General features: G+C 41.3%; 4 protein-coding genes across 16 annotated transcripts; 2 read left to right on the plus strand and 2 right to left on the minus strand.

Moving 5' to 3' along the window:
• The first annotated feature begins 3,206 nt into the window (after positions 1 to 3,206).
• LOC308093920 (nuclear autoantigenic sperm protein-like) lies at positions 3,207 to 11,812 on the plus strand. 8 transcript variants are annotated; one of them, XM_080440318.1, is made up of 16 exons: positions 3,207 to 3,319; positions 3,511 to 3,617; positions 4,109 to 4,189; positions 4,531 to 4,640; positions 4,903 to 5,336; positions 5,427 to 5,775; positions 6,458 to 6,555; positions 6,637 to 6,713; positions 7,008 to 7,081; positions 7,709 to 7,897; positions 8,595 to 8,743; positions 9,722 to 9,784; positions 10,304 to 10,396; positions 10,588 to 10,635; positions 10,681 to 10,781; positions 11,541 to 11,812. In XM_080440318.1, the coding sequence occupies exons 2-16, from the start codon at positions 3,517 to 3,519 to the stop codon at positions 11,545 to 11,547; spliced, it is 1,974 nt and encodes a 657-aa protein (XP_080296444.1). In that variant the 5' UTR covers positions 3,207 to 3,319; positions 3,511 to 3,516; the 3' UTR covers positions 11,548 to 11,812. The 8 variants fall into 8 exon arrangements, with proteins under 8 accessions (XP_080296444.1, XP_080296447.1, XP_080296443.1 ...); XM_080440321.1 differs by having other exon boundaries at positions 4,903 to 5,136; positions 5,197 to 5,336; positions 10,588 to 10,781; XM_080440317.1 differs by having other exon boundaries at positions 4,903 to 5,397; positions 5,515 to 5,775; positions 10,588 to 10,781.
• Positions 11,813 to 13,171: 1,359 nt separating this feature from the next.
• On the minus strand, positions 13,172 to 29,284 carry gpbp1l1 (GC-rich promoter binding protein 1-like 1). 2 transcript variants are annotated; one of them, XM_080439039.1, is made up of 12 exons: positions 29,201 to 29,284; positions 24,836 to 26,198; positions 23,524 to 23,638; positions 20,246 to 20,375; positions 19,252 to 19,583; positions 18,355 to 18,430; positions 18,051 to 18,244; positions 17,132 to 17,275; positions 16,670 to 16,828; positions 15,213 to 15,337; positions 14,477 to 14,579; positions 13,172 to 13,888 (listed from the first exon to the last, which is right to left on the minus strand). In XM_080439039.1, exons 3-12 carry the CDS (start codon positions 23,581 to 23,583, stop codon positions 13,715 to 13,717), a joined length of 1,497 nt encoding a protein of 498 aa, XP_080295165.1. In that variant the 5' UTR covers positions 23,584 to 23,638; positions 24,836 to 26,198; positions 29,201 to 29,284; the 3' UTR covers positions 13,172 to 13,714. The 2 variants fall into 2 exon arrangements, with proteins under 2 accessions (XP_080295165.1, XP_080295166.1); XM_080439040.1 differs by lacking the exon at positions 29,201 to 29,284 and adding an exon at positions 28,491 to 28,533.
• A 534-nt stretch (positions 29,285 to 29,818) lies between these two features.
• On the plus strand, positions 29,819 to 31,891 carry LOC308094369 (transmembrane protein 69-like). Of its 2 annotated transcripts, XM_080440981.1 has the most exons (3): positions 29,819 to 29,907; positions 30,172 to 30,217; positions 30,378 to 31,891. In XM_080440981.1, the coding sequence occupies exons 2-3, from the start codon at positions 30,179 to 30,181 to the stop codon at positions 31,107 to 31,109; spliced, it is 771 nt and encodes a 256-aa protein (XP_080297107.1). In that variant the 5' UTR covers positions 29,819 to 29,907; positions 30,172 to 30,178; the 3' UTR covers positions 31,110 to 31,891. The 2 variants fall into 2 exon arrangements, with proteins under 2 accessions (XP_080297107.1, XP_080297106.1); XM_080440980.1 differs by lacking the exon at positions 29,819 to 29,907 and having other exon boundaries at positions 29,951 to 30,217.
• Positions 31,525 to 42,163, minus strand: ipp (intracisternal A particle-promoted polypeptide). Of its 4 annotated transcripts, none has more exons than XM_080440976.1 (10): positions 42,088 to 42,163; positions 39,790 to 40,236; positions 38,935 to 39,146; positions 37,521 to 37,740; positions 37,143 to 37,298; positions 36,230 to 36,397; positions 35,834 to 35,971; positions 35,587 to 35,709; positions 34,947 to 35,167; positions 31,525 to 34,188 (listed from the first exon to the last, which is right to left on the minus strand). In XM_080440976.1, the coding sequence occupies exons 2-10, from the start codon at positions 40,154 to 40,156 to the stop codon at positions 33,964 to 33,966; spliced, it is 1,830 nt and encodes a 609-aa protein (XP_080297102.1). In that variant the 5' UTR covers positions 40,157 to 40,236; positions 42,088 to 42,163; the 3' UTR covers positions 31,525 to 33,963. The 4 variants fall into 4 exon arrangements, with proteins under 4 accessions (XP_080297102.1, XP_080297104.1, XP_080297105.1 ...); XM_080440978.1 differs by having other exon boundaries at positions 41,858 to 42,148; XM_080440979.1 differs by lacking the exon at positions 35,834 to 35,971.
• Between the last annotated feature and the right edge of the window lie 9,825 nt (positions 42,164 to 51,988).

Raw genomic sequence — 51,988 nt, forward strand, 5'->3', positions numbered from 1 at the left:
GTGGAAATTAATATTTTAATTGATTTGTTTTTATTTTATAACTGGTCAAGTTCTTGGTGTCAACATGGACTGCTGGTGGGCACAGGATGTCCACAGGAATCACACAAGACAGATATCCTAAGTAAGACAAAGAAAAAGTGTAGCATTTAAAGTTTCAATCAATTTACAATTTAGGCATTTAGCAGATGCTCTTAATCCAGAGCGATTTACAGTAGGCCTAAGCAAGTAAAACACGAAGTAATACATCAAATGCATAGAAATAGTAATCTAGGATTATAGGTAAACCAAGAACTCAGTCTAAACAGTATTAATATCCCAAAAATCAATAATCTGTACATTGAAACTATGCACACTATAGGATGCCAGGTCTACAAATGACCTGGCATCTGTCTACATAACATGCTATCTAAATTAAATGCTGTTTACATTTTAAACAAATACATTGACACATACTGGTCATGGAAATTGGGCAATAACCCTTGTGATTTGATAGACAAAATTGCACAATAAAACTGTAGTAATGTTGCCAGGGGTGTATTTGCAGACATCTCATAAGGTGCTGTCCAAACAGATCCTCCAGAAGTGTAGGAAAAAGTACAACATTTTTTACTTAAGTAAAAGTATCAATACTGCAATGTAGAAATACTCTAAAGTCTGGAATTAAAAATGTACTTGAGTAAAAGTACAACAGTATTGGTATGAAAATGTAATTAAAGTACCAAAAGTAGAAAGTACTCATTATGCATAATGTCCCATTTCACAAGTTTTCAAATGTATAACAAATGTATAAAGATCTTTTGAAAATAGCAGATCTACAAGCTCACAATGCGTCACATCACAACGCATTGTGAGCTTGTAGATCAAAATCTACAAAGGAACTAGTCACTAAAGTTTTCAAATAATTGTAGTGGTGTAAAAGTACAAGTGTCTCTGAGATGTAATGGAGTAGAAGTAAAGGTACAGAAATTTGGAAATACTCCAGTAAAGTAAAAGTAGGAACCTCAAAAAGGTACAGTACTTGAGTACATGTACTTAATTACTTTCCGCCACTGCAAACAGACCCTCCAGATGGCCCCTTCTCTCCTCCGTCACGGAGCCATGTCTTCGATGTTTGTTTCCATGGACACGGGATGAAGGGCCCCTGATAACAGCAGACGGACAAAAACCTCCTTATTAGAAAACACAGTTGCGAGCTAGCGATCAAACGTTGGCCCAAGCTCACCTCTCAGCCCACAATAGGTCGATAATTAGGCACATCTGCTCCAGCATTAATTCAAAAGCTGCTTTTGAAGGGCACTCTTGTTCATCACCAGTACTCTTGCTTGCAAAAGCCTGTGGGATATTATTTTTCCTTTAAAAGCTGCAAATGCACTCCTTCCCCTTTTGCCACTGTGTAAAAAGATAAGGGCTTGTGAAGGGGATGCACACTGTGATAGATAGCACGCAAAAGAGAATACACTGTATCTGTTGTTATTATGAATAGTCCTGTAGGTGTTAGCAGTAAAATAACAGGCCATATAATCAGTGGATGGAGGTGTCTTGTATTCACATATTTTCAGATGTATTATTATTATTATCATTATTTCTACAATTATTATTATTATTATTATTATTGTTGTTGTTATTATTAAAATATCGCTTTTTTTCAAATGTCCTTTTATAATGTGCATTAATGCTCTGTGTCTTGTCTCAGTGTTTAATGTTTTGTGTAAAGCATATTGAATTGCCTTGTTGTTGAAACGTGCAATACACATAAACTTAGCTCCTTCATTTATAAATCCACAGCAGTTAAAAAAAAGTCTAGGATAGGTCATAGGCAGTGGTGCAAAGTAGTACATTTACTCAAGTACTGTTCTTAAGTACAATTTGGAGGTATTTCTACTTTACTGGAGTATTTCTAATTTTCTTTTACTTCTACTCCACTAAATATCAGAGGCAAATATTGTGCTTTTACTCCATTACAATTATTTGAAAACTTGAGTTACTAGTTACTTTGTAGATTTGGATTATTATTACAAAACATACATAGCCGATCGGCTATTTTCAAAAGGTTTTTTATATATTTTATACATTTGAAAACTTGTGAAATGGGACATTCTGCATAATGAGTACTTTCGACTTTTGGTACTTTCAGTACATTTTGATACCAATACTTTTACTCAAGTAAATTAATTCCAGACTTTTACTTGTAACAGAGTATTTTACATTGCGGTATCGATACTTTTACTCAAGTAACAAATGTGAGTACTATTTCCACCACTGCTAGTAATGATGAAATATCACAGATGACACTTTCTCGGGGGAAGAGATTGACTCAGTGTGAGCCTGATTGGATGTCAAGTGCAGGCTTGACTTGACAGGTCAACAACAGTAGACTCAGCAGGAGGGCCTCAGAAACTACTGTCCCCTCACAGCAGGACATGACATGAGCACTATTTTGTCAATTATTCTCTCTCTCTCTCTCTCTCTCTCTCTCTCTCTCTCTCTCTCTCTCTCTCTCTCTCGCACACGCACGCACGCACGCACGCACCACAGACAGACAGACAGACAGACAGACAGACAGACAGACAGACAGACAGACAGACAGACACACACACACACACACACACACACACACACACACACACACACACACACACACACACACACACACACACACACACACACACACACACACACACACACGTCATTGTCAATACATGCATCTATCTAGTGTTGGAAAAAGTACTCACATGTTTTACTTAGGTAAAAGTATCAATACTGCAATGTAGAAATACTCTGTTACAAGTAAAAGCCCAGAATTCAAAATTTACATGTGCACTAATGCACTATGGCTTTCCATTGGGGTCCTTTGTACTCAATTCATCAAAGATGAACAGTAAGTAAAAATACCCCCAAAAAAATCCTTAAGTACAGTAAGTACTTGAGTAAATGTACTTAGTTACTTTACACCACTGTATCTATCTCCTTTCTTTATTTCTGTTTTTGTTATAATCCACACAGTACTTTTATCCTGTTTCATTGGACTTTAGAATAGTGGCCCTGTTATGTTATGTTATGTTATGTTATGTTATGTTATGTTATGTTATGTTATGTTATGTTATGTTATGTTATGTTATGTTATGTACTGTACCTTTAAGGTCATCTCCCGCGCTGGTTCATTCACCCGGAAACAGATCGGAGGAGATGACATATTTCGCGCCAAGTTGAAACAAACGAACAGTAGTCTCTCTGGTCTGTCTGAACTTGAAGCGGTGGAGCAGAGACATCAGAGGAACAGCACTTCAACTCTTTATCATTGTTTATCTGCACACTGAAGGTAAGAAAACTCTAGTTCGATCAGTAGCTTGTTCTCTTAGTAACAAAATAACACATAGTCCAACCTCGAATGTGTTACGACGACTTTTACATTCTGAAAACGCCAGGTCGGCGTGTGCCGTGGGAAAGAGAAAATCGGTCACAACAAGCACGTTCTGGCGTGTTCATATGATGACTTGTGTTCCCATTCAGCTCGACATGGAAGAGGCAAACAAGCTGATCGGTGCTGGCAAGAAGCACCTGGTCATGGGCAAAGTGGTGGAGGCTGTTAATGTCCTGCAAGAAGCCTGCAGCCTGCTGTGAGTTTTAACGCGTCCTCATATGACCTACATTCAGCACGTCCTCATATGACCCACCGTGGGAAAGGGCTTAAATATGACCCACATTTAAAATGGGAGATGCAGCTCTCCTCAGTTATGCTACAATACTCTCCCAAATGATGAAACTCCTTGCCTAAATATATTAGAGACATTTTTAACCTATCCATTTTGAGTGAATTGTATTTAATTTCCTGGTTTTGACTGTGTACTTTTAGTTTCTTCTTTTAATGCAGAGGACTTTTCTCTTAATTATTTATTTTTTCCTTGACACCTTGTTAAACCCTTTCAGTATCATGTTGAAAGGTGCCATACAAAAAAAAGGTTATTGCATATTTCCTATTCCACACTGCTGCTCACTTAGTTGCCATCTACAAAATCTGAAACGGATGGCAAGTAAAGATTTTATTGCATGATTTAAAGTACTTTTAAAATGAACCTTTTGTAAATTGTTCTGTTTATTCCTCTTCAAGCGCTAAAACATATGGAGATACTGCGGATGAGTGTGGAGAGGCTTTCTTCTTGTGTGGAAAAAGTCTGCTGGACCTTGCAAGGTGGGCATATTTATAAAGAAATTAATATGTTTTTATAATTATCAAGTTTACAAAATTAGTGCTTTCAACAACAAACCAAAATGGACAGTTGATGTACACTTCTCCAGCGCGGTTGTGTAGAAGAGTGACTGGCACATATTAAAATGGAGTGAGTTTTCAAAATGGCTGCTTTGTGGCTGGTAGATCAATATAAGCGCCACCAGTCAACATCTATCTGCACATCTCGTGTGGGTGTTTTGTTTTTATTGCTTTGTATGGGGGGGGGGAAACTATTCTCAGTTTAAGAAAATAAGTGTTTGCAGTGGGTTTTGTTGATTGCTGTGGTCATGGTCTTCTCATAGAATGGAGAACACGGTCCTGGGCAACGCTCTGCAGGGAGTTCCTGAGGAGGAAGAGGATGGGGAAGATAAACCCAAAGACTCAAACGTTGAGAGTACAGAAAACATTGATGGTGAGGAGTGTTTTACAGGTCTTGACATGGTCATTTACTCACGTTTGAATACAGTATCTGTGTTAGGACTTGAGGGCTCTTGTGTCCCTAAAGCCAAAGGCCAATCTACAAGCTCGCGTGTTGAGACAAATGGTGTACAGCAAAGTATAAATCGGGCTGTATTTGTGTGTGCTATTGCATAGTCCCAGTGTCTTTATGTGAAAGTGTGTAAAAACGAATTGTATTGTTACTACAGTGTCTAAAATAACACAAATCTCCGCAGAGAAAACCAGGGATGAGATGAGGGTTCAGGTCTACGACGCCATGGCAGAGAAGGAGAATAAAACCGCAGATGCAGAAAAGGACGGAGAGAACGAGGACCCGGAGAACGGTGGCGATTCAGCTAAAAGGGCTGGCGATGCGGCTAAGAGCTCAGCTAAGAAAGACGGAGATGAGAAAGACCAGACAGGCGGTGCTGCTGATGACACCAAGAAAGGAAGGGAAGGTGGAGAAAAAATGGAGGAAGCTGTGGAGGAAGCTGTAGAAAAGAAAGTGGAGGAAGCTGTCGAAAAGAAAGTGGAGGAAGCTGTAGAAAAGAAAGTGGAGGAAGCTGTAGAAAAGAAAGTGGAGGGAGCTGTAGAAAAGAAAGTGGAGGAAGCTGTAGAAAAGAAAGTAGAGGAAGCTGTAGAAAAGAAGGTTGAGGAAGCTGCAGAAAAGGTTGATGAAGCTGCAAAAAAGGAGGAAGGTGGAGAAAAAAGAGGGGAGGAAGTAAAGGAAGGTGGAGAAAAGAAAGGGGAGGAACTAAAGAAGGTTGAAGCTGCAGAAAAGAAAGTTGATGAAGCTGCAGAAAAGAAAAAGGAAGGTGGAGAAAAGAGAGGGGAGGAAGTAAAGGAAGGTGGAGAGAAGAAAGGGGAGGAAGAAAAGAAAGCGAAGGAAGGTGGAGAAAAGAAAGTGAAGCTAGGCGAAGAGGAGAAAGGGGAGGAGGAAGGTGAAGAAAAAATGGAGGAAGGTGAAGAAAATGGTGCTGTAGGGGAGAAAGGTGGCCTAGAAAAGGAGAAGGTAGCTGAAGAGAAGAAAGGGGCTGAAAAAAAAGAATGCAAAGAGGATACCGCCAAAGTTCAGAAGGAGTCAACAGACAATCAAGGGGAAATGAAAGGTTATAATTTTTTCCTCAATTCTAATCTAGCTAAACATTGAAATGTATTGGGAATTATCTTATGGCTTAGTTCTGAGAGATGTACAAATAAGTCCTGTGAAATCATGCAGTAATCTGCCAGAATAATTGTCTGGAATTCTTTTTTTTAACCAGTTCCTGTTAATACCCTCCAAATTGAAATTTTATAGCAACTGCTGATATTATGTACTTTTCACCAAGGTGATGTCCTCAAGCATCGTAAAGGACGACTTCACACATTTTGAACCATCTTCGTATAATTGGTCCTCACTAATGCTCATGATGTGGTACCATTTTGTCTACTCGGTCTGTGTCTCAGAGGAGGAGGGCTGTGGACAGTTCAGAAACCCGCCTACCAGTGACATCATCAAAGCTAATATGCTTTCTTGTCCTGGAAAGTTGGCATGCTTTTAATGGAAGCCATTCTCATGTTAATAAAAAACGATGATCACTGATAGGTGGGCTTCTCAACTGTCCACAGCCCTCGAGACGCAGAAGTAGAAATTAATGGCACCATATTGTAATGAGTATTAGAGGGGTCAAATATATGAAGATGGGTTAAAAATTGCTGAAGTCGTACTTTAACTTTAGAAAACGCTTGAACATCAGGTTGCTTATCATTTTTTTTACTTTTGCATTTACTCCCTCTGGGAAATTTGGGCAGATGAGGAAGAGGAGGAAGAGGAGGGAGAAGATGATGATGTAGAGATGGAAGGTGATGCAGAAGGACAAGGGGATGAAGGAGATGCTACAGCTGACAAGGTACTCATCCAATAAACTCCATATCCTGCAAAATGACATGGCTTTGAGTTTCACTCCATTCATCTTTCACCTCTTCTTCAGGACAGTGACGATGAGGAAGTTGGCAACCTGCAGCTGGCGTGGGAGATGCTGGAGGTGGCTAAAGTCATCTATAAAAGGTGTGGCGATTTGTGGTACTGGTCTTGCGCTGGTAGTGATGAGCCGCAACTCGGGAATGCGTTTTTACAATTGATACATCTAACAGACCAGACGTGTGTAACATGTGTGAGATCAGAGCAAGCATGAACCCTAGTCGACAAACGACAGAGTAAATGATTGCAGATGATGTAGAATGCAAAGGGTACACTGTATTATGTTTGATTACCTGGTATCCTAATTTCTTTGAAGCAGCTGTCTAAACGACATGCTATTTCAATGACATTTATACTGTGGGTTTGTTCCTGTATTTCTAGGAAGGAAAGCAAGGAGGATCAACTCATGGCAGCACAATCTTACCTGAAGTTGGGTGAAGTCTCCTCAGAATCGGGTATGATGTCAGTCACACAGTACCAAACTTTACATGCCTGTACTAATGGATATCATTTTTATCAAGTCTAATATAATTGTCATAAATGAGTTGACCACTTTCAACCTGGTACCCCCCTAGTGTGGCCATTTCATTATACTTGGTTCATATTTTCAAAAAATAGCAGATCTACAACTTCACGATGTGTCGTGAAGCTTGTAGATTATTGTATAACTAAATAGATGGGGCTTAATGTCAACCATATCTTCATATAATTGGTCTACTCACTCTGTGCCTCATTGATGGGCTGTGGACAGTTTAGAAACCTGCCCACCGATGACATCATCAATGGGGATTCCAAGATGATGGAAACGATAGCCTTTCTCTTCCTGGAAAGTTCGCCTGCTGAAATGGATTTGTTCTCGCATTAATATAATTATGTCACTGGTAGGCAGGTTTCTGAACTGTCCATAGGCCTCCTCTGTATCCTTAATTCAATTGAACAGATCTTGTAGCAACATAATCAAACTCTAATACAACATTTTACTTGCATCTTAACTGTTTTTATTTTTATGAACGGGTATACTATTGTACAACACAGGATGTCTTGTTTGATGTGAAAATTAAATGCATTTCTAACTTACTTAGGGAACTACACTCAGGCCTTGGAGGACTTTCAGGAGTGCCTGAAAATCCAGTTGAAGCACCTGGACGCTGACAGCCGTCTTCTGGCCGAGACGCACTACCAAGTGGGATTGACACATGACTGCCTCTTCCAGTACAGCCAGGCCATCGAGCAGTTCAACAGCTCCATCGCTGTCATTAACAGCAGGCTGGGTAAGCAATAATGATAATGCAATATCTTTGTGTAGGATAACGTGTTCCTACATTTGCTGTCCATGGAATTTGATGTCGGTACACTTATTGTTTTTAAACAAAAAAAATACTTTGGAGATGGGTCAGTTATGCTGTGAATAATTTGTAATGTGGTTATAATTGTAAATGGCTCTTGGACAAAGGTTAATTAGTAGGTTAGTATGATTAAAGTAATTGATATTCATAATGTGGGAGAGAGCCAGCATGGAGTTGGATATAAGTGACAGGTTTGACAGCTTGTAACCTAGTAGCAGGAAGAAGACTTGACATTTAGATTCTAGCACCAGGAAGGAAACTGACATTTCTTGATCTAGTAGCAGGAAGGTGGCTGATATTTTTGATCTAATTAAGTAGCAGGAAGGAGTTTGCATTTGTACTAATTTAAAGTATGGTAGTTACTGGTGACTGTCTGAAAACCAGAACATTAATTGCTACATGTCACCAGTGATGAGTTGTAACTGTATGTAGATGCCATCCCTTTTTCCTCTATAACCTTTAAAGTCACAGCAGCAAGTGACTAATTCTTGATTTATAGTTTCAGCATGGGACACCAGTGTACAACTAAGTAGAAGGCTTTAACTTTCCCAGTCTGTTGAGCCACGTTACAGTTGTCTCTAGTGTGGACAGCTTAAACACCCACCTCTTTTTCTGTCCCAAGCCAAACTGAAGGAGATACTGGACAAAGCAGAGGGGCCTGATGCCTTGCCAGAGGAGAGGAAGGAGATGGAGGAGTTGCAGGCGCTGCTGCCAGAGATCCAGGAGAAGGTGGAGGACGCCACACAGACCGCTGCACAGGCTGAGAAAGAGGTGCAACGATTTATACAAAATACGATAATTGATTAAAAATCTATACCTACTATGGGCATGTCATTATAGGAATCTATACCTTCTATGGGCATGTCATTATAGGAAAAGCGTCAAAGAAATACAGTAGTTCAAATGGCCAATCTACAAGCTAAAGAGCTTGTAAATTGGCCATTTTCTATATCTAGAAATATATCGATGGATATATTCTATATCATGGCTGATGGATATATTCTATATCTATCGATAGAATAATCAATAGTTGCAGCCCTACTGGTGAGGTTCATCCATGTTACTCAAATTCACTAGAATATGGCCCAAGACAGAAATGGCGTGAAGTGGGCAGATACCTTTTTAGGAGACGGACGGAAGTAGGTTAGAGTCTATTCATTCCAATGGAAGAGTAAACGTGAACACAGCTTCTGAACCATTCTTTAGCCCCATGGTCACTGAACTAAATATTGGACCCAATAGTCACAAGCTTCCCAACATTTCCATACTTTTTTGAGCGGTGTAGCCGCTCCTATAAGTGGGGTTGGGGTCGCTGTACTGTGATTGGCTGATAAGTATTCATACCCTTTGCTCAGTACTGTGATTGGCTAGCGAGACGCATGATGAAATTCATAACCTATAAATAGCACCACGCACTTTTTTTTTTTAAGAGACAAAGCCTCTAGTGGCTCCAATCGGGATGGTGTATCTTCATAAATGAACCATCTTTGGTATGGCACAGTAGCAATGAAATGCTTTGTTTATGAGCACTGCCCTCACATTAATGGAGGGCAGGGTTGTTGACTTGAAAGTCAGTGTGGCCAGCGATATTGTGGGGTAGACTGGTGCTTAAAATACTGTATAAATAGTTATGGAAATTGTTTTAAAATAATAGTAATGAAAGGTGATGGAAGAGTTCTGTGAAAATGAATGGAGGTCGGAGGTAAAAATCTTGTTTTACTGATAAAAAAAATCCTGCTCGTTTTTCAGAACGACGGCTCCTCTGTTTCTGCTACCATCGCACGAAATGGCATGGACCCTCCACTTTCCACAGTAAGCCGCACTGTTTTAAGAATACTCAAGAGAAAAGGAGAGTAGTTATTCTGCAGGGATAAAAAGATTGAAGATGTTTGTAGACTGGTCTTTGTTTATGTACAATATTCCCAGACTGTAAATTGAGCTTATTGCTTTCTGTCTTGGGCTCCACTGTGGTTCACTAATTTACAGCAACCGGTGCTGCTGTTTGATACCTTTTTTTTAATTTAAATATTACGGAGCCAATAAAGACTTGGAACTTGCTAAACTCCCCAACTAATTGTATTGCTGTGCAGTTGTCATGTTTTTAAAGCGCAGATTGATTGAAAAGTCTACCTGAAAATGTAGAAAATATTTCTATTATGAACATGACTGAAAGTTTTGACACGTTTTAATTTGAGAATGTCCAGCCCATTATGTGGACTAGGATTTATAGCTGAAACTGAATAGACTTTGACATGTATTGATGCCAGTCTGGTCCTTTTTTGTTAATCCATGTTTCTCAACTAACAATTTCAACAATGTATATCCCTCCAGATTTCTCCCAAGTCACCCGCTAAAGCCACTGTTGCTAAAGAAGAGGCTTCAAAGACTCCTGTGTCTGACATCTCCCACCTTGTCAGAAAGAAGGTGAGGGAAATGAGAATTAAGTCCAATCAAACATCATGAAAAACTACTTGAAACTATACTCAACAATCTATTGACTGTCCAAGCCTTAGTATTCAAAACTTTTGTGATCTCTTTCTGGGATGAAAATGAGTACATGGCTTCTAAAAGATTTTGCCACGCAAATCTCAGTTTGAATGAACACATTATTTCAGAGGAAGCCGGAGGAGGAGAGTCCAGTGAAGGAGGGAGTGGCCAAAAAGGTGAAGCAGGAGGAGAGTCCAGTGAAGGAGGGAGTGGCCAAAAAGGTGAAGCAGGATGAGAAGGTCGACGCCAATGGAGAACAGGAGAAGCCTCACACTAACGGAGATGCTGCAGCCTCTAGTGCCAACAAGATGGAGGTGGAGAGGTATATATCCTTTTATTTCTATTTTATTCTGCTTTTAAAGTTTACTAAAAGTAGATCCCTAAACATGGCTGACAGTGTTCCCAGATTTCACTGCTGTAGAAATTAGATCGATCTTCTTCTCAGTTCTCAGTTCACACTGTATAAATCATGTGAAACTGTTTAAACCTTTTTACGGCGTGGCTATGCAGGAGGCTGGCAATCTATATAGAAGTCTGTCCAGAGCTAAACTTGCAAACCGCCGGCCACAGAAGTACCTCCGACAATTGTCTCGCACGTTTTCTATAACTAAATGTTATGGAAGTCACTTGGGCTGAACTGGAGTCATACATCATAGATGTGTCATAGATCAGTGGTTCTCAACCTTTTCAGACCGTGACCCCCCCACCCATAATCATATTTGAACTGGGAACCCCTCACCCTGACGAGCATTTGGGATGTGGAGTCGAGGCATTACATTTAGTTTGACTCTGTTCCACAGTTAAATATTGTGAAAATAGCCTTTCTTATATAATTTGGCCAATATTATTAAGGTATTAAAAAGGTCTTAAGTCCTTAAATTGTCACTTAACTGTCATCTGGGGACTCCCCCCTAATAATGTGACACAGGTTGAGAACTGATGTCACATGCTGGCCACATGAAGTTCGAGATCCACACTGGAGCCAAGCCGTTCCAATGTGGCATCGTTGATTGGATGGTCATTAATTAAGTTCTTGCTATTCTACTCCTTGCCGCATTACTGACAGTGTTTTCTCTTGCAGCCAGTGAAGCTGGGTTCCCTTCTGGTTCTTTGTCTCCACCCGAGGACGGACTCAATGCAACAAACTCAATGCAACATGTCAAGCTCTGAATGTCTCGAGCAGTTGTAAGCTCTTAAAATGTTGAGCGGTTGTAAGCTCTTAAATGTGCAGTCGTAAGCTCTTAAATATGCAGTTGTAAGCTCTGGAATGTTCTTGTGCAGTTGGTTGTAAATAAGCGTTAATTGTATGTGTCATTTTGTAAAAGGTCAATAAAGATTACTGTTTAGGATAAAGTTTGATTCGTTTTTGTTTGCGGTTCTGATGACCAGGTCAGCTCAAAGTGATAAGAAAATTTGTTTCGCATTACATTTCTAAAGCGGTTAATCCTAGATTTAATTGGCATACTCTTTAGACATATCATTTGACACTTGTGAATGAGATTGACAAACCTTTTTTGTACTTAAACCTAAATGCTGAGTCTGTGTACCAAATCAATTTATTGGACAAAGCTGCAAACCTGGGTCTCCTGCATCAGACCACATTACTACTGCTCACTCGAGGCAATCCCTGCATGGTGCTCATTCTCAACCAGCAAGTGTCCTAATGGAAGAGTAGGGAGACCACCATAAGCAACATACTCAACCATACAGACTGATTAAAATGTTTTACTCATAGCTCCTGATTGCAGCTTTAAATTTGAGTGGCCCTGAGGGAGGTGAGCTCAGTTTCTATTCCACAAAGAAAATCCAAGATTGAGTAGGTTGTGAACTTGTAGCTTTTGCATGACTGTCAAAATATGAAAGACTGAACTATAAAATGTTTTAATAAAAAATATACTGGCAAGCAACCCTAGACAGAAGTGAACTTCAGTTCCAATCTGGGACTAAGTGAATAACTTGAATCTGTCTGGTGGCGTACAGAATGTTAATAACTGTACTTCTTCCATTGGAAATGTCAACTGTCCCGGTTGACAATAGAAATTATTTGAAGCATACAGGATTGGACATTAGATGTGTGCGTGCCGCCATATTGTAGTTTTGACATCTCTCTCCTCAACGGATTGTACTGTAGCTTTTAAGCTGCAACCACAGCATAAAGGTAAATTGTCAAGCAGCTGGTCGCAGCTCAGATTACATGCTTGTTAACCTGAAATCACAAAATTGTGATCCACTGCACCGAGTTTCTCGTGGTAAGATTATAACAGCTAGATGAACCATTCCACTGCCTCTGTCTAGAAAGTAGTATGTTAACCAAAGGGACAACTTCACCCATTTTCAACCCATCTTCATTTAGTCCTCAACTCATTAATAAGAATTTGTTTTTGTCTACTCGCTCCGTCTCAGAGGGCTGTGGACAGTTCAGAAACCCGCCTACCAGTGACATCAATGGGGAATCCAAGCTAATAGAAACTGTAGGCTCTATTCCTGGGAAGTTACCATGCTATAATGGAAGCCATTGTTCTCACGTTAATAAAAATTGTTTGAAAAAAGAAATCTGCTTAACGATGACGTCACTGGTAGAAGAGTCCACAGCCCTCCTCTGAGACAGAGACCCGAGTTGAAAAAAAAATATATACCATTTTATCAGGACTAATCATAAAATGAAAATGGGTGAAGTCGTTTACATGATCACAAAACATGACAGGAGCCACATTTAATATTGAAACATCTCAGCTTGTCAGGAACCAATTTTTATTAATATCATTAATGTGTCATCAGCATCATCAATGAAATGAGTTAGTCTGTTTAAAGCAGAAATCGTGTGTGCATTCATTGCCCTTCTTTTCTCGATGAACACTTCAGTTCCACAAAGCGAGGAAGAAAAAGGAAGGGAGGAGGGTGTGTAGGTAGGGTGGGGGGGTCGACTGAGAGGTGACGAGGTTGTGGTAGGTTTGGAGGATTGGGGTACTGCAGTGAAGGAGGAAACGCAGGGAAAAAGACGTCTGGCGGAGCAGGAATCTCCCCCTTCACTGGGATATGATTGGTTTTTCCCTTGTGCAAGTACAACAAAACAGAACAAAACAAAAAAAGTCAAAATGGTGCTCTAAAAACAAAGATGAGAAGGAGAGAAAATTCGCTTGCTGGGCGGTGGGTTGTCTGTTGTGTCGGTGGGTTCGTTTTTGTTGTCGTTTTTTGTTCCGTAAAAGCCACGTTTTTTTCATGTGTTTTTTTTTTTATTCGATTTCTTTTTTGTTTTTAGGATTTGATGCAGTCGTCGTCCGAGGTCTGGCTGCTGCTGCTACTGGTCTCTGACTCAGAGCCCTCCTCGGCGTGCGCCTCCGTCGCCACGCTCCTCCAGGGGGTGAAGTGGAGGGTGACGCCCCGCGCCCTTGGCAAAACGCCGTTCCTCTGCATGCCGTTCCTCTTCAGCTGAGCAGAACGGGGGGGAGGGTTTAAAAAAAAAAAAGTATTTGATGTATTAGCAGCAGCACAAATTCACCCGAGTGACAGTGTGTCACTCATAAATGTTTAAATAAACAATTATGTATTATTCTGCATTTTCTTTCAAAAGTGTAAACGGAAAGCATGGAGGTACTATATAGATGACATTGAATCTACTGTATAAGTGTATAATACTTGGTCAGCACCTTTTTTCCTCTACACCAAAAGGCAGAAAATAGCCGATCTACAAGCTCACTTGTAGATCTGCGGTCACCCCAGAATAGGGATGATAGGGTTATAGTGGTTAAGGATGTTTAAAGTAAAACATATGGAGATGTATTGAATAATGTTAGGGGCCAGATGTAGCAACACCTGCCCAGGGGTGGTGGATTGCACTCGTATAGGCTTTCAATTTGGAAGAATATTTGGAATCTCTACACATTTTCAAACTCGAGCACACAAACTGGCAGGTAAGAAAATTACTATCATATTTCAAGCATTATTTGTATATTGTCAGACACACGTGCATGCTTCTGCCAACATGACATCTTGTAAAGTCTACCTGACCTGACTCACCTGCTCAGTTTTTGTCTGGAACTCTCTCAGTTCGTCCTCTGTCAGTGGCAGGAAGTTGTCGTCATTTTCTGGATGTTCCTGCCAGCCCATGGCCTTCAGCAACCTGAAAGGGCATGACGGGTTAATGGGGGCCATGTAGTGTGTCTATGTGTGTTTGTGTACAAATAAGCATGCGTGAACGTGACAGCCTTTTGCTGTGTCTTTTATCCGATAGAACAGTGGTTCTAAAACCTTTTCATGTCAAGGACCCCCAAATGACGTATGATGTATTTGGCCGCAGAACTCCAGTTTAAAATAACCGATCATAGGGGTTAAAGTGGTTAAACAGATCTTGATGCATACTATATTAACTAATTTAGCTAGGGACCCCCTGGAACTCTCTCAAGGACCCACTTTTGAGAACCACTGCGATAGAACATGTGAAAATAGCATTATGATGTGTGTTATGACTGCCTACCAAAGGGAGGTTAACCAATTAACTCTTCTACTGCCAGAGTATATTCATAATATACTCACCCAGTGCCAGCGATTTTCGTGTTTTATAACCTCTTCAAACGGCCACAGAAATGTTATGGCAGTCAAAGAGTCAAAGACAACATGACCCATGCCCAGAATAGGGATGTGAGGGATCATGTGGTTAAAGAGTGTGTGTGTGTGTGTGTGTGTGTGTGTGTGTGTGTGTGTGTGTGTGTGTGTGTGTGTGTGTGTGTGTGTGTGTGTGTTGGCTGTATCTCACCTGTGCTCTGCCTCCAGTGAGCTGGACAGGTGTTCAGTATCTGAGTCACTGAGGGAATGGGACAGGCCATTCTCGTGACACACCTCCTCGCTGTAGGCTTTGGGCTCCGGGGTGCTGCTCTCACCCTGGGAAAAACAAGACACGTTACTTAATTTGTTTATTTAGACAGGACAGTGCATATTAATGAACAATACATGCATGATGTAATGTAAATACACAGGATTTAGCAAGAATGCACATTTCCGTCCGTAGTCCCCAGACATAAAAACAGCTACAAAAAAGGTCAATTAACCTATTTTTAACCCATTTAAAGCTATACAATACCCTACTTTTAACCCATTTAAAGCTATACAATACAAAGGAAGAAAACAGAACACAAAACGAGAGTTATGCATATAACTAAGGTTCTACGAATTCCGGATGACCGCCAGAGGCAGTGTTTTCAACACCAGGATTCCCTACAGGTGTTGAAAACACTGCCTCTGGCGGTCAGAAGGAATGAAGTAGAACGAGAGTTATGCATATAACTAAGGTTCTACGAATTCCGGATGACCGCCAGAGGCAGTGTTTTCAACACCTGTAGGGAATCCTGGTGTTGAAAACACTGCCTCTGGCGGTCAGAAGGAATGAAGTAGAACACAACATTTTCATGACCATGGGAACCCTGTGATGTGATACTCAGTGGTGTCTAATTGTTTTGCACAGCCCTTCCCCGAACTGACAACCTAGCAGCTTGTGAGCATGTTAACTAGTGTGGTGACGGTATATCTCCTTTGGACAGAAATAGCCATACAGTATACAGTACATACATTCACCAATAACAACAAAAGTGCATCAGAAGCAATGTTGGTGTAACTAAAGAGATTTGCTCTCACAAACTTAAGTAAAACAGAACAACCATCTCCTCTGGGAACTACAGCAACATTGTGTTCTTACATGTGGCATTCAGTGGTGCTTTTCCCCCTACAAACAAGCGCTTTATCTCAATTTCTCCTCCTGACATATTTATTTTCTCCTAGGGCTGGGCTTCAATTCAATATCACGATTATTTCAAACATTTGGCTTGATTACGATTAATGAATGTTTTTTTCTTATAATGAAAATATCAGATCTACAAGCTCACAACATGTCACGATGTTACGCGTTGTGAACTTGTAGATCGGCTATTTAATATTTTTTGTACGCCACCATTGTAGAATGAAGTATAACACAGGGTTACGTGGTTAATCAGACTATCAGATTTAGTCGGATTGATACATAAGAAAACAACATTTTATATATAAAAAAAACGTTCTCGATTATAAAAGTCTTGGTTTAGATTTATATTAATGGTTCTAAATATCGGTTTCGATATAATTTATTATCGGTTAATTGCCCTGCCCTATTTTCTCCTGTACTGTATGCAGGGTTATGGATTCAAGGCCTGCGTTCTCTATGTGTCTCAGAAGGGTAGCTACCTCTCCTGACGTTCCCGGGCTGCTGCTTGTGGTCAGTTCTCCGGTGCCCTCGTCCTTCAGGGTTCGCAAGAACTCGCTCTTGCGGTCCGGACCACGGCGCATCAGCTTCAGCCTCGACGGGGCTATGTCTATGGGCGGGGTCGTGCTGGAGGGGTGCTGCTGTGATGTAGACATGACAACAGGGAGGAGAAGACGGGTGTCAGGAAGACATTGGTAGGTTGGTAAGAAATCAAGGAAAAGAGGTTGACATGGTATTGAGAAGTAGAAATCAGAGAAAGAGACAGAAGTTGTAGGGCATAAAAAGAGAAAAAGGAACCCAGTGGATCCATTCTTAACTGGCTACATTTCACAACTTTATGTGTTGGAATCCTGTTATAATAGTCAGGGAAGACTGCAACCAGTTTTACTGCTGGAGACAAAAAGCAAAGCGGGGCCTTCCTGACTGCATGTGGCTGTCCATACCTCTTTCGAGGTGCTGTGCAGTTGTGCGCTGGCCGGGGTACTGGGTTTGGCTGCAGAGATGGGGCTGGTGAAGACTGAGTCTCGGCCTGGCATGTGGAGGCCAGGCTTATTGACCTCCCTAACACCAGGCTTCCATTGGGTGCTCTGAAACACAAGGACACATCATGTCATTCTGACACAAAAAAACATCAACAGACACCGGTGCAACCAAACCAAACAGAGCATTTTGCCAGTGTACCAGTTATTGGAAAATAAATCTCACCACTGACCACTACTTTTTGGAAACCGCAGTGCTTTTTATTTTCCCTCTCAGAAATCCATTTCAGGTAGCCTTCTGATTAAAGCATTACTACAACTGCTTTCCCACATGGAATCCAAAACATTAGATAAACATTACCCAGCAACGGGAGTTGATAGTCATCCACACATTGGCCTCCTTCATGGAGAATGTCTGTATGGTATCAGTTACCACATTAGATAATGTAACGGCTACAGTAATGCTCACTCACGCGAGAGAGAGGTGTAAAACGACCACGACTAGGAATTTGGAAATGATAAAATATGTATTTTGGATGACAGAAATATTTCTGTCATCCGAAATACATATTTTATCGTTTTCCACCTGGAAAATGTCAAGTGACCCATGTATCACTGTCACTAGCAAATGGTGCGCATCTTGTCGGTGTGAAAGTTGCATCATAGTTGATATGCATTGCCAATGACAGTGAGATGGGAAATGGGGTTATGGTGTGCTGATTCAGTGTCCCAAAAAGATCTTTTTAAATCAACATTCTCTACCCCAAAAAATGTACACCATTTATGGTCATTGCCATGCTGCCCTTCATCAAATCAACCTTTTGGTTTCATCTTCGAAGCTGAATAAAGCGAGAGGGTGCAAGAGCTAATTAACATCGACTACCTTTGTGGGGGCCACAGCAGGTTTAGGTACCAGGTTCTTGTAGACACTGGAGCCTGCTATGGAAACTTTGTTGCCGTTAGACAGGGAGCCGGCACTGGCAAACCCTGCAGAGAAAGCGGTGCTTGAGTCCTCCTTGGAGACCTTCTTGATGACCAGCATTTTGGACACCATCTGCTTGCCACTAGGGGGGTTTTCTGGAACATAAACACAGCGACTGCTCAGGGCAGGGCTACAGGGAGGGGTAGGACTGCCAACTGGGACCAGGGATTGTAGGAGGCATCCGTTGATAAGATCAAATCCTTACCCCATACTCCAGCATGGGGAGCCACTGCTCGCATCTGAGTCCCAGGTTTTCCAGTTGTTTCAGGGTTGAGGGAGGGCTAGGGAAACAAACATTGAAGTCACCATCTTTACATTTAAGCTGTGTAAGTTCAAGTGGTGTGCCACGGTCTACTAGGGGACAGCTTTGTATGTATTTACATGAATCTTGGTCAGTTATTTTTTTTGTTTATGTGATTGTTAGTTATGTTTTATGTTGTGTATGTTTGCAACTGCTGCTTGTCCCAAACAGGGCTTCCTTGTAAAAGAGATTTCTGATCTCAATGGTATTTTGCCTGTATAAATAAAAAAGGTTTAAGAAAAATCTTCCAATGTATTCTTAATGTAACACTAAACCGGATTCAACTAAAGAAACTACAGTGTAAATATAAAACCACCTAATACAATCATGAAACAATAGGGTAAATGTCCTTACACACCAGGAGCGTTTATTTTGTGCGATTCCTGCTGTTTTGACACAAGGACATCCACACAGAACGCAAATATAACAAGCGACGCAATTGTGGTTTTTTTTTTACTGTGAATAAAAGCATCAACCTGTATGAATGAGGCATTGCCATTCGTCAGATTAATAGTTTGAAATATTCGTGACACATTTTCACATTGTTTAATTGTCACGCTCCCTGTGTGTAAGGACCTTTACTGTTAACTCGCTGGACAAATGAGTCAACAATTAGCAGTTTTGATGTCAAATATAACTTTGAACTTGAATATTCTGAGAGAAAAAAGCAAAAAAAGATTTAATTTAACTCAATACTCAATAATTTCACCACTAACTCCAGGTATGCCATTTCAAGAATAATGTCAATGTCAGTGGCATGCTTGGGACATCTGTACCAATGGGGAGGTGGGTAGTACTCACAAAGTCCTCTTCAACAAACTTCAGCTTGTCCTCCTTGCCGTCCTTGCGTTCCTCATTGGGGAACTTGTCCTGGTACGGGGTGCCCTTGCGTGGATGGAAGTTACCGTTGCGCTGCCGGTGTCCCACCTGCCTGTCCCGGTCACCCGCTATGCGTTTGGGGTGGCGTCCCTGGTGGTGGTGGTGACCGTCTTGCGCCCCCCGTGGAGCTCCGTGCCAGCTGGGCACTTCCTTCCAACATGAACCCCCTGCCAGCCCGCCATGTCCCCCTTTTGCCACACCAGAGTCCACAGAGTCATGCCTCAAGAGGAGAGAGGGCTGCTGCCATCCATCACCTTGAGAAGAGGACAAACACCTTCATCAGGCATGCAAACAGACCAGGGGTGAAAAAGGTGACAAGAAGATTTTCGCCGAAAAACGACACATTTGCATGCCTTCTTCATGTAAACTGTCAAATTGTTGTGTTTCTATGCATCTTCTAAGAAACAAGCCACTGATGTCAAGCTGAGCGATCTGCCTTTGCATTAATGGTCGGCTGGAAACAAAAAGGTTAGAGGCCACTATGTTTACTTCACATCCTTCAATTTTAAATACACCAACAGTGCCGTTACTAGAGCATGAGCAATGCCAGATTTTTTGGGTCCGATGCCAATTACCAATGTTTTGACCACTCCACATTGGAGCCATGCCATTTCCATGAGGATCCTGAGATTTGATTAACAAAAAAGGTTCTTAATTCTTATTTCTGGTGACTTAGGAAAAGAACTGACAGAGTGTCAGTTTACAGCTTGCCATGACGTTTCGACTTGTTTCCCAATGCGATTCCATGGCTGCTTTCAGGTTTTTCTGGAATGTCCGGGAAACCCTTTAATCCAAAATCTCACTCACGGCTGCGTTGCTTCGAACAATCAATAAAATGATATCTTGAAAAAAAAAAAAGACAGGTGGGAAAGACTTGTGAACTGGGGGAGAGGTGGGGTGTGGGTTGGTTGTTTACCTGCTGAAGCTCGCAGGGGCCCGTTGTTGAAGAAGCCATCTGATGAATTGTGTCTGCGTCGGCTCACAGCAGTCCTGCTGTCTCGGTGGTGTTGGGGTTCACCATGCTTCTCGAGGTTGGCTGCAGGGGACTGCGCGAGGAGGAGAGACAGCCATCATAAATCACTTTTATAAATCTGAGATATTATTATAGTTATTATCTATTGTGAAAGTTAGAAAAGGCGGATTGGGCGACTGTGCACACACAGTTGGCAGTTAACCCATTGAGACCTGAAGCCGATTCTACAAATGTCTTCTAAATCCCAACAGTTTTCTGAAAAACGCATGTTTCTATATCAGTGGTTTTCAAACTTTTTCATGTCAAGGACCCCCAAAATTATATGTATTTGGCCGCGGACCCCCATCTCAAAATATTTTGCTCCAGGGACCACCCAGAAGCAAAGATTTGAGTTAATGTTTGCTTTAAAATAATATATATTCAAAGATTTGCACACATTTTCACGATTTTTTAAAAATAGCAGATATGCAAGCTCATAGCGCAGCACTCGCTGCGCTATGAGCTTGTATATCTGCTATTTTTGAATAGCCAAAGTGTAAAATAATGCTTTTTAGCTCAAATGAAAAAGTGACACAGATGCGTCCCAGGTCTCAATGGGTTAACCAATTTCAACCTGCCATCCCCATTTTGGGTATATCATTATAGGCATTCTTACTCTCTTTTTTATAGCAGATTTACAAGCTCACTGGCATGTCGCTAGCATGTGAATCAGCCATTTGTCATACAAGAAAGTATATTGGGATTGTAGATCCGTCAGTTTTGAAAATGTATGCCTATAATTACATGCCCAAAATAGGGACATCAGGTTTAAAGTGGTTAAGGGCTTAAATACTATGTCACACCTGTGGTTCACCAAGATTGCCACTCAATTGACGAGTCCTGTTTGTGCACGTCATGTACAAGTACAACACAGGACGGGGACTAGAAGGTTACACTACGCAAGCATTCACTTTGACAGGTGATGAAATTATCACATAAATGATGTCACTTTTGACCTCACTTAACCCATTAACTGCCGGAGGTATTTTCATATTTTTTTAGCCAGTGCCAGAGTTTTTCATTGGAAAAAAAAAAGTAAAAAAACGAAATATAGACTTTTTAAGTTTTAAGTTAACAAGGAAGTGGATAGGAGTCTAGATCTTCAACTAATCATATCTCCTTGGTCTTTGGGTGAAATTGTAAAAAAAAAACATAAAAAAAGAGGTTAAGAGGTCCTATTTTATACAAATGTAGCTGGTAGAATAGTGCAAGTGGAAGGAAAATGTAGTTTTTTACGACTATGCCTATGGTTTTGTGAATTGTCAAGAAGCATGCTGTACCTTGTACTAAAAAAAACATTAAAAAAAGAAGGATTTTCAAATTGAATCGTGAGGATCTCGGTAACCACAAGGGAACGACATGGCTCCAATGTGGCTCAGGGACTTCATGTGGCCAGCCTGTGTCATCAGTCATCTTATCTATGACATACTGTATCTCTCTATAGTGTTTTATATTTGTTGATGATATGTATGAGTTTTTTTGTGAATTGAGTACATAGGACCACAATGGAAACAAGTCCCCAGGACTTTTTTGTGTTATCCTTTAAGGCCAAATGTCTGACTGTACTTCGTGCTGTTTACATCTGTCTAATAAAGTATTCAATCAATCAATCAATGACTCCAAATGTGGGCAAGGTTTCAGCCATATCAGAGCACCATTAACTTCCATTATAAAAAGGTACAATATTTACCAAAATATAAATAAAACAAGTGTGGAAAAAGTGGAGGTTTTGTGGCCTACTGGTCGGTGTGCTTACGATGTTTGGCACCGATCGGTCCACCAGTCTGCGAGATTAGCTTCGGACACACACACGGACAGATCCTCATAGCCACGCCGTAAAAAGTTGGTTTCCTACCCTGTCAGTTAACAATTCTTTGTCTTATGAGAAGATGCTTTTGATTTAGCCTAGCCACGTGAAGGAACCTGAATAAATCTTACATCCTCCATATACTCTTATCTCCTATTCTGTAACTGCCTCATCTTAATACCTCAGAGGACTACAAATTTAACATGGAGAGGAAACAGCAATTTGGGCATGCATTCTTTGGGGACCGGCAGTAAGCGAAAAGAGACAACCGAAAAGAAATATACACCATTTTGCTGAATGTTCTACTGTATATGTAGGTCTGCAGTAAATCGCTGGAAAGGGGGTTTCCCCCCTTGATGGCAACTGGGGTCAACAAACCCTGTAATCTTAATTCTCAGAAGACACTATTCGCTCTCTTCTAATAGCCTCTCTCTTTTGACACAGGTGGCCTATGATTTCACAAATGCAAGCACACATTATTAAATGGGTAACAACATAATTAAATCAGTCTGGATTCCAGACTCAAGTGCTCATCTAAATTGAAGTAAAAATATATAAGCCTGCATGCTGTGTCCTCCAGCCTGTCCTTAAACATCACTTTATTTTTCTTTCAATTCCAAAACTACTGGTGTGACACAAAAGACTAGGGGCAACTTAACATGGCCCTAAGCCTGGCCACAGTGGGCAAAACCCTGATGACCTGAAGTGATTTGTCAGTGCTGAGATGACAGTGCAGTTTGAGTCTCGGTTTTGACTCATGATTTAGAGAGACCAACCCCTTACACAGCTTACACAAAGCTCAAGCCAGGATACACAATGACTGATCTCATTTAGCTGGACAGCCAAGCTGACAAATGCATTCTTAAGTCAAGTCAACATCAAAGCCAATTATTGGTTTTGATGTTGACTTGACCTTTATTTACCATTATTGTTCTTCGCTCATATTGCTTCTTTTATCTCCATATACGACCTCATTTTAATTGTTACCGTAGTCGTAGACATGTTTTTGCCATAGAGAAAATAGGACTTTGAATAACAGGAATAAAACAGCATTAAATTACATTTTTCCCAGAAAAAAACTAAACGGTTGAGACATAGCTCTCACCCCAAATACGTAAATGCCCTGTCACTATTATCTTGGGTAATTACATGATGCCACTTAGAAGTGAACTCCTCTCCACTATCAGTCTTTCTCAACAGGACACACAATGTCTGTGACCTTCCCCTGAACCCTGCTCTGACCACAGTCTTGATGATGACATGGCCATGATGTGATGATAGCATGTGCACAGTGCACACTCACACACATACTTTAAGACATCAACACACACAGAAACACACAAGAATAGGTAACTAGTGTTTTGCACACACATACCTTGGCAGGCTGGGGCGTGGAGAAGTTAAGCCAGGCAGGGACAAAGTCATGCTGCGCCATTTAGGTCCAGTGTTTCCGGTCAGTGAATCGAGGCTTCAAACCTCATGGCCAGGATCTGACAACAGAATTCAGGAAAACGAATGACATATTACACATTATGGCTTTCTTGCACAAACACAGGTGCGACAACAAACAACTTGAGTGTTTTCCCCTTCATGTTGTTCAATACACCTTGTTAAGAAAACAAGGGGGGGAAATATAAATGTATTTATTTATTTATGTCACCGATTTATAAAAGAGTGTGTCAGTCTCCCACAAGATTAATTAAAAAGGTATCCTATTCTTAGCAGAAACAACAAAGATCAACTTGCTGCAGCTGCGCCTCTGAGTCTATGGATGCATGACAGCTTTGGGAGGGAACAATATCAGTATTTTCTATGCACTGCTCACATTAAGCGTTGCATATACTGTTTATTCTCATAGTCAATCCAAAGTACAGGACCAGCTGTGCAAGGCTCGAGTAGAGCTCAGCATAATGACGGATCCCGTTTACGGCAATATTGCAGGATCCCTCTATAAAAGGGCTTAAAAAGCATCACTAACAGAGATACTTACGGTCCTAGGCTAATTCATCCCCTACAAATACATCACTTGTTTGCTGAGTAGCAGCTAGGGTCTAAGAAAGCAATAGCATGATGCTGAAACATTACATTGCATGGTGTATAACGTGCGTGCGTGCAATCAACACTATCAAAAGGTTAGCTTACTGTGTCTAGTAGTCGATCTAACAAATATAACACATCAAGTAGACACTCCATTGCCAGCTGATGTCATTGCCAGGTGGAAACCTTGTAAGTCCAAAACCGTAAATTTTCAGGAAATGAAAAAAAATAAAAGTGTTCCAATGGATCTACGGTAGTTATTATTTAGTCACAAGCTTTTGTTAATACTTTTCATTGGTTAAATATTTATAGAACGCACAGACAGACTGAACCACTTTCAACCTAGCATTCCTATTTTTGGCATATCATTGCAGGCTAAGATCTTCAAAAATGATCAAAAATAGCCTATATACAAGCTCACAGCGTGCCATATCTGTGACGCACCTGAACTTATACATCTGTTATTTTCCGCTACTTTTGTAGTAGAAGACTAAGAGTATGTGAGTATTAAATAGGGCATTCATTTATGAAGAAAAAAATATATATATATCAAATACGAGATACAAGGTTTCTGCCCGACAGCAACGATATGAGAATGTTGTGTGCTTGTCTGTCTGAACTGAGGATGAGCGGTGAGGTACTGTCATTACCCCAGAGTCTGTGGCTCTGAAGTCCTCTGCCTCCTCTCCTCGCCGTGCGTCTGGGCTCGCTTTCTCAGGCCCGCCGACGCTGTTCACCAAACGTGTGCAATGACAGATGGGTAGCAGCACGCTGCCGAGCCCGCGTCCGTCTCCTCCAGGACAGCACAGCCCCTTTCCCCAGAGGCGGACCCCGTTGTCCAGGGTGAAACGTTTGGGGAGACAAGGTGTCAAAAGGGTTTGCAGGAATGATCTGGAATGGTGATCCAGAGAACTGGCTGACCAGGTCGGGGTACTGGCTTAGAAGCCGAGAACAAGAGGTTCTGGGGGAGGGAGGGGGAGGCTGATATTCCTTTGTGAACTAGATTCCAACTCTGCCTCCAGGCAGGTGAGGTTATTTGTGTGTTTTATCAGCCTTGCCGTTCCCTAGTTCCTCCCTCAACTTGTCCCACACTGAATTATTCACAAACTTATTTGATTCATTTTCTAATCATTTGCTGAAGGTTATTAGATTGGCAAAGTAAACGATTGACAGGTGATTTGTTCAAAGGGTGAGGCAGGGGCAGGTTGTCTAGTAGTGATATGAGGAAGCAGTCTGTGGAAGCTGTCGACCAATACGTGCAACAGTTCTGCTGGGACATCAAACGGGGAGAGAAGCAGTTACGAGGTCTTCTCCTGCCACACTGTGTGCCAGCTCGTTTTCACTGCGACGTGCCTTTTACCGTATCATTGTAAGCTCTACCCGAAATACACACCGAAAAATAAATAAGTTCAGAGACAGTCTTTTATTTCCAATAGGAGGGGGAAGTCACTGAAAACCACCGCTCACCTCATTAAACTGGTGAAAAGACTGTCTAAGTTGGAAGAAAAATAAAGCTGTAGATCTCAAAGTCACATGACAATGAAGGAAGTGAAACCCTATGTTACATTGCGGTCATTTTGAGTCTCGGTTAATGGGATACTGTGGGACAATGCATTATAACAAGGGTTTTGTCTTTGCGTCTTTTACATTCACATTGGTTAAATGCCAGTTGATTTGTTTGGAGTTGGAATCTGACTGAAGCAGCGAGGGCAGTAGTTCAGATTTCATAGATCATGGCAGCAATCTCCTGTGAGCCGACCGTCTTCAGTGTCATAAAATACCTGGGACTCCTTTGTCAAAGGGCAAAAATATACTTTTCCATAAACGAGGAAGCCTTGAAAAACAGAACGCAACTGACTTTGTTTTCCTTAGGCAAAGAAGGGGCTGACACATAGCATGGGCACGATATCTATCAATTTGATCTTTCCTTTCCTTCCAGATTGTGTTGTCCAGCCACAGATTTTCTTCTCACTTTGCGAGTGTCTTCATGGGTATCTACGCAGACAGACAGACCTGATAAAAAAAACAAAGAGACAGGACCTGTGTTAAAAAAATAAGACAATGAGGCCATAATCACAAATTCACTCTGCAGCCTGAGACACACACAATTTAGCTCTATATGGCTGCACAATTCATCAAAAGTGAAAGAACATTGTGATTTAGATTTCACAACTTGGCAATTAATTCAAACATGTTATTTGGTCGGTTGTTGCACTTTGCCCTCGTCTCCTCACCATGTTCTTGTTATTAGCTAAGGGTTAATAACCAGAACATTGTACAAGCTATCCATCTCCCCATCCATCAGGCACAATAAAATCAGAAGCCGATACATATTATTTGACCAAAGATGGCACACATAAATCACAAGCAACAAAGGTATTAAGAATATTATAAAATTATCTCTTTCCACTAAAGATCATAATAAACTATTGTGATTAATAAGTCATTACAATATTCAGCGTAATTGTGCAGTCCTACTAGACCATATTACTATTCCCTACACTTCTGTGTGAGCACAGTACACCCGAGTCACTCATGGCGTCATGGGTGTATAACACAGGTTCAAAGTTGCAATTCAGAACTTATTTTGATGAATAAAATGTTATTTCAGCCAATGTGTATGGTAGAGTATGTCTTGTCAATACAATATAACTAGTACAAATTTAGACCCCGGTGTCAGGTAGGACACCTACTGGTTGACAAGCAGCCCTGCCTAAAGCACATGAGTGAAATATCTCCCCTGGCCAAGCAAGGATTCCCTGTTGGATGAGCAGTAGATATTTGGTCTTCCGTGAGGAGAGACCCGGGTTCAAATCGCAGGGTAGGACAAACGTGTGGATTGCGGCTCAACACAGTCTTGAATCATAGACTGCATCTAAAACCAGGAGTAGCTTCTGACTTAAGACAGTCAATACTTCTTAAAAAGCTAAATCAGCTTTTGCTTCAGACATAAGAGGACTGAACATCATGACTCAGGGATTTTACTGTCACAGACAAACATGCGATGGAGACGACTCCTTTTATGAAATTGTGTCTGCTTTTTAAATAATAAATATTCCCACCAGTATAAAAATAACTTAACACGAACAAACACTTTCTTCCTCACTCCTCTCCTCTGCTGCACAGTAAAATCCTAGGACCTAGGTGTTCATTTAACTCAAACAGTGTACAAGTGGAACCTTACAGGGTTCTAAATCTGACCAAAAGAACCCGTAACACTCTCAGAGTTAACTGAACACTCGGGATTTAACAGTGCAGAGCTCTGGGAAGAGTGACAATCACAAAGCAGCCCCTGGCTGCACTTTATCAAAACACAGGCAGCTTTCCCCACTGTATCAGTAATGTTACATGCGAGTCATTCAATCTATCATTCCAAAGAATAAAAGGAGTTAATCTACACACCACCAACATTATTAATTCTTCCTGAATCACACAACCCAACACCTCTAGGTGACAATTTAACTCCTACAGATGTGTATTACATAACAGCTCAAGAAGAACAGAGTTTAGAGAACGGGACGTGGTCTGACAGGTAAAGAGTTAAATGAAAGCATGGCTCAATAAAATGCATTGATTCTGCACATCTTGTGTAACAATTATAGTGGTGTACTATATACAGTATTTAAGCGGTGGTGTTTGGGACAGCTAGACATGGGTGCCACATTATTTAACAATACATGATCCAACTCAAAACACTGCAGAGCAACCACGTCTACAATCCACATTTCATGTATTTCTTCTTATTACCTAACAAAGTGATCGTCACGCTCGATTTTAAACAAACAGTAACTAATCGATCAAGTCTCATTGATATAACCTCCCTCCCAGCAACGTTATCAGATCAACAACCTCCTCAAACTCTTCCAGCAGCCTGCTAGCTAAACCAGTGGTTCTCAAACCTTTACATTTCAAGGTCTCCCCTCAACTCTGACAATGTACGAATGGAACCAAATGGACCCGTTATGCTCCATTTGTACACCGTCAGAGTTACAAACTTGTAAGGGTCAATTTAGAACCCCCTAAAAGGAACCCAGAGAGTCCCTAGAATCCACTTTGAGAACCACGGAGCTAAACCAACCCCCGCTTAGTTAACGTTTAGCATAGCACTTGTTAGCCAATTAGCTAGCGTTGTGGGAAGCAGCGTTGTTTTCAATTAAAACCCCGTGAAAACAGAAAGCTAGCTGAGACCAACCGAGCACAAATGAGAGTTTATCAAGTTACAAGCACGACGCGAGGAGCCTCCGTGGCCACGGCTGCTGCCGTACGCCGCCGCCGTCATATTTGTGCAATAAGAGGTAAACATACCTGGCTTCTTTCGTTGGAACAACACAGTTTCAAAATGGCTACCTTAGCAGCAGCCTGGGATGAAGACGGCAAGGAGTCGTCAGTGACGTCACAGACGCGACGTTATTCTAGGTAACGTTATAAGACAACTAAAAAGGGGGGAATCGTCAACTGAAACTAAAATAGAAACTAATGTTTAAAAAAATAAAGGAACATTAAATGCAAACAAACGAACTACGGTTATTTAAATTGCACAGAATTGCATGTAATGTCTTTGTTGTAGTTTTTCCTCACATCATCTGATGTCATGCATTCTTTTATCCAGGGCTTTCTAAATTAAAGCAAAATTAAAAATAGAAAATTCCTAAAAGTAAAACTACTTTAATATGCACTCGTAAAGCAAATTAAAAAACTGAGCTAAAATCAAACAGCAAAGCTTAACTGGAACCAATTAATATTTCAAAAACTATAATTCTGCACGAGTTGGCGCGACATGTGATTGTGACGTCACCGACTCATCCTTGGAGTTTGTATTCCACCAGGCATCAGCAGCACACATTCATCAGCCCGCTAAGCTAACCAGCTAGCTAGCTAGCTGTTGTATTATTTCATCACGATTCCATCTATCTTTCTCTTCACCGAGAGATAAACCAACATTAATTACGATACCAGACTTATACCTGATCTGTTACTCATTCACAGACGGATAAGACGCTCTCGCAACTATTTACCTGTTGATAAGAGCGGGCTTTGATGTTTGTTTGGGGTTTTAAAGAGCAGTGTGGCGCTGGCACTGACGGATTGGAGTAGCTTTCTAAACGGAGCTGTGTTCAAGACCTGCTCATTACGCAGCCTTGTACCTCTGCTGTTAAATAAACAACAAGTTCCGTCAATAGTTCCATTAATCAGTGGTGGAAAAGGTACTCACATTTTTTACTTACGTAAAAGTATCAATACTGCAATGTAGAAATACTCCGTTACAAGTAAATGTCCGGAATAAAAAATGTACTTCAGTAAAAGTACAAAAGTATTAGCATCAAAATGTACTTAAAGTACCAAAAGTAAAAGTACTCATTATGCAGAATGTCCTATTTCACAAGTGTTCAAAAAATCTTTTGAAAATAGCAGATCTACAAGCTTAACGCCTCGCAAAATATTGATTATGTGTATGTTAGGATATTTTTGTATTTAAGCTATTGTCACATCTTGTCTTCTGTGTATTGACTTGACCTTATAATAAAATTGTAAACAATACGCATGTATTTGTATTATTTACTACCTTTAATATTTGCAGGCCATATTCAATTATTTTTTGTGTTTTGATCCTGAATGCAACTCGCTACCTCCCCCAACTCTGTCAGGAAAACCAATCGATACCGGAACGGATTTGGTGAAAGGGGAACTAAACAAATCAATCGATCACAGAACGGAATGAAAGGTAAGACACGGCAAACGACCTTCGACTACTGCCACCACAACAACTACTTCTACTTAACACGTGTAGCTGAGCCCGTTGACTTACGCGTTAATTCAACGTTAAAAAATTAAAAGCCAATGTTAACCAAGAGATAGAATCCTTAGACTAATATCAGCAGTGGTGGTCAGCAGTCGTTAATGTTAGCTAATTTGCTGGTAGTTAGGCAACATATTTAGGTGGCTTCAGTTTCAGCCGTTATTAACTGAATCGTTTGTTTCTTTCCAGATTGAAAATGATTTCATTTGCATTGAGACGCCACTTTACTCCCCGGGTAAGCAGATAGAGCCTCATTTATTCCCTTCATCAAGCATTATTTTAAATTTAAGTGAACGCATTGTGCTGATATATTGTAATAAAAAGTCTTCAGTTCTCAGCGTGTAACTTCTCCTTGGTCTCTCCTGACATTCCGTTTTGATTTATGTTTTTTCCAGGGTCAGGCATGGAGATGCATTCAGCCTGTAGTCAGACCTCCAAACTGCTTATTAATGAAGGCTCAGGAATATTATGTCACTTCCACCATGGCCATTAAAATTGCTTCTACATCACAGCTCTCCAGACTAGCATGCACCAACAGGTTGAGTGTGAAGCCTCTGAGCTGCCTCACTTCGCGTCTCTGCCATGCAAACCAACAGAGTGCCCCCAAGGGAGGGGACAGGGCACCTGCCAAGGAGAGTTTCAACATGAGGGTCCTTGCTGAAGCTCCCAAACCAGCTTTATACCTGGGGTTTGGTGGCCTCCTCCCCTTCCTCGCAGCCCCGTTACTGATGGCTGCCACACAGGCTTTCTACCCCGAGGTGGCTTTCGCACAGGTGGCCTATGGAGCCTCCATCGTCTCCTTCCTAGGAGGGGCTCGCTGGGGGTTTGCCCTCCCTGAGGGTAGCCCTGCCCAGCCTGACTGGAAGAATCTGGGAAACAGTGTGGTGCCGTCTCTTCTGGCCTGGCTGGCGTTGCTCTGCAGGGAGGATGTGACAGAGGGAGCCCTGGTGGTTCTCATGGGACTGGGACTATCTCTGCATTATGACTTGACCCTGTTACCGGGCTACCCAGCCTGGTTCAAAGCCATGCGGATTGTCCTCACGCTGGTTGCCACATTCTCACTGGTGGCTACTCTGACACTGAAGAAGCTCTGCACCGAGAAGAAGATTAAGGAGCTTCAGAATTAGTCACTTTAACCCTAGCTGTTGTTAAAATGCTAAACTATCAAGATTTTATTTTGATAATTTAGATCTGTCTCCCAATAGCACACTTAACAGTAATAATGTTGTACTCATGAACTGCACAGTGAATGCTGGAAAGTAGATTATTGAGACCATTCAATCATATTTGCATATACAAATATTGCCCAAGCCCTAATTTACAGATGGATGGAAAAGGTATATCAGAGCAGTTGAAAATACTCAGCTGTGTTTGGGTGGCACAGTGGTAAAGTTCCTGCCCACCACCACAGAGGTTGTGGGTTCAAATTAACCGTGGTGCATCTGGTTTTGTCGAGGGTCTGTAAGAACACAATTGGCCCATGTTCGGGGGAGGGAAGCCGGGTGGGGAGGGTGTCACTGCAGCACCTGTCAGCAGGGAGTGTTGGGCAGAGGAGTAGGACGTAGGCCAGGGAGGAATTAATTGGCATACAGTAATGACTAAATCGGGTAGAAAAAGGAGTAAAAAGCTAATGCAAAGAAAAGACTACTGTACACATGTTGGACTAAACTTATCATTTAATTTTGTAAACTTTGCAAAAGTGACTCATGTTACAAATGGTTGATAATGTATCATTTGCTGTCTAGACAAAAGCTCAATGCTAGACTTTGGTGTCTGGAAGAAGTATCAAGGCCACAAGCTTTGTTTATGTTAAATGTTCCGAAACATCTTTTATCAGTCTCTCCATGATGATCTGGTGACTGCAGTGATGGAAATACTATGAATAAATAGTATTTTATCCCAAGGTAAAGGTCTGTATATCTTGTCGTCACCTTTCAATAACAAATGTTTTCTTTTGAGATTGACTGATAAATAGTCTATTGGGGGTTACTGAACTCTAGACACTGACATTCACTTAAGAGAAAAGGATTACAGGCTTGTTTTAATCAGCAAACACAATACAGTGCTTAAAAAAAGATAATTATGAGGGTGCTCCCATGTCACTATATGACAGTGATTAATAATAGACTTGATAAGAGGTACTGCTGTTAATTTGACAAGCTGCATGATCCAACAAGGATACAAGAGATGTTTTAAAAGGCCAACATTATTAAAAACCAAGGAAAAGGATTCCTAAGCATGTCCGCTGTCTTTTCTCCATTAAGCTCAAGGGAGAGGAAGTGGAAAGTTCTGGGTCTAGTGCCTCTAATGAGTTGATAGTTGATAAAACAAGCTTCCCTTGTTTGAAGTGTTGGTTAGCCACTAAAAGGTACGTTTTTTTATAGTATTTTTTATTTTACAATAAATACAGTATAAGTCAGGAGAGTTGAAAACCGGTTGCTCAGTCTGCTGGTATACCACATAAAACAGACCTTGTTGTGAGGTGCTGCACCTTATCCATAGCACACACCCTACTAGCCAAAGGTTGATACAGAGAAACGTCCTAAAAAAAACAAAATAAGAAAACACAGGCAGATGATCTCTGCAGATACAGACATCGCCACACATTTCTTGTGTAATGATTGATAGGGATTAGTTTTATATGGAGTCTATACACTGGTTTTCAGGAAAATCCTAGTTATTATACCTTCAAGCCAGTGCTTCTCATAGTGGGGTCTGGGGACTCCCAGGGGTCTTCGAGGGGTTTCCAGGGCGGCCACAGCAAAATAAGGAACAGTTATTTTTAGGCTATTCGAAAATAACCGATCTACAAGCTCGTGACTCGTGACCTTGTGCGTTGTGAGCTTGTCCACTATTTGTGCAGGTTCAGTGGGCACGCTGGTACTATGCATTGTTGTGAGCTTGTAGATCTGTAAACAAAAATGTTGTACAAATCTTCTCTTATGGGAGTCACTGGCACAAAATCTTTTCAAATGGGGGTTCGTGGCCAAACACATGAGAACCACCGCTTTAACCCATTAAGACCTGAGGCGATTCTACAAATTCTAAATCAGTAGTATGATATGTATTTGCCCGCAGACCCCCCATCAGAATTTTCTTTTGCCAGGGACCCCCAGAAGAGAAGATATGTGTTTCAAAATGTTTCAAAAATGTTCAAAAATAGCATATGTACAAGCTCGCAGTGCGGCACTGTGCCCCAAGCTCGCAGGCCCCAGGCCGCACTGTGAGCTTGTACATCTGCTATTTTTGAGAACCACTGTTCTAAATCCTAAGAGTTTTCTGAAAAACTGTTGTGTTTCTATATTTATATATAGCTAAAATCTAAAATGACATGGATGCTTTCCTGGTTTTAATGGATTAAGCGTCACAACATTTTTTTCAGTAGGGCACTACATAAAATAGGCTGCTGGTGAACAGGGCCCTCATAAAGCAGTGAAAAGTGATAAAAGAGAAGAGTCATTCATGGGGCTCAAGGAACCACAATATCATCATCAGTATTATAGGGCCCAGTATCATCTTTTCACAGGGCCCAGTATTCCTGGTAATGGCCCTGCTGAAGTCAAATCTGTGCACGTAGGGAGAGATTCTGACATCAATATATCTTGGTAGATTATCACTCGTTTGCAGGCTGTCAAATATGTTTGGGCAATATATCAATATTATATCGATATCAAGATATGAGATCGTTTTTTCATCTGAGATTTTGGATATTGTAATATCGTCATATGGCATGAGTGTTGTGTGTTTTCCTGGCTTTAATCACAAAGCCTTATTTTATACTTTCAAAAATATTTTTCAAAAATAGTGAAAATAGCAGATCTCCAATCTCACAACGTGTTACAGAGCATCCATTTTCACTATTTTTGAAGATTTCTGAAAAACGTTAAAAGAAAATTGATGATACCATCACACCATACCATAGAGGTATTTGGTCAGAAATATTGTGATATTTTATTTTGTCCATATCACCCAGCCCCAGTGTCAGAGAACAGCCAAACCGCCGTCACAGCGGCTAGTGATCATGTTGCCGATTTCGGTCCATGTGTCCAGGTGAGGGTCGTAGATCTCCACGGAGTCCACCGTCACCGGTGCCGAGAAGTCCCTGCTGGAGGCTCTGCCCCCGATGGCGTACAGCAGCCCGTTGACCGCCGACACAGAGACCCCTGCTCGCGGCGTAGCCATCGGTGCCACCTCCACCCACTTCTCCTACACGACACAAGAAGGTGAGAAAAACAACAACTCCATAAACCATCTGGTGAGCTGAATCTGAATTGGAAGTCGTTTCTTGGCAGAATGTATTGACACCTACAGTACGGCTACAAGGAATGTAATCTCTCAAGAACAGATTCAAAACTGTGCTTGAATCTTGTCGGGAGCCGTGGTGAGAACCTATGCACATTGGCTACAAGTGGGCGGGCCTTCAGATCAGGAAGCAGGCCGCACTTTACCCAATCAAATGTAGTGGGCGGGATTTACGTCTGAGCGCTCGCTTCCCACTGAAAACAAACCGAAACTCATTTAACAATAGCGTCCTCGAAGCCGACAAAACCACGGAAAGATATTCACATTTTAACTTGCTTTTTCATCAGAGAAACAAGTGGGCTTATAACCAAAACTATCCATGTTCTTTGGGAGAAATGGTGTTAGTGTTCCGTGGAGAAATATTGTTAGTGGGAATGAAAACATAGGCGCACCACCGGAAGTAGAGGGCTGAAGGCATGTCCAAACCCCGGTTTCCAGTGAGCATGTGTCTAGTTAATTCCCCCCCCCCCCCCCAGAGTCAAGTGCAAAAGTGAAAAACAGCAGAGGGCACTGTTTTTCCTTTTTATTTGACGATGGGTTCCCAGATTGCAAGGAATGTGACTTGATAGGTCGTTCTCTGGGTTCAAAGCAGTGGTGGAATTACTTGGGGGGGCCCACTGGTTGGGAATCGCTACAGTAGCATCATGACATGGCCCTCTTACCTCCTCAGGGCAGTACTTCTCCACCGTCTCCAGTGACCCCAGCGCCTCGTTCCAGCCACCCACGGCGTAGATGCAGTTGTTAAGGCAGGCCACGCCCACGTAGGCTCTGCGTGTCACCATGACGGGCAGAGCTCTCCAGCGGCGGGAGATGGGGTCGTACTCCTCAGCCGAGCGGAGCTCCATTCCCTCATCGCTGATTCCACCGATCACGTAAATGAACCCTGGGAGGCGAGAAGTGTTATTTTGAACCCCAAACAACTGCAGTTAATAACTTAAGCCCCATTTTATACCTCTACAAGCTCACAATTGTGAACATTTGTGACAAATCTTCACAAATTGTGAAATTTGTTTAATCAAAATAGGGACACCAAGGTTAATGTGCTAAGTAAGTGGCAATGCATTTTGGCCTCATTGGTTACAAAAATTGATTCTAGATACACTTTGCATTTACATCGCTATCGATTTTTATTTTTGTAGACTAAGTATATACTTAGACTTTTAAATACTTTTCTATCTGTTGTTCTGGGAAGTTGACATCATCTACTACTTGTCAGCACCATACTTGCCAGCAGAACATTTTGCCCTATTAACCTAAGTTGTACAAATATTACAAATTGATATTCACCGGAAAAATATATACCTTGTAGCTCACAGCAGCCAAAGTAATAGCGGGGAACTGCCATGTTACCGATCACCTCCCACTTATTCTCCTCTGGGTCATAACGTTCCATCGTCTTCCCAATTTCTGACCCGATCCAACCACCTACAGAGGTAAAATGAGTTGACACAATGAGAGACCATCTCTACAGTGCATAGATAGTCTTCAAAAGAGAAGGAACATCACTACTACATCATGCACGCTAGACAAACATGGCATCACTGTTTACCCAGGGCATAAAGAGCTCCGTGGCAGGGGCACACACCCACCCCACAACGAGGGAAATTCAAAGACGCCACAGCCGCCCACTGCTTCGTCACCGGGTCATATCTCTCAGTGCAGTCAAAGATCATTGAGTCTTTCTCCCCTGGTGGAAACAAATAAAATTGAATCTATTTGATTTATTTTGGCAATTTTTTACTTTATTCAGATAGGACAGTGAACAACAGAGAGATAGATGGCGAATTGCGTGCAGTAAAGTGCCTCAGGTTGGATTTGAACTGGAGTCAGCTGCAAGGACTCAAGCCTTATTTATGTTGTATGAAGCGCTCATACTCGGTCACGCAACGAGGCACCCCAAATTAGAGCACTTTTAATTTAGGGCTTAAACTGGGTAGAATCTCACCTCCCACCACGTAGATCATCCCCTCCAGTACGGCGACCCCCAGCCCGCTGCGGGCCTGGTGCAGGGAGGACACGGTGGTCCAGTACTGGGTGAAGGAGTCGAAGCGCTCCACGCAGCTCAAAGCCCGGCTGTCGCTCCACCGGCCGCCTTGCAGTCGCGTGTAGCCTCCTGCCGTACGGAAAAAACACACAACCATTTATGAGTTTGTGTAGTGCGTTATGTAGCTGGGTGCAGGGTTATGGTGCTTTTATTTACCACGTAATAAATAAGCAATAAATCATGTGTTGTACAGTAACACCAATTAGTAGGGGTGTAACGATACGTTTTAACAACGATTCGATACGTATCACGATACTTGGTTGTCGATACGATACATGAACGATACAGGTTAATTTAGAACGATACGATACGTTTCGATTCAGCGATTTAGTCGATACGATACATGAACGATACAGGACAGGTTAATTTAGAACGATACGATTCCATTCAATGATTTAAAATCGATATAGTAACTATTTATTTACCCAAAAATTCTGTGTGAAAAATAAATACCTGGATACTGGATATAAACCCCTCTTTCTCTTTTTTTCTTCTTAAAAGTACTTAGTATTGATATAATTGATTATTTGCATTGCAGAACGATTCGATACGATTATTTGCATTGCAAAACGATTCGATACGATTCAAAGTCAAACGATACGATATTTAGCTGTTTGCATATCGATATAGTAGATCGTTGAAAATTCAAAACGATGCATCGATGCAGTTACTGTATCGTTACAGGCCTACCAATTAGCCATCTCATAGTGTGTCTTAAAGAAGTTTTTTCTTAACGACGTAAACTTTTTTATACAGCTTAAGTTGTTAACAGCTCACTTATAGAAGTTAAGGCGAGATGCCTAGGCCACAGTACCAAGGGCGTAAAGGAACTTTCTGGCTTTCCTCCTGGGTCTCATCTTGGCCGGCTGAAACATCCCAAACATCTTATTTTCCTTGGGAGACTTGTTGAATTCGGTGTATTCTTTGAGTAGAGTCTGCAGAGCCACCCTCAGGCTGAAGTCCGTAACGCCTTTGTATTCGGGCAAAAGAGAAAAAAAAGGAAATGGAAAAAACAACCTGTGTTCCAAAGGATCCAATGTAGTTATTATTTAATCACAAGCCCTTGTTAATACTTTTCATTGGTTCAATATTTATGAAACCCCCACACTTAAACACTGTCTACTGTGTGGGGGGGGGGGGGACATAAAATGTCACAGTGGTGATCGATTGCACATGCTCACGTTCGTCTCACCCTCTATGTACTTGACGAGCCTCTGTGGGGACAGCAGGAGGAAGCGAACTGGCTCCAACACCTCCACCACATGTTTCTTCCTCTTAGTCACATCATGGAGAACCCAGTCCATGGCGGCTGTGAAGACCTGGTACTCGTCCTCGATCCTGAGCTCCTCGCTGCGGAGCAGCTTAACCAGCTGGTCCTTTGAGAGGCCCCGGAACTCATCAGTAACACACACCTAGGAGAGGCCAGCCGACAGGCTTTCAGTAAGAACGGGGGCTGCCATTGCACCGTCGGTCGTACAATGGAGTAAGCTTTAGAAAGACATTAAATAAAATCTAAATCACAATATTAACTACTTCCAATTTCCAAATGGTAGAGGATGGGTTCCAAAATGAACAAGAGTATTCTGTTCTGGTGCTTTGGGTAATATTTGGAATGAATTAATGCAATATTGGTGAAAGGTTTAAAAAAAAAAGGGTTAGAGAGAGGAATGGTGACGTAAATGGTCTGCATTTCTATAGCGCCTATTCAAAGCACTTAACTTTACAAAGAGTGCTACATTCACCCATTGACATGCACATTCACGCACCGATGGTGGAGGCAACAATGCAAGGCACCAACCGGGAGCAGTTAGGGGTTCAGTGTTTTGCTCAAGGACACCTCAAAACAAAGCCAGGAGGAGCCGGGTATCGAACCGGGAACCTTCCAGCTCCCAGACGGCTGCTCTATCTCCTAAGCCACTGCCGACGTGCAACACAGACTTCAACTGGTGGTGGAGCCACAAGGACACTCTTGCTTAACAGAGCACTCTCTATTGACTGGCATCGAGCTTTAAAGGTAGGGTAAGTGATATTTTTGGGTTAAAACAAAAAGTATTTTGTTAAAAGGTTAAAGCACTATATTCTGATAGTAATCATTGCTATAGAGTGTTTGTTCAGTAACAGGAGTCTCCCCGTCTCTCCAGCTCTTTAATAAACAGAAAATACATTTTCTGGTAGGTGTCAAAATCTCAGCCAATCAGGAGAAAGTACCCATTTTTAAGCTTCATTTTTATAGTGTTCCAGTTCCAATTTTGCATGCTCATTTCTTAGTGTCATCACTTCCAATTTCACTTGTTTAATCTATATCCTGATTGATTTCTCTATCCTGATTGGATAAAATTGGAAATGAAACTGAAACGAAAATGCATTTTCTGTTTTATAAAGAGCTGGAGAGACATGGAGACTCCTTATATGGACAGGACACTCTATAGTAACGAGCACTATCAGAACATAGATCCATTTAGCAATTATTTGAATAATTGCAAATCACTTACCCTACCTTTAATCTAGAAAACTGTATACACCAAAGTGACAGCACAACACGAAGACACAGCAAAGAGATCTGAAGCAATAAGTTGGAGAACCAACATACATACTAGAATCCGTACCTCCAGGAAGTTAACGGAAATGTAGTTCTCAGAGAACTCCAGCATGTCCATGCAGCCAATCTGCTCCAGGAACTGGTAGATGCCCACACAGTTAGAGGGGTCCATGTGACCTTTGAGGAACTCTCCGCAGATGGACACCACTTCACTCAGCTGCAGCATGTCTGCTGCTACCATCATCTCCTGTACATTCTCCACTGTCACACTGATCATACCTGAATGGAAAAAGCTGATTCAGTAAATGGTGTAACAAAAACTATATACAAAAAAAAAACACCATAAACTTTTGGATCTTTGTTTGGAATTGGCATATACAAGCGGGTGACTTGTTAAAGGAAAGACATGCCCTATAGATGGAGGCATTGTCATCCTGTAATAGACAACTCCCATCAGGACATAAGTGTTTCATCATCATAGCAATGCTAGCATAAAGGTGATTACCTAATGCAAGCGCATCACGGCCATTGAATGTGCGCTTTCGACTGCATTTCCCACCCTATTTATTTACTGATGTCTTTCCCATAGCAATGCAGATGTAACTTTACTCACTGTTCCTGTATTGAAACGTTAGCCAGTTGAGCAATCTGTGCCCCAATAATGAACCCTCCTAGTCACTTAAGATATTATTTTCTTCTTCCTGTTTCTCTGCTCAATTATAAAGGTTTTTCCTTTAATTTGTCTCCTGTCTGTATATACACGGGAACACTGGGGCACAACACTATTTTGATGTACAGAAAATAATGTTCATCAGAGTTAGAGATTTTATGTATCACATGTGAAACACATTAAAACTATGATCAGTGGATGAACATGGTACTTTGCAGGCAGACATTTGCAGTGACATAATGGAGGCTGGACCTGTATATATGAAGTCCAACAGCACCTCAAAGACCTCCGCCTCTACCCCCAGGATCTGCACCTCTTCCTTGTCAACCTCACTCATTCCCCCAGAGAACAGAGCGGAGAAATACGGGCTGCTGGCAGCGAGCACCAGCCTGTGAACCCTGAAGACTCGCTCCCCGATCCTGAGAGCAACGTCGCAGAAGTCTGTCCGAAACCGCATCTTGTTCATCTGGGCCAGGATGAGTCTAGCATACCGGTCCGAGGCCAACGTGGCCTGCTCGGGGCACTGGCTTGTGGCCATGGCAGCTGCATCATCACAACCACTGGCTGCTGGGATGGAGGTGCAAGCAGCGGAACGCCACGGGCCACCAAGAGAGGACATGGGGGGATTGTGCCAGTGGTTCAGTTACGCTATGGGTTGCTTCATAGCACAAGATAGTTCCAGGGAACACATGACTTGACCTTAATAGGCAAACAAACAAAGACAGGGTCAGTGGCACAACACACCAATGGAAGAAGTACACATATTTTTTTACTCAAGTAAAAGTAATAACACAATATATAAATGCTCTGTTACACAGGGGCGCCTATTTTGCCAGTGGTTGCTCCTGAGCACCCACAGGATTGGGTAATATGCTGCTGTCACAAGTAAATGTAACAGTTAAGCACTTAACCCCCAGCATCCCTATTGTGGGGAAAGCTTTCATTGAAAATATCAGATCGACAAGCTCAAGCGTTGTGAGTGAGCTTGTCGATTGGCTATTTTCAGCTTAAGCTTTTGCCACAATAACAGAAAACTGAAAATACACTAGTATAGAGCCCTGCTCAACCACATGGCGTTTAAGTGGTTAAGTAAAGTAAGTGGTTAATTTGTTTCTTAATCATAATCCAAATCTGCAACGTAACTGAAGCTGTCAAATATGTAGAGGAGTGAAAAGTACAATATTGGCCTCTCAGATGCAGTGGAGTAGAGGTAAATCCACATTCGACACAGGTACATTCGGTTGGTGTGGGGTAATTAATGACACCTGCGTCGATGTGTGTGTACCATTGTGTATGAATGTGCTCACTGGAGGAAATGTGGTCCGTGTGGGAAACTCGTGGGAAAGTGGAGAGATTTTACTAATCACACGTTTTCTGCCAGAACTTTCAAATGGATATGAAACTAGTCTAGACAATTGCTGACTCCCAGTCGCAGCAAATTTGGTGAGTACAAACAGAATGGCTGTAGTAGTAAGTGTGTACTGTATGGAATAGATGAAATGTATGTAATTATATCACAGCCATTCTATGGCTAAAGAAGTACCTCAACTGTACTTACAGTACAGTACTTGAGTAAATGTTCCTAGTTACTTTCCATCACTGATTGATTGATTGATTGATTGATTGAATACTTTATTATCAGTTTGCGAAAACAGCACATGAAAGTACAGTTCAATACAAGGTCTGCTAAGAGGATTTTAAACCCAAGAAAGTCTATGCCTTAAACTGAGTAACACTAGCCAGCCCAGGTCTATGAATTATTAACTTAGGCTATAGTGTTGCTATATGAAAACTGTGGGGCTGCCCATCCATGACAGTTTATAGCATCTGCCACTAATATGATCCCCACATTGATCTATGACACTGACATAGGCTTGCAGCCACAGGGGCAGCTTTTTGCATTAATGACTCATCATCGACATCGTGACATCCCGGGTTTTCATTGAGAGACAGACAGGGACAGTAGCTCTATGTAAACACACCCGAACCCCTGTTAGCAGTGTTGCCATGTCGGCTTATTATAAGCGACCTTGGGCTTATTTTTCTGAAAAGATGCTTATAAATGTTGGTGATTGCGTTTTTTTGGGGCTTGTTTCTGAAGTGTACTTGCTTATTTAGGCTTGCTTAAAAAAAAAACATTATTTACACCAGTGGTTTTCAAATATTTTCATACATTTTGTGCCAGGGAGCATTTGTGTTAGAATGTTTCAAATAAATATTCAAAATATTCAATTTTTTGAAGAGTTTTTGAAAATAGCAGATATACAAGTTTGTAGATCGGCTATTTTCAAATAGCCGATAAAGTGCTCATGTGGCCTACCGTAGTTGCTTCTTTTGGGCTTGTTTTCCTAGACCTGGTTGCTTATTTCTCTCACAATATATGGCAACGCTGCCTGTTAGCCATGTACGCCAGCTAACGGCTAGCCAGGATGGATGCTCCTGCGCTCACACTCACACCGATCACCGATTTATTTTCAATTGAACATGATGACAATCAAACACGCTCAAAACATCCCAGCTCAGACTGTCAGAACGATCTGAATGACTAACCTTGGTTAAGTTTATGAGGCTGCAGGCAACTTCCGTATGCACTCTGTCTGTAGACTGTCAATCCACTTCTCTGAAATGACTACAGCTGTCTGGCAAAGGAGTCCCAATGCTAGGCATGATCAAACAGTGGTGGAAAAAGTACTCAAATATTTTACTTAAGTAAAAGTACAAATACTGCATTGTAGAAATACTCAGTTACAAGTAAAAGTCAGGAATTCAAAATGGACTTGAGTAAAACTACAAAAGTATTGGTATCAAAATGTCCCATTTCACATGTTTTCAAATGTATAAAAATATTTAGAAAATAATAGATTTACAACCTTCAATCTTGTAGATCGGCTATTTTCAAATGGCCTCAATGTAGGGCTGAAGTGGTTACTGTATGTTTTGTAATAATAATAACTAAAGTTTTCAAATAATTGTAGTGGAGTAAAAGAACAATATTTACCTTTTAGATGTAGTGGAGTCAGTAGAAGTGAAAGTAGAGAAAATTGGAATTAAGTACAGTACTTGAGTACATGTACTTAGTTACTTTCCACCACTGAAATCAATACATATTTCATTCTGCCTTTAGTCGATACGTTAATCTTTGTCGTTAAGGCCTGGTTGTCTCTTGTGAAAAAGCTAAATTGAAATGATAAAATAACATGTTTACATGTTTGTTTTTATAATGTTTCTTGGTCATTTACTAATGATTGTTTATAGCCATGTACGTCATACAACGCTAGATGGCAGTATCGCATTTGAGTTAACCCCTTGCGATCAAATCTTACCGATTTCTAACTGTAAATATTATTTTTGAACTGGTTGCCACAAGTCTTCATGACATCCTATGCAAGGTGATCTCATAACACAAAATAATAATGTTGACAACTTATAGTGAAGGGTATGTGTTTTATTGTCCATTGTTTCTGGCAGTGGTGTAAGGCTACCTATAAGTACATGTAGGCTACTCACTGTACTATTTTCAAAAGATCTTTTTGAACTTGTGAAATGGGACATTCTGCACAATGTGTACTTTTACTTTTGGTACTTTAAGTATATTGTGATGCCAATACTTTTGTACTCTTTGTACATTTTGAACACCAGACTTTTACTTGTAACAGAGTATTTCTACATTGTGGTATTGATACTTTTACTTAAAAAATGTCAGTACTTCTTCCACCACTGGTTTCTGGTCAAATCTGGGTGGCTGTAGTCTGTAGAAAATGAATAACCTGGGTGAGATTATAACCATAAACAGCAGACAGTAGTGTGTGTGTGTGTGTGTGTGTGTGTGTGTGTGTGTGTGTGTGTGTGTGTGTGTGTGTGTGTGTGTGTGTGCGCGTGCGTGCGAGAATACTGTACCCAATTCTGTGTGTGTGTGTGTGTGTGTGTGCGTGCGTGCGTGCGTGCGTGCGTGCGTGCGTGTGTGTGTGCGTGCGTGCGTGCGTGTGTGTGTGCGTGCGTGCGTGCGTGTGTGTGTGTGTGTGTGTGTGTGTGTGTGTGTGTGTGTGTGCGTGTGCGTGCGTGTGAGAATACTGTACCCAATTCACTGTTCAGGAGTAGGTTTGCGACCATATGTCTACTAAGAGTATGTAGCAGATGGCCACACACACACACACACACACACACACACACACACACACACACACACACACACACACACACACACACACACACACATACATAGGGAGAGAGAGAAGAAAGTGAAAATGTAACCTGAGAGTTTTAGGAGGGAAAAAGTTTTAACTCCAAAATTCTATGTACTCCCAGTCCCGAGTCCCGGTTTGTGGTAATACTAATAAATAAAAACATAGTTTCATCTTCCGTATAATACATTTACTATAGTTATTTTGCCTAAACATAAGTGGTGTCATTTCAGTGAAATGTGGCCTAGAGATGATAAATTATGAAAATAAATGTATATCTTGTGATAATTATCAGCAATTACGCTGGTTAAAAATGTCTAGCAACACAGTATGAGATGGGAATATAATGTTTTATGGTTGGTAATAAAGAATTTTATAGGACTGAACAGTTGAACCTCCATATTAGGACTCTCAGTTCACACAGCACAAAGGTTAAGAAAAAGAGAAAAAAAGCTCAACATAATCCAGTCTTCAAAATAAATCCACATAGATCCTGAATAATGTCAGGTATTAAAATCAACCCTCTGATTGTGGTTGACTGCAGTGTTTTGTAGTTGGTTGCCAGCGTTGTCATGTCCGCTTATTATAAGCGACTTAGGGCTTGTTTTTTTGTTAAGTTGCTTGTAAATATTGGTAGTTGCGGGTTGCTGTTTTTTGGGCTTGTCATCTAATGTTGTTTAAACCTGTGGCTCTCAAACATTTTGATGTCAAGGAACCCCCAAATTAATAGGTATTTGTCCGCAGACCCCCATCTGAAAATATTTTGTGCCAGTGACCCCCATACAAGATTTGTGTTAAAATGTCAAAAATATTCCAAAAATATTGAGCTATTTGAAAAATAAAATGCAGATCTACTTGCTCACAACGTAATGCGACTTGTGAGCTTGTAGATCTGGCCTGCTATTTTCAAATAGCCGATGCATGTCGGTTTATAAAGTGCTCATGTGGCCTATAGGCTTGCTTCATCATGGCCCGTTATCTGGGCCGAGCAATGAGCTTATTGGTCACAATTAAAATGGAATCCAAATAAGTAAGCCAATAGAAAGTTAAGCTCTGGGGCTCTGAGCTGAGAGTTAACTCAATGAGCTCTGACAATCATAAAACATGATTTTATCTGTTTCAGGCTCAGCAAACCATCTTGGGGATCTCCCTAAGATGGTTAAATCATATGTATGTCATCCCTCTGTGCTAGGAAAATCCAGCAAATTGTGATTATAAATAGTGCCCTCTCCCAAACCTAGAAACCAAAGAACAGAGACTTTGATCATGATGTACAGCCTGGAACTCAGTTGACAAATTAATTCATACATTTATTTATTGTTTGTTTGGAACAGAATGTCTTTCTGAGCTTGAACTAACTATCTCTGGCTCTGACATAGACTTCATGTGTGCCAAAGAAATGATTCTAGCTAGCTATTTATTACATGGGCACTCTGGTATCCTTATTTTCATTTTTATGAAGATTGGATTTAATATTTTAAAGTTTCAAGAATTTGAAGCAACATGTTTGGCACCTAAATCTCCCAGGCATGTACTGTAATAATAGACGAAGATTATTTTTCCCAGTGGTGACACATGAATTGACTATCAACAATAGACAGACATTTCAAAATAGGTGCTAAGACACGGGAGATATGTGTGTTTTAACCACATAATGTTTTTGCAGTATGTAATGATCTGTGCTTTGCAATTCAGGGGCCTTGTTATTAGTGCCTCCTTCAAGTGTGACAACAGCCTTCTTTTTCTGTGAGCCCAAAAGGGTTAAAGAGTCTATCAGTCAGAACATCGGTTCAATTAACTGATAAAGAGATTTGAGTCAAGATCTTTCATTGGTTTGGCATCAACCCATGGTTCCATTACTAAGAGAAGAAAACAGGCTTTTATCTCTCTAAAAAGAAGAACAAATTAACCCCATAGAGTACCGAAGTCCTGACGTCAAAACCACACCCCCTGGGTCATAAAGAAATGTTCCCATTCAAACATCCCATGGCCTTCTCTAAAGATCACTTAACAACTGTATAATTTTTTTTTTTAAATAAATGAGTCCAGTCCAGGCATTTTACTTATGTGGTTGCCAAGCATAAACTGACGCCAGTAAAGTAATTTATTCATAAAAGCCTGTCTACAAATCACAGACTATATCAAATATAACTAGTAAATATCATAAAAGATACAGAGAAACCTCCCTGACAGCATGCCCGGACTCTTTTTGCCTGGATTTTTTTTTTTTTTAACACAGTTAAAGTTAAGTGATAAAAAAAGAAACAGTGAATGGAGATCTTTTAATGGAAACATGTCTTTATGACCCAGGGTGTGTGATTTTGACACAGCCTTCTAGTCAATAAGATTTTCTTGCACGTTCTCCTCATGCACAATCTGCTCTGTCTGTCATAGGTTTGTCATCGCATTTGGCGTCACTGAAAGTAGTCCTATCCGTTTTGACTTTGGATGTGTTCCCTGTGCTGCCGTCTGTCTAGACAGGTGCCTCTTGTAAAACAGGTTTTAATAAGTAGGTAGGTGTTTAAATGAATTTAAATGTAGAACTGCAGACATGCAGACTTTAGTTAACTTACTACCAGTGCGTCTACAATGGTGTGGAGCTTCTTTTTGTTTGTTTTCAAGAGGGCCAAGTTCGTTATGATTCTCCTTAATCAGCTGTCCATATTTATGAGGACAGTGGAATAAGAATCCCCCATTAAAATGAACACTACATTCAAGTCCATTTTCTTCTTGCATCATCCTTTGGGGGTGGGACGCCTACCATGTTCAATAAGAAAAGCATCATGAGATTTGAGTGAATACTGAGAGCAGTTGTTTGAGTATAGAATTCCCCCAACCCTTTTCAATACCATGTCAGAAAAAAACATTGTACTTGTACAGTACATGAGATGAGAGCAACAGAGACCTTTACCATGGAGGGACTTTTTGTTGGTATTTCCCTTCTTTTTTTCTTTTTCCTTTTTACATTCTATGCTATTTCCACTTTGACCATACACTGGTCTAGTATTTCCCTTACCAGTAAATGGACTTGATGGATCACCCACAGTGGTTTGTAAATGATATGCCATACCATGTAAAAGAATTTCACTTTCAATTTCACTATTGTTTTCAGTGGAGAGTTTTTTGCAAATTCTGTATTCGAGGTATTCATCCTGTTATAAAAACAGAAGGTCCTGTAAAGGTCAAAATGGTATGGAGAGCTAAATGAGCTGAAATGATGAAAGTAATTTGTGCAAACTGTGATGTCAGGCTATTTTCAAACATCGATTTGTTTACATAGATGAATAATATGTAGAAGTTGCCAGTGTTTTTGCCTCTATGGTACTACTTTTGTAGTGGTCATCCTCCTCAGTCCTGGGAAAACCCATGAACTACATACCGGTAACTCTGTTCTTAGCTGACCTCCAAATCTACGCATTACACTTCCTGACTGTTTTGTGATTAGCCTTCTGATGCCTTCGTGACATCTGCACTGGATGCTGATGATCCTAAATCCTACACTACGTTGCTGTGTTGGCCTTTTGCCTGGGTGCTTTTTAATCTTTTTAGATTGCCTTCAAACCTTGAGGGCAAATGAGTTCTGTGTTTCGTGGGAGGGCCATATGTCAGAGGTACAATCAGAAATAATTCATAGGCTAGCACAGTGATTCGTAACCTTTTTAATTTCAAGGACTCTCCCAATAGGATATGCATTTGGCCATGGACCCCCATTAGATACAATTTTAGACTCTGGCAACCCAATTTAAGAACACTTTCTTTTTTTTTTTTTTTACATGATTTGGTATGATTTGATATCGTTAGTCATTTGGTCCAGAATTATTCCACTGTCTAAGTACTATACTGTTGGTATAACAGTGAAACTCTGGTCAAATTAGACATTCTTACACGTTCTCTAGTTGTATTTACTTGTACGTGTAATAATGGTGAAGATTATAACATCAATCATTTAGCTGGGGACCCCCGGAACCCCCTGAAGGACCCCTGGTGGCCCCCAGACCGTAGGTCAAGAACCACTGGACTTGCACATGAATTAGAGAGGGTGTTGTGCTCCAGATGTAGTTCAGAGAAGTGTTAAGGTCTCCTTCTCTAAAACACACTTTGTTAGCGCTGTCCTAGAGCTACACTATAATTCCACAAATCTGCCAAAACGACCATCCACAAAGCTAGCTTGGTTTTGGGCCTGGACTGGCCTGGCATGACTTCCTGGATGTTTTGTCAGCAAACAGTGTGGGGTTATCGACTCAATGTCACCTCTCACACCAGACTGATCTCATTACCCCATTAACTCAATCACTGCGAACAGAAACCAACAAACAAAAACAAAAAACAGTCAATAGATGAATCGCACCCCCATACATCTGCATGAATTAGTATCATGATAAATTGCGAACACTGTGAGGTTGTGCAAGTGGAGACAAAACAACATCTTCTCTTCACATCTTATTCAGCTAGTCGCCTTATATTTAAATAGTCAATATAAATGAAGGTATGAATAATGGGACGCTACTGTGTCTTCAAAACACACTGTGCGTACACACACACACACACACACACACACACACACACACACACACATCACACACACACACATTGTCACACACACACACACACACACACACACATTGTCACACACACACACACACACACACACACACACACACGCACACACACACACACACACACACACACACACACACACACACACACACACACACACACACACACACACACACACACACACACACACACACACACACACACACACACACACACACACACACACACACACACACACACACACTCTCTCTCTTTCTGCACCACTGACCCAGAGGTGAGAACTATTGATTATTCTTGTAATAGGGAATTCGGGGACTGTCAGGTTAGGGCCTCAAAGGACTGAAAACTTGCAGTGAGAGGTAGATTAAGGACACAAAGATATGTTTCCCTGGAGGGTATCAACTTTTATAAAATAAATAAATAATCTAGGGTCGTCAGTCAGTTTTGCCATTCAGGTTGAAATTATTAGATTTAAAACATGTATGTATGGCAGAGTGAGTATACTCTATCAAGTAGCTTTAAAATCAATACATTCAGAAATTAGATTCAAAGTGCAGTTAGTAATTATAGCCTATCTTATTCTAAATGACATATCTATAAACTCTGTTCCGAGACATCTATGCAAAGAAAACATGTTGAGGAATCAACTGCACACCAACACGCTGAGTTCCCTCAGATTTCTTCAGTAAAACTCTATTTGTCTTTCATGGGTATTCCATGACATTTAGCACAATTGGCCTTGACCAATATTAGTCATTAATTGTCAAATGCAGGGGGTTTTCTGGATTGAATGTTCCATGACTAATTACAAGTATGACTCAAGTAATCAGGCAGTTTGTCGTTTTGGTGATTCTTTATCTAAAACACCAGCAGCCAAGATTTACCTTTTACTTGTAAATAAATTGTGTAAATTCTCATCTGACATGTTTAAAACATTTAGATGTAGGTATTTCCTATAACCATTCCAGGTATAGAAAACGTATTTCTTAAACGTCCATGCATGGTTTTTCCAGGGTTTTCATGACCTTTGAAACAGGTCCATTAAATGTTACTGGTATAATTCGTGTTTCTGTGCGTGAGATCTGCTGACAATTCCAACAAAAACTACACTATTCGACAATGGGACTGTTGCCTAAATATAGGTAATATATAACCTATAATAAAAATGCTCACTTTGGTGCTATACTAAGGGAGGTATCCAAAAAGTGGCTTTAGATATGGACACCATGAAGCTGTAGCTGCAAGCATAATGTTCATGTCTTAACTGTTGGCCTCCAAGAAAATTATGTTGCTTGGCAGGCAACAGAATCATGAGGAACAGTTTCTCTCGTGCCTACAACACACACACACACACACACACACACACACACACACACACACACACACACACACACACACACACACACACACACACACACACACACACACACACACACACACACACACACACACACACACACACACACACACACACACACACACACACAGCTTTACTATGACATGTGAGCTAGTAAAAGGGGTAGAGAGAGAGAATCCCTCGAACATAATTCTGCCTCCAACATAGCAACTGCTTGGTGATTGGATGACGGAGGACGAGTCCACGCCGTCCTATTGGCTGAGTGGCTAGTGTGAAGAGAGTGGAGGCAGACGGAGACAGAGGGAAGGAGAGATGTGATTGGCTGCGTCAAAACTGAAAGCGAAAACCTCATTTTCTAAAGCCTAGGAGACATGGATGTGTGGTGGGAGACAGTTGATGGGGTATTTTAGGCGTGACTATAAAGGTAATTTATCCCTCACCGCCCCTAGCTCGGAGTTATTTGAATTGGAGAGACAGAATAACGGCAAGGAAATGTCTATGAATATAAATGAGTGACTTATCGAGAGACTGAGGGACAGTGTGTGTGTGTGTGTGTGTGTGTGTGTGTGTGTGTGTGTGTGTGTGTGTGTGTGTGTGTGTGTGTGTGTGTGTGTGTGTGTGTGTGTGTGTGTGTGTGTGTGTGTGTGTGTGTGTGTGTGTGTGTGTGTGTGTGTGTGTGTGTGTGTGTGTGTGTGTGCGCCGTGTGTGCCGTGTGTGCGCTACATGTTACAACTTTACTTGAGGGCACAGAGAGAGCTGTAGAAGCCAGGTTGCAGGTTCCAAGCTTTTGGATTCAGCAAGGTTGGTTAAGATGTGCAAGGGTCACAATTAGGGTCACACAAACAGTGAAAATAGCTTGTAGAGCTGGTATTTGTGGAAAATAAAGAAATATATAAATCTTTTAATTACTTTTTTATTTGTTATATTTTTTTGCCCAAAAGTGTTAAGGTGGTTTTAGTGTGTGACCTTTCCAGACAGTTCTCTTCAGCCAATAAGGCTGTCTCCCTTTTGTTGACAGCCCCTCGTGCAAGAGTTTGGAGCATGAACATCCAAGAGCCCCCTCTCTCTCTTCTTTTTGTCTACATGTTGGTCTCCGTCTCCATCCCCCATTATCTCACTCTTTCACACACACACACACACACACACACACACACACACACACACACACACACACACACACACACACACACACACACACACACACACACACACACACACACACACACACACACACACACTCATACACACAGCCCGAGGGTGACTCAGTGCCAGTACAGTCTGTCCTATCTCCAATACATCTGGTCCATCCAAGCATGCATGCATGATGCATGCTGTGGGCGGACACTCTCTCTGCTGACACAGTTTTAGAGGGGTAATCCTGAGACTGCTCTGTAGAACATCCCTTTCAGCACCTCATTAATCCCTGCCCTAGCACTGACCTTATGTGATGGTTGGGTTAAGCCTAATTTATAACATACTTTTTTTGTATAACGGCGTTGCTTGCCGAAAAGTGTTAGTTAGAACAGTGGTTCTCAAAGTGGGGTCCGGGGATCCCCAGGGGTCCTCGAGGGGGTTCCAGGGGGTCCCCAGATAAATGATAGATTTGGAACCAAATGGACACTTACCGGTCCGTAACTCTGAGAGTGTACAAACGGAACCAAATAGACCCTTACGAGTCCATTTGGTTCCATTTGTGCACTCTCACAGCCATGGTCTATTCTAATAAATATTCACATTGTTAGAATGAATGATCAGACACTGAGGAGCAAGCAAGTGATGTCAAATAGGGTCATCTTCATCCAGCTGTGTCCTTATACCGGTCAGCGGCGCAGGGAATGGTTTCGGTAGACACTGACCCTGAGGCCGGGAAACAGAAAAAAAAAAAAAGATCGAATCATGTGGATCTCGGTGTTCACATGGGAACGGCGTTGCGACAATGTGGATCTTGGACTTCATGTGGCCAGCATGGATGTGATGGCATGTCAGTCATCTATTAGCAAAAAAGTGTCACACACTCTGGCTCCATATGAAGTTCTTTTTAATTTATTGACGTTCATTCAGAACTGTACTTCTCTATCATGTCCATTAGAAATCTTGTATCAGCTTTCAACTGTATTGCATGATTATGTTATTTGTCACTGTCATTTCATTATCTGACTGACCGTAGTCACACGACACTGATGTGGGGGATTGAAAAGGCCCCTTGATTGCTCTTCCCCACCCCCAGTCATGATTGTCTGATCCCCATCAGGTGTTGGTGTGGCTATGTAAGGGACCAGTGTTTGTTACACTGCCATTTGTTCATTCTGATGAAGGCCAGCAGGCCGAAACGTCAATCAAGTTAAAAGAAATTCAT

The sequence above is a fragment of the Gymnoscopelus braueri genome, assembly GCF_963280865.1.
Source record: "Gymnoscopelus braueri genome assembly, chromosome: 10".
NCBI lineage: Eukaryota > Metazoa > Chordata > Actinopteri > Myctophiformes > Myctophidae > Gymnoscopelus > Gymnoscopelus braueri.

Excerpts from the sequence above, each read along its gene's own strand:
- LOC308093920 (XM_080440315.1), top strand. The coding sequence starts at position 3,517 with ATGGAAGAGGCAAACAAGCTGATCGGTGCTGGCAAGAAGCACCTGGTC. Across the intron at positions 4,190-4,530 it reads AGTCTGCTGGACCTTGCAAG|AATGGAGAACACGGTCCTGG; the intron begins GTGGGCATATTT and ends GTCTTCTCATAG. Across the intron at positions 7,898-8,594 it reads TGTCATTAACAGCAGGCTGG|CCAAACTGAAGGAGATACTG; the intron begins GTAAGCAATAAT and ends TTCTGTCCCAAG.
- gpbp1l1 (XM_080439039.1), bottom strand. The coding sequence starts at position 23,583 with ATGGCGCAGCATGACTTTGTCCCTGCCTGGCTTAACTTCTCCACGCCC. Across the intron at positions 20,376-23,523 it reads CCACGCCCCAGCCTGCCAAG|TCCCCTGCAGCCAACCTCGA; the intron begins GTATGTGTGTGC and ends CTCCTCGCGCAG. Across the intron at positions 17,276-18,050 it reads CTGCTGTGGCCCCCACAAAG|AGCACCCAATGGAAGCCTGG; the intron begins GTAGTCGATGTT and ends CTTGTGTTTCAG.
- LOC308094369 (XM_080440981.1), top strand. The coding sequence starts at position 30,179 with ATGATTTCATTTGCATTGAGACGCCACTTTACTCCCCGG. Across the intron at positions 30,218-30,377 it reads GACGCCACTTTACTCCCCGG|GGTCAGGCATGGAGATGCAT; the intron begins GTAAGCAGATAG and ends TGTTTTTTCCAG.
- ipp (XM_080440976.1), bottom strand. The coding sequence starts at position 40,156 with ATGTCCTCTCTTGGTGGCCCGTGGCGTTCCGCTGCTTGCACCTCCATC. Across the intron at positions 36,398-37,142 it reads AAAGTTCCTTTACGCCCTTG|GAGGCTACACGCGACTGCAA; the intron begins GTACTGTGGCCT and ends TCCGTACGGCAG. Across the intron at positions 35,972-36,229 it reads GATGATCTACGTGGTGGGAG|GGGAGAAAGACTCAATGATC; the intron begins GTGAGATTCTAC and ends TGTTTCCACCAG.